Below are 71,471 nucleotides of genomic sequence, written 5' to 3'. Positions count from 1 at the left end.
ATGTCTCTTGGGGTATGTCTTATTGTGAATTTTTCAGTACATATGTGGCAATTATTTATTTCAGAAGGAGCCAGCAAAACTAGTTATGTGCTTTGGGTCATTTGACACCATTAGACATGCATGGCTGGTTATTCCTGTAACTGTTATGGCCAACTATGGTTACACCTCTTGGGTATTTTCTAGAACAGGGGTGTCCCTTTCAGAGGAGTTAGCAGGATGACATGTATGGTTATTCCTGTAGAGTGCCAAGGTCTGTTACTATGGTCCTACATGCATTAAACTATTTCTGTTGCTCTACAGGTTCCATGCCCTAATATGAAGGCAATATGATAACGGTGGAGATACTATGAGTATGACGTAAGGAGGACAAATGTATAAGTAGTCTGTGCAAAGACTGGAAGGCAGCTGTTTGCATGAACCAGCTCGGATTTTGTTAAATTTATGTAATAAAAGTATATTTGAACTCACATGCTCTGGCATTTGTGAAATATGATTGATCGAATATTTCCACAACAGTCTCTATGAGCTTGGAACATCTAGCCACTGGGATTTTTGTCCATTCTTCAAGGCAAAACTGCTCCAGCTCCTTCAAGTTGGATGGGTTCTGCTGGTGTACAGCAATCTTTAAGTCATACTACAGATTCTCAATTGGATTGAGGTCTGGGCTTTGATGAGGCCATTCCAAGACATTTAAATGGTTCCCCTTAACCACTCGAGTGTTGCTTTAGCAGTATGCTTAGGGTCATTGTCCTGCTGGAAGGTGAACCTCCTTCCCAGTCTCAAATCTCTGGAAGACTGAAACAGGTTTCCCTCAAGAATTTCCCAGTATTTAGCGCCATCCATCGTTCCTTCAATTCTGACCAGTTTCCCAGTCCCTGCCAATGGAAAAACATCCCCAAAGCATGATGTTGCCACCACCATGCTTCACTGGGGATGGTGTTCTCGGGGTGATAGGCCCGAGAACACCATACACACAGACACACTTATTACGCATTCAAGGGTTTTTCTTTATTTTTACTATTTTCTACATTGTAGAATAACTATGAAATAACACATATGGATTCATGTAGTAACCAAAAAAGTGTTAAACAAATCTAAATATATTTTATCTTTTGGATTCTTCAAAGTAGCCACCATTTGCCTTGATGACAGCTTTGCACACTCTTGGCATTCTCTCAACCAGCTTCATGAGGTAGTCACCTGGAATGCATTTCAATTAACAGATGTGCCTTGTTAAAAGTTAATTTGTGGAATTTCTTTCCTTCTTAATGCGTTTGAGCCAATCAGTGTTAGGACAAGGTAGGGATAGTATAGAGAAGATACACTCCTACTAGCAAATACCATGGGGTTGGTTTGGATTGGAATAGGTACAATATTGCCTAGAACTGAACCATTAGGCCTACGCATCGAACGAGGACGTTGATTAAAACAAGAGTCAATGAGGTTTACCTGTTGCGAGCAAGGACTGATATCCCATGACGTTAAGGTGGTCGTGGCAATCTGAGGGGGGCTTGGGGTGTTCTTGGATGTAACCTTCCCCTTGCTAGCCTTTATACTGTACCTCTTTTTGGATTGATGCTGATGAAGTGCCTAAGCGGGGCTTGGTCTATCTCTGAGTCAATATCTTAACTCAGTCTTGAAATATGAAGAGAGAGTCCAGGCTCCTAGATGGTTTGGGTGGAATCCATTGCCGTAGCCTCTGGGTGGCACAGGGTTTTTGCTCCAGGAACTGAGGTGTGCATCACCATGGAGCTACCAATGATGATGGCTGGAGGAAGGTGAGTGGCCATGGACGTCCAGCCTTTACTGTGCCTCCTTGAGGACCGGCAGGAGATGGGGGACGGAGGACCAGAGGGGAGGCTGGAACCTCGAGGCCTGATGTGAGAGGTCACCCGGGGGGTACGGCCTGTGGTAGAAACCCCTTGAGCTGGACCCTCAGGAGACAGGGTAGAGGATGAAGGAGCAGGAACCTCTGGAATCAGGTGGGTGAAACTGTTGGTCAGCAGGTTGTGATTCCCCCAAAGCCCTTTCAGCCCCATTCAACAAAGACCGCTGCCTTGCGCTGGGCTTACGCTGTGTGACGTGCCTCCACTGGGATGCAGGATCGATAACCGCGGTATCGGCCACCTCCTCATAAAGCATTCTTGCACCTTTATTCTCCAAGGGGTGTGGGGGGGCAGGGATGGGACCTATCCAGCATACATTGCAATATCTCCATTTGCTTACTCTGGATGTCCAGCTCAGACATATATTCCTCAATAAGCTGAAAGTTTCTACATTGGACATTTGGTCAGCCAATATTATCCCGGAACTGTGTAAAATAGGTGCAGATCTTACATGGGATGAACATTTCTCCGTAGTCTCTGAAGGCGGTAGTCGCCAATCTGGAAAAAGTCAGTTTCCCCGCAGATATTGGTAGACACCTTTTTAGAAAAAGTCAGTTAAAATTCACGCAAATAAAATAGCTTCGTGAGGAATCAGCTAAAAATCTATGAATCCTTGTCACGCCCTGGCCATAGAGAGGGTTTTTGTTCTCTGTTTTGGTTAGGCCAGGGTGTGACTAGGGTGGGCATTCTATGTCCTTTTTTCTATGTTTTGTATTTCTTTATTTTGGCCTGGTATGGCTCCCAATCAGGGACAGCTATACATCGTTGTCGCTGATTGGGAGCCATACTTAGGTAGCCTGTTTTCCTTTGGGTTTTGTGGGTGGTTTATTTCTGTTTAGTATATCTTACCTGACAGAACTGTTTGGCTGTCGTCTTGTTTCTCTGTTTATTTGGTGTTCTCAGTATAATAAATTCATGATGAGCACTAACCACGCTGCGCCTTGGTCTACTCCCTTCGACGGCCGTTACAATCCTGTGGTGGCTAATTTCTGCATTACCAAATGAGGAGAGTTACAAACTTCACACACAAGTCAGTTATACTTAAAACTACATCTTTAATAATTAAGATGCTTTTGCAAAAGATCTTAGGAACAGTTCACAAAGGTTAAGTTCTGTTTGAAAGATATCTATAAAACATGTGTTCTCAGTATAATAAATTCATGATGAGCACTAACCACGCTGCGCCTTGGTCTACTCCCTTCGACGGCCGTTACAGAGCCACCCACCACAAGAAGACCAAGCAGTGTGGAAAAGAGGACTGGGCATGGGAGGACATCCTGGACGGCAAGGGATCCTACACGTGGGAAGAGATCCTGGCCAGAAGGGATTGCCTCCCATGGGAACAGGTGGAGGCAGCCAGGAGGGTGGAGGCAGCAGGAAGGAAGGCCCACTGGCAATGTTATGAGGGAACACGGCTGGCAAGGAAGCCTGAGAGGCAGCCCCAGAAAAAAAAATTGGGGGGGGGGCACACGGGGAGTTGGGGTAAGTCAGGCAACAGACCTGAGCCAACTCCTCGTGCTTATTATGGGGAGCGTTTGGCGTGGAGAGCACCGTGCTATGCGGAAGTGCGCACGGTCTCGCCCATCCGCACGCACAGTCCGGTGCAGTCGATACCAGCCCCCCGCAAGTGCCGTGCTAGAGTGAGCATCCAGCCAGGGAGAAGTGCACCGGCGCAGCACATCTGACCACCAGTGCGTTTCCAAGGCCCAGGCTACCCTGCGCCTGCTCTACGCACGGCAGCCATCATTCCTCAGCACAGCCCAGTTTGCCCTGTGCCAGCACTCTGCCCATGCCGGGCTACAGTAACAACTCAGCCAGGACGGGTTGTGCAGGCTGTGCGCTCCAGACCTCCAGTGCGTCTTCAAGACCCAGTCTATCCTGTGCCTGCTCCCAGAGCCAGGCCTCCTGCATGTCTCCCTAGCCTGGTGAGTCCTGTGCCTGCGCCCAGAGCCAGGCCTCCTGCATGTCTCCCCAGCCTGGTGAGTCCTGTGCCTGTGCCCAGAGCCAGGCCTCCTGCATGTCTCCCCAGCCTGGTGAGTTCTGTGCCTGCTCCCAGAGCCAGGTCTCCTGCATGTCCTGCCAGTCCGGTGCCGCCAGAGTCGCCCGCCAGTCCAGAGTCGCCCGCCTGTCCGGGGCCCGCTGCGAGGGTCCCCAGTCCGGGGTCGGCGGCGAGGGTCCCCACTCCAGAGGCGCCACCTAAGTGGGCCAGTCCGAAGGTGGAGCGGGGTCCACGTCCCGCACCAGAGCTGCCGCCGTAAGGAAGGCCACCCGGACCCTCCCCTTTAGAGTCAGGTTTTGCGGCCGGAGTCCGCACCTTTGCGGACCACGCCCTGGCCATAGAGAGGGTTTTTGTTCTCTATTTTGGTTAGGCCAGAGTGTGACTAGGGTGGGCATTCTATGTCCTTTTTTCTATGTTTTGTATTTCTTTGTTTTGGCCTGGTATGGCTCTCAATCAGGGACAGCTGTACATCATTGTCGCTGATTGGGAGCCATACTTAGGTAGCCTGTTTTCCTTTGGGTTTTGTGGGTGGTTTATTTCTGTTTAGTATATCTTACCTGACAGAACTGTTAGGCTGTCGTCTTTTGTTTCTCTGTTTATTTGGTGTTCTCAGTATAATAAATTCATGATGAGCACTAACCGCGCTGCGCCTTGGTCTACTCCCTTCGACGGCCGTTACAATCCTGTGGTGGCTAATTTCTGCATTACCAAATGAGGAGAGTTACAAACTTCACACACAAGTCAGTTATACTTAAAACTACATCTTTAATAATTAAGATGCTTTTGCAAAAGATCTTAGGAACAGTTCACAAAGGTTAAGTTCTGTTTGAAAGATATCTATAAAACATAGCAGACAGCAACTGCTGTATCAACAGTGTTCATTGTATAGACCAGTACCTGGTCCTCCTACCCCAAACTGGAACCGTCTCTCCCTGGTATGGTATAGAACAGAACCATTAGCTCATCCAATGGCATAAATCAATTGACAACTCTAGATACTCCCATCTCAAGTAAACCCCCTCTTGACTCCACTCCTGGACAAGCTCACTGAGGGGAGTCACTTGCGCACAGACATTGTGGAGACAAATAATTGGTTCCCCATTAATCACGCCATCCCATCACATGGTTTAACAATACATTCACATATGACAAGTATCTCACATAAGCATATTATGCAAATAAAACATTAATTATCTATGTTACCCAACTAATTCTGATTCATCCACCACAATCCACACAAGGGTGATAGTTAGATTGAATCACACAGTTTGTATGATCACCACAGTTATAGGCAGCAAGCCAGAACCCAACCACCGACTAGAAACCAGCCAGCTCTAGGACCCACAATAAACACAACCAAGGCACAAAACTGTTCGGCATAATAACAGCAAGGAGAGTGGGGTGATTTACTCAATGGGGGGTGAGGAAGGTATGGCGGATGGTTGGAAATGGCGCTGAGTAGTGTGGAGGAAATGGAGGAAAGGGTTAGAGAAGCAACAGCTGTGCTGGAATGCAATCAATATGGCTGAAAGTTCTGATGATATGGAGCGGGAGGATAAGGGTCAAGGATCTGAATGGTCAGTAGTGGAAAGACACAGGAAGAAGAGAGATCATGATACAGAAAGACACAGGAAGAAGAGAGATCATGATACAGAAAGACACAGGAAGAAGAGAGATCATGATACAGAAAGACACAGGAAGAAGAGAGATCATGATACAGAAAGACACAGGAAAAAGAGAGATCATGATACAGAAAGACACAGGAAGAAGAGAAACCATGATACAGAAAGACACAGGAAGAAGAGAAACCATGACACGGAAAGCAGTGGAGAGGATGTAGTTTCCAGTAGAACTGGGATTAATCTTATAAATGCCAGGATGTATTATTGACTACTGTTCTGTGTTCTCGGATGTCCCTGTATGGGATGCTGCTCTACGTTCTAATGTTCTCAGACGCCACTGTACGTAATGTTCTCTCAGCGTTCTCTCAACGACAGCAGTCCATGCTTTGGTTTAGTTTTCCTGGTACTGTTTCCAAATGCTAACATTTTAGCAATTTGTGGCACAAATCCCATTTAAGTCATGGGCCTGATATTAGCATTTTAATGTGCATCATGTCAAAATGATCCAGAACTATCATAAATGTATTAAGAAGCTAAAAAAGTAACTTATAGATGATTTGAATGTGATGCGTGAAAAATGCTGATATTGGTTCCATGGCTTGAATGGAATTTGTGCCAAATACATTTTAGTCATTTAGCAGACACTTTTATCCAGAGTGACTTATAATAGTGAATGCATACATTTCATACATTTTTTCCCCCCGTACTGGTCCCCCGTAGGAATCGAACCCACAACCCTGGCGTTGCAAACACCATGCTCTACCAACTGAGCCACACAGTCCTCTGCCACAAATGCTATCAAATCAATAAATCAATCAAATGTATTTCATAAAGAAATCCCTTTTTACATCAGCAGTTGTCACAAAGTGCTTATTTATTATTTAAGAACAAATTCTTATTTACAATGACAGCCAACCCCGGACAATGCTGGGCCAATTGTGTGCCGCCCTATGGGACTCCCAATCACAGCTGGTTGTGATACAGCCTGGAATCGAACCAGGGTCTGTAGTGACGCCTCTAGCACTGAGATGCAGTGCTGCGCCTCTTGGGAGCCTTATATAGATACCCAAACTAAAATCCCCAAAAGCATGGAGATTTAGCAGCACAGTAGCAAGGAAAAACACCCTAAAAAGACAGGAACCTAAGACAAAACCTAGAGAGGAACCAGGCTCAGAGGAGTGGCCAGTCCTCTTATCTGTGCCGGGTGGAGATAAGAGTACATGGATATTAAATAAGGCCAGATCGTTCTTGCTAAAACGTTAGCCTGTGGAAACAGTTAGCCTGCATGTGGAAACTAAAGCAAAGCATTGATTTCTGTCATACCTTATCCATAGACTACCTGCAGGCTAAAGAAATCAATAGTAATTTTGTAAATTGGAGGGTGAACTATCCACTGCTTAATTTGAGTCGGGTGCTGCCGGAACAGGATCCAGCACCTCTCCGTTTTGGACTGTTATGTTCTGGAACCTATTTGGTAACTCTCGTGGCATGAAAAAATATTTAAAATGTTTTCAATGTAAAAATTCAAATAAAAAACTTGAAAGTTCATTAGAGTTGCCTCATCGTTAATTTTCTTGCCCCCACAAAAAAACGCAATGTGAAAAATTTGATTTTCAGCCCGAGATAAGGGTTAATATACTTGATTCGGTTTGGGCGGCCCGGCGTTATGGTTTGCGCAACATTGTAACCTGTGTGAGACCAACGGGGGCTGTGAGGCGCGCCTGTATCTCTCACATTGCTAGAATGTGTTTACTTTTCTATCTCTCTCCCTCTTTCCTCTGATAGACATGAGCCTGCAACTCTCATCTCTCCAGCGTTGACATTCATCATTTCTTTTCTTATAGAATCATTGGCGCGAAGGGTTCTGAAGGAGCTGCAGCTCTCCTGATAAACTGAAATAAATGTACCTACAATCGGGAACGCGTGTCAGTGAACAAACGGCACGTAGACAAAACTGGCCCTTTGCAGTAGAATAGAGGCACATACAGAAGTTCCACACATTAGGTAACATTTTAGTAGCCTAGGGTCCGGAGAAAGTGTGGCCTTTAATAAACGCATTTCATGCAATTCTACTTAATTTTACATGACTGGAGACATTGGTGGAATCTTTTGTAATACAGCACAAATGATCGAAATCGCAGGCTACTATGACACTGACAAACTGAGAATCAGAGATCAGTAAAACACGACCTTGTCTTGAATCCATCAATAGCCCAGGTGTGTGGAGACACATTGTAGGCTACTATATGAGGAGGAAATGATAGTCCTAAAAATGCTTTCCATCTTCACTGACTCACCCAATGAAGCCCAGCTCGCTGGTTGGTGATGGCCGATGCGCTCGTGCCAAAAACCTCTATCTTTCCCTTGTTTCCCTTTAAAACAATATTTGGAAGTTGATCAAATATGTTGGTAGCCTACAGCATAAAATCTTATCCAAACTGTGTTTTCCCGCGATTGTATTTGAAATGTTGCAAAAGGCCAGTTGTCTACATGCTGTTTGTTCCCTGGCAGATTTACCGCGCGTTCCCGACTGTAGGCAATTTCTTGTTATTGGGTAACACACCACAATAAATGATTGATCCTCTGTGGTTAAATTATAGGCTTTCTCATGGTGTAGTAGGCTATTCTGAATGAAATCATTTCTCTGAACAGACAGTAATTCTATAACTTTGGCAAATGTATTTCAATTTATCAGGGGAGCTACGGTTCTGAAGGAACCCTTCGCGCGGCTACGATTCTATAAGGAAATACATTAAAGGTCAACGCAGGAGAGATGAGCTGCAGGCTCATGTCTATCAGAGATCATGGAAAAGTCATCGTTCTAGTTGTGAGATGTACAGGCGCGCGTATCACACATACAGGAGGTTACAATGTTGCGCAAACCATAAACCCCAACCCGAATCAACTCTTAGAATATTAGGCCGGGCTGAAAATCTACTTTTTCCACATTACGCTTTTTTTTCGGAAGGTAGGAGAATTAACGAAGAGGCAACTCCAATGAACTTTGATCGCTTTAATCTGAATTTTTCCAACTGAGAGGTGTCGGATCCTGTTAAAATTAAGCACGGTAGTGTGTGTGTGGTGTGTGTAATTGGACTATAAGGGAACAGGGCGAGACCCAGATGCAGACACTGGAGGAAGATGGTTGGAGTCTGATATTTATTATAATCCAAGGGACAGGCAAAATATCATAAACAAGGTCAGAGTGCAGGAGGTACAGAGTGGCAGGCAGGCTCGAGGTCAGGGCAGGCAGTACAGTCGGGTAGGCGGGTTCAGAGTCAAGGGTCAAAACCAGGGGGACTAACAAAAGCGAGATAAGAAAAGGAAAACCACGCTGGTTGACTTCACTAAACAAGACGAACTGGCAACAGGCAAACAGGGAACACTGGAATAAATACCCAGGGACTAATGAGGAAAACGGGTGACACCTGGAGACAATCACAAAGACAGGTGAAACAGATCAGGGCGTGACAAGGACATCATCAGCTCTACCCCCAGGCCATCAGTATGTCCTGCATATACAGGAGTTGTACCTAATGCAGCCATATAGCCAACAGTCTTCTCCAGAGTCGTGTTACTGTATCTACATTCGGGTTGGGTTTCATATAAAGGCTGTTCACCACCGAGTGTCTGTCAAAGGGCCAAGGTCCGACCTTTTAAATCATCCCCTGGGGAAGACGCCTACGAACCATGAATTTCAATTCAGGTAAAGCTGTATTTATAGTATTTACAGAAAATGACAGTCACAAGTCAACACAAAGCTACCAGTGTTGTAGCAGCGGCATGCTGTAGGTGGCCACCAGTAAGAGCACGCCATAGAGATAGATAAAGGACTCATCTTTGTATCTGTGCCATTTTAGAATCTGTGACAGCATGGGCAGCACCATAGAGCGCCACAGTGGAGGTGTCATAATACCCATAAAACCTAGCGGTCAAACAGCGAAATGGTTCCAATCGTTTTTTCCACCATACATTTCTCCCATAGGGGATTTTCGAAACACTTAAAATAAGGTCTGTGTTGACCACATTAAAATGGTGGAAGCCCTCAATGGCGCTGCCAATGCTAATACATCCTGTTGGCCACTAGAGGCCTCTATCGTTCTCTATGGAGAACTCAGACTGGAGCTTCCTTCCTGTGAGAGAGGAAATGTCTTGTTTTAAATTGACCATTCTGTTTGGCTCAACTGAAGGATGCAATTAGAGAGAGAGATGGAATGGCAGAGACACTCAAGACAGAATGTGTGTCAGGGGAGTTGGCTAGGAATCCCATTTTAATCTGGCAAAACACATCCCTGCTCGCCAAGTACCACAACATCTCCCGGGATCCCTGGTTCCCCCTCTCCTCCCTCTCTCCCTCGTTCACCAGTCTCACCTTCCTGCCGTGGCTTGGCCCAGGCATTGTCCCCGGCGAAGGTTGCTTAGACAGCGTTGCCGGGGATAAAATAGAGCAGCTCATGCATACACCAACACCGCACACACACACATCAGTCATAACGAAAGAACATAGACACACACACTCGTGTCAGCGGCAGTCAAAACACACAATTCCCACCACTCAAACACCCATCTCAGTGCCAGTCAAAACATTGCTTGGCCAAGCTAGCGCATCATGTCCTGTGCCAGCGCATCTCCCAGGTCCAGTTGTTATTGGCTCAGCTTTTACTGCTGACATCCACAGACAGGATCAGCAACATGGGCAGCACTGCGCGGCTGTCCGGGACTGCATCCGCTCACTTTGGGAGAGAGGGAGGGAGAAAGTGCTCTGTACATCCGCTCTCAGTATGTGTACGTGTGCGATTTAAAATAATCGGTTCAAGGACATACATCTGGTGTATCAAAAAATATAGATATTTCCACAAAGATGCCATTTTTTTCATTCACTAAAAGGGGGATATTTGACACATAAAACAACAGGCCAATAAATGATAATAAGGACAATTGACATTATAGATTGTTGTTCTTACAGATTCTTACCCATTCTTGTGCATTTTGCCGCATGTGTTACTACATACATACACTACATGATCAAAAGTATGTGGACACCTCCACCTCGAACATCTCATTCCAAAATCATGGGCATTAATAGAGAGTTGGTCCCCCCTTTGCTGCTATACTGTAACAGCCTCCACTCTTCTGGGAAGGCTTTCCACTAGATGTTGGAACATTGCTTCAGGGACTTGCTTCCATTCAGCCACAAGAGCATTAGTGAGGTCGGGCACTGATATTGTGCGATTAGGCCTGGCTCACTGTCGCCATTCCAATTCATCCCAAAGGTGTTCGATGGGGTTGACGTCAGGGCTCTGTGCAGGGCAGTCAAGTTCTTCCACACTGATCTTGGCAAACCAATTCTGTATGGACCTCGCTTTGTGCATGGGGGCATTGTCATGCTAAAACAGGAAAGGACCTTCCTGAAACTGTTGCCACAAAGTTGGAAGCACAGAATCATCTAGAATGTCACTGTATGCTGTAGCGTTACGATTTCCCTTCACTGGAACTAAGGGGCCTAGCCCAAACCATGAAAAACAGCCCCAGACCATTATTCCTCCTCCACCAAACTTTACAGTTGGCACTATGTATTTGGGCAGGTAGCGTTCTCCTGGGATCCGCCAAACACAGATTCTTCCTTCGGAATGCCAGACGGTGAAGCGGGATTCATCCATCCAGACATCGTGTTTCCACTGCTCCAGAATCCAATGGCGGTGAGCTTTTCACCACTCCAGCCGTCGCTTGGCATTGTGCATGGTGATGTTAGGCTTGTGTACGGCTGCTCGGCCATGGAAACCCATTTCATGAAGCTCCCGACGAACAGTTATTGTTCTGATGTTGCTTCCAGAGGCATTTTGGAACTCGGCAGTGAGTGTTCCAACCAAGGAAAGATGATTTTTACACGTTACGCGCGTCAGCACTTGGTATTCCCGTTCTGTGAGCTTGTGTGGCCTACCACTTCACGTCTAAGCTGTTGTTGCTCCTAGAGGTTTCCCCTTCACAATAACAGCACGTACAGTTGACCGGGGTGTCTGTAGCAGGGCAGAAATGTAACGAACTGACTTTTTGGAAAGATGGCATCCTGTGATGGTGCCACATTGAAAGTCACTGAGCACTTCAGTGAGGCCTTTCTATTGCCAATGTTTGTCTATGGAGATTGCATGGTTGTGTGCTCGATTTTATTCACCTGTCAGCAACGGGTGTGGCTGAAATAGCTGAATCCACTAATTTGAAGGTGTCCACATACAGTTGAAGTCGGAAGTTTACATATGAGGTTGGTGTCATTAACTCGTTTTTCAACCACTCCACAAATTTCTTGTTCACAAACTATAGTTCAAACTATAATTCCAGAAAATGATGTCATGGCTTTAGAAGCTTCTGATAGGCCAATTGACATAATTTGAGTCAATTGGAGGTGTACCTGTGGATGTATTTCAAGGCCTACCTTCAAACTCAGTGCCTCTTTGCTTGACATCATGGGAAAATCAAAAGAAATCAGCCAAGACCTCAGAAAAAAATGTAGACCTCCACAAGTCTGGTTCATCCTTGGGAGCAATTTCAAAACGCCTGAAGGTACCATATTCATCTGTACAAACAATAGTACGCAAGTATAAACACCATGGGACCACGCAGCCGTCATACCACTCACACCAGCTCTATCAGGAGGAATGGGCCAAAATTCACCCAACGTATTGTGGGAAGCTTGTGGAAGGCTACCAAATACTAATTGAGTGTATGTAAACGTCTGACCAACTGGGAATGTCATGAAAGAAATAAAATCTGAAATAAATAATTCTCTCTACTATTATTCTGACATTTCACATTCTTAAAATAAAGTGGTGATCCTAACTGACCTAAGACAGGGATTATTTTTACTAGGATTAAATGTCAGGAATTGTGAAAAACTGAGTTTCAATGTATTTGGCTCAGGTGTATGTAAACTTCCGACTTCAACTGTATACAGGGGGGTGGTTGCGGAAGCACCGGTTAGTTGAGACACCGGTTAGTATGAACATGTAAGTAGAGTTATTAAAGTGACTATGCATAGATGACAACAGAGAGTGGCAGTGGTGTGGAGAAGGGGGGGAAGGCAATGCAAATAGTCTGGGTAGCCATTTGACTAGATGTTCAGGAGTCTTATGGCTTGGGGGTAGAAGCTGTTTAGAAGCCTCTTGGACCTAGACTTGGCGCTCCGGTACTGCTTGCCATGCGGTAGCAGAGAGAACAGTCCATGACTAGGGTGGCTGGAGTCGGTAGTCTTTGACAATTTTTAGGGCCTTCCTCTGACATCGCCTGGTATAGGGGTCCTGGATGGCAGGAAGCTTGGCCCCAGTGACGTACTGGGCCGTTCACACTACCCTCTGTAGTTCCTTGCGGTCGGAGGCTGAGCAGTTGCCATACCAGGAAGTGATGCAACCAGTCAGGATGCTCTCGATGGTGCAGCTGTAGAAACTTTTGAGGATATGAGGACCCATGCCAAATCTTTTCAGTCTCCAGAGGGGGAATAGATTTTTGTCGTGCCCTCTTCACAACTGTCTTGGTGTGCTTGGACCATGTTAGTTTGTTGGTGATGTGGCCACCAGGGAACTTGAAGCTCTCAACATGCTCCACTGCAGCCCCGTCGATGAGAATGGGGGCATGCTCGGTACTCTTTTTCCTGTAGTCCACAATCATCTCCTTTGTCTTGATCGCGTTGAGGGAGAGGTTGTTGTCCTGGCACCACACGGCCAGGTCTCTGACCTTCTCCCTATAGGCTGTCTTGTTGTTGTCGGTGATCAGGCCTACCACTGTTGTGTCATCTGCAAATTTAATGGTGTTGGAGTCGTGCCTGGCCGTGCAGTCATGAGTGAACAGGGAGTACAGGAGGGGGCAAAGCACGCACCCCTGAGGGGCCCCCATGTTGAGGATCAGTGTGGCAGATGTATTGTTACCTACCCTTACCACATGGGGGCGGCCCGTCAGGAAGTCCAGGATCCAGTTGCAGAGGGAATTCTTTAGTCCCAGGGTCCTTAGTTTATTGATGAGCTTTGAGGGCACTATGGTGTTGAACGCTGAGCTGGAGTCAATGAATAGCATTCTCACCTAGGTGTTCCTTTTGTCCAAGTGGGAAAGGGCAGTGTGGAGTGCAATGGAGACTGCATCATCTGTGGATCTGATGGGGCGGTATGCAAATTGGCTACAGATGCGAGTGCTACGGGTCATTAGTCATTTAGGCAGGTTACCTTAGTGTTCTTGGGCACAGGCACTATGGTTGTCTGCTTAAACCTGTTAGGGACAGACGTTCCGCTAGCGGAATGCCTCACCAATATCCAATGGTAGAGCGTGACGCGAAATACAAATACCTCAAATGCTATAACTTCAATTTCTCAAACATGACTATTTTACACCATTTTAAAGACAAGACTCTCGTTAATCTAACCACATTGTCCGATTTCTAAAAGGCTTTACAGCGAAAGCAAAACATTAGATTATGTCAGGAGAGTACCCTGCCAAAAATAATCACACAGCCATTTTCAAAGCAAGCATATATGTCACAAAAACCAAAACCACAGCTAAATGCAGCACTAACCTTTGATGATCTTCATCAGATGACACACCTAGGACATTATGTTATACAATACATGCATGTTTTGTTCAATCAAGTTCATATTTATATAAAAACAGCTTTTTACATTAGCATGTGATGTTCAGAACTAGCATACCCACCGCAAACTTCCGGTGAATTTACTAAATTACTCACGATAAACGTTGACAAAAAAACAATTATTTTAAGAATTATAGATACAGAACTCCTTTATGCAATCGCGGTGTCAGATTTTAAAATAGCTTTTCGGCGAAAGCACATTTTGCAATATTCTGAGTACATAGCCCGGCCATCATGGCTAGCTAATTTGACACCCACCAAGTTTGGATTACCTTTGCTGATCTTCGTCAGAATGCACTCCCAGGACTTCTACTTCAACAACAAATGTTGTTTTGGTTCCAAATAATCCATAGTTATATTCAAATACATCCGTTTTGTTCGTGCGTTCAAGTCACTATCCGAAGGGTGACGCGCGAGCGCATTTCGTGAAAAAAAAATCAAAATATTCCATTACCGTACTTCGAAGCATGTCAAACGCTGTTTCAAATCAATTTTTATGCGATTTTTCTCGTAAAATAGCGATAATATTCCAACCGGGCGACGTTGTATTCATTCAAAGGCTGAAAGAAAAAAATGGAGAATTCTCGTGGACGCGCATCTCCAGTGTCACTGTTCCCTGCCTGACCACTCACACAACCTCCTGTTGTTTTTCGCCCAGAGACTGCAGACACCCCATTACACTTTCTGGCGCCTTGTGAGAGCCAATGGAAGCCTTAGAATATGTCACGTTACAGCACAGATGCTGTATTTTCGATAGAGATGCCACAGAAGGAGAACAAATTGTCAGACAGGGCACTTCCTGTATGGAATCTTCTCAGGTTTTGGCCTGCCATATGAGTTCTGTTATACTCACAGACACCATTCAAACAGTTTTAGAAACTTTTGTGTTTTCTATCCAAATCTACTAATTATATGCATATTCTAGTTTCTGGGCAGGAGTAGTAACCAGATTAAATCGGGTACGTTTTTTATCCGGCCGTGAAAATACTGCCCCCTATCCCAAACAGGTTAAAACATGTTGGTATTACAGACTCGGACAGAGAGAGGTTGAAAATGTCAGCGCATGCTTTGCTAGTTGGTCAGCGCATGCTCGCAGTACACGTCCTGGTAATCCGTCTGGCCCTGCGGCCTTGTGAATGTTGACCTGTCTAAAGGTCTTACAAACATCGGCTGCAGAGAGCGTGACCACACAATCTTACGGTACAGCTGTTGCTCTCATACATGTTTCAGTGTTATTTGCCTTGAAGCGAGCATAGAAGTAGTTTAGCTCGTCTGGTAGGCTCGTGTCACTGGGCAGCTGTCGGCTGTGCTTCCCTTTGTAGTCTGTAATGGTTTGCAAGCTCTGCCACATCCGACGAGCGTCAGAGCCGGTGTGTACGACTCGATCTTAGTCTTGTATTGACGCTTTGCCTGTTTGATGGTTTGTCGGAGGGCATAGTAGGATTTCTTATAAGCTTCCGGGTTAGAGTCCCGCTCCTTCAAAGCGGCAGCTCTAGCCTTTAGCTCAGTGCAGATGCTGGCTTGGGTATGTACGTACAGTCACTGTGGGGATGACGTCATCGATGCACTTAGTGATGAAGCCAATGACAGATGTGGTGTACTCCTCAATGCCATTAGAGGAATCCCGGAACATATTCCAGTCTGTGCTAGAAAAACAGTCCTGTAGCTTAGCATCTGCGTCATCTGACCACTTTGTTATTGATCTAGTCACTGGTGCTACGTTGTCTTGGCTGTGTGCTTAGGGTCGTTGTCCTGTTGGAAGGTGAACCGTCGCCCCAGTCTGAGGTCCTGAGTGCTCTAATGCAGGTTTTCATCAAGGATCCCTCTGTACTTTCCTCTGTTCATCTTTCCCTCAATCCTGACTAGTCTCCAAGTCCCTGCCGCTGAAAAACATCCCCACAGCATGATTCTGCCACCACCGTGCTTCCATGGTGTAAGGTTTCCTCCAGACGTGACATTCAGGCCAAAGAGTTCCATCGTGGTTTCATCAGACCAGAGAATCTTGTTTCTCATGGTCTGAGAGTCTTTAGGTGCCTTTTGGCAAACTCCAAGCAGGCTGTCACGTGCCTTTTACTGAGGAGTGGCTTTTCTCTGGCCACTCTACCATAAAAGCCTGATTGGTGGAGTGCTGCAGAGATGGCTGTCCTTCTGGGAGGTTCTCCCATCTCCACAGAGGAACTCTAGAGCTCTGTCAGAGTGACCATCGGGTTCTTGGTGACCTCCCTGACCAAGGCCCTTCTCCCCTGATTGATCAGTTTGGCCGGGCAGCCAGCTCTAGGAAGAGTCTTGGTGGTTACAAACTTCTTCCATTTAAGAATGATGGAGGCCACTGTGTTCTTGGGGACCTTCAATGCTGTAGACATTTTTTGGTACCCTTCCCCAGATCTGTGCCTCGACACAATCCTGTCTCGGCGCTCTACAGACAGCTCCTTCAAACTCATGGCTTGGTTTTTGCTCTGACATGCACTGTCAACTGTGGGACCTTATATAGACAGGTGTGTGCCTTTCCAAATCATGTCCAATCAATTGAATTTACCACAGGTGGACTCCATTTAAGTTGTAGAAACATCTCAAGGATGATCAATGGAAACAGGATACACCTGAGCTCAATTTCGAGCCTCATAGCAAAGGGTCTGAATATGTATGTAAATAAGGTGTGTGTATATATATATATATATATATATATATATATATATATTTGCAAAACATTCTAAAAACCTGTTTTCACTTTATCATTATGAGGGATTGTGTATAGATTGCTGAGGATTTGTATTTATTTAATCCATTTGCGAATAAGGCTGTAACATAACAAAATGTAGAAAAAGTCAAGGGGTCTGAATGCTTTCTGAAGGCACTGCATGTCCCACTTTCTGGTACCCACAAATCCAACCCATAGGACTGCACACTTTTGTTCCAGCCCAGCACTAACACACCCGATTCAACTACTCAAGTGTTTCATAATGGGTTAGGTTAGGGGACAGAGAAAATAAAACCAGTCAGTATTTGGTGTCACCACCATTTGTCTCATGCAGCGCGACACATCTCCTTAGCAGAGTTGATAAAGCTGTTGATTGTGGCCTGTGGAATGTTGTCCAACTCCCCTTCAATGGCTGTGCGAAGTTGGTGGATATTGGTGGGAACTGGAACACGCTGCCATACACGTCGATCCAGAGCATCCCAAACATGATCAATGGGTGACATGTCTGGTGAGTATGCAGGCCATGGAAGAACTGGGACATTTTCAGCTTCCAGGAATTGTGTACAGATCCTTGTAACATTATGCATTATCATGTTGAAACATGAGGTGATGGCGGCGGATGAATGGCACGACATTGGGCCTCAGGGTCTCGTCACAGTATCTCTGTGTATTCAAACTGCCATCGATAAAATGCAATTGTGTTCGTTGTCCGTAGTTTATGCCTGCCCATACCATAACCCCACCGCCACCATGGGGCACTCTGCCATCTGCCCGGTACAGTTGAAACTGGGATTCATCTGTGAAGAGCTCACTTCTCCAGTGTGCCAGTGAATGCACCAATTTGTAAGTCGCTCTGGATAAGAGCGTCTGCTAAATGACTTAAATGTAAATGTAAATGTAATGCCAGTGGCCATTAAAGGTGAGCATTTGCCCACTGAAGTCGGTTACGACGTCGAACTGCAGTCAGGTCAAGACCCTGGTGAGGACGACGAGCACGCCGATGAGCTTCCCTGAGACGGTTTCTAACAGTTTGTGCAGAAATTCTTGGGTGTGCAAACTGTCTGGGTGGCTGGTCTCAGACAATCCCGCAGGTGAAGAGGCCGGATGTGGAGGTCCTGGGCTGGCGTGGTAACACGTGGTCTGCGGTTGTGAGGCCGGTTGAACATACTGCCAAATTCTCTAAAACGACATTGAAGGTGGTTTATGGTAGAGAAATTAACATTTAATTCTCTGTCAACAGCTCTCGTGGATATTCTTGCAGTCAGCATGCCAATTGCACACTCCCTCAAAACGTGAGACATCTGTGGCATTGTGTTGTGTGACAAAACTGCACATTTTAGAGTAGCCTTTATTGTTCCCTGCACAAGGTACACCTGTGTAATGATTATCCTGTTTAATCAGCTCCTTGATATGCCACACCTGTCAGGTGGATGGATTATGTTTGCACTAACAGAAATTTCAGCTCATGAAACATGAGACCAAGACTTCACATGTTGCGTTTATATATCTTTTTTCAGTGTATATTGATCAGGATGTGAAGGTGAAGGCCTATCCCCTGCTGTAAGTCAGACTACTGCACCTTTCACTGGACTTTTTCTAACTGACTGTTTCTGAACAGTAGAGTGACCTTATAAACTGAGATGTATGGCATTTTGGGTGTAATCTCAGTTAACCCAGAACTAAAACCTTGCGTAATCTGGTCAGATGCTATGTTTACGTGGTCTGTCCATCAGATATTATAATATTAACTGTCCTCATCTTCTCTTTTTCCCATTGGTCTCTCTTTTGATCTCTCACACATTCAACATACATGCCGATATGGTCTACGTGCGCACACACACAATACTCTCAACCAGTTATTAACCTGAAATTAAGGTAGAAACTTCCATTTAAATAGAAAAATTGTACATTCCCATGGTTTGTATAATACTGCTCCCACAGGGGAACATTTCATTCATGCTTTTTAGACACAGTATTAAGTTTGACTTTCAAAAGCCCTGGTCTGGGATCCACTGTAACCTACTGTTACATTTTGTTACTGGGGGGGATATTTTCATGGTGACAGCAATGAGCACCGTAACTTTTAAGATTGATTTCATACAATTAGTCAATAAGGGATCAAACGCATACTTGATGTTAGGATGTGTCAACAAATATGATTGGTGGTGATTGACAGGATGCATCGAGGTGGGCTGAAGCATTTGATACGGCATGTTTGTGAGCTGGACACAATCAGATATCGCATATTTCAATGTGTCAAGATGTGTCAGATCTTAACACAGGGGTATTTTGTGCAGTGAGATCTCTCTCCCTATGGCTTCAAAAGGCAGGATTATTGATTTCCTAAGCTGTGTGTGTGTGAGAGAGAGTGTCGAGGTGTGTGTCGACAGACTAGTTGCCGTCTGACTGAATACAACCAAGAGTGAGAAAATACCATGTAAGTCAAAGCAAAAGGAAATCATGTGTACACTGATGTGAGACCATGGGTTAAAAGAGACACAGTCAGGCAAATGTGATCACAATGTTTAGTAAAACAGCAGTTATATCATTATGAACAACCAATGAGCTGGAGTGAAGTGGAATTATTAGTTATTGACACAGAAAAGACCAGTAACGCTTCAGAACTAGGTATTGGAGTTTATCTTACACGACTTCATGGGCTAGTTTCCACAGACACACATTAAGTTCCAATGGCATGGAGATTCTCCATTGAGCATGCTTTTTAGTCCAGTAGGATTAATTTGTGTCTGGAAAACCAACAAGTTTGTTGTGCTATTAACAGTAGTAGTAAATCAAGAGGAATAGAAAATATAAAACAGGTTCAGAACAAAACAAACACAGAAACATTTAATATCTACAGCTCACATTGGATAATCACATTCCATTTGTACTACTGTAACACAGACAGATACATTTCATTAGTAATGCCATTTCAGACATTCTGACACCAGTATTCTGTCATCATATTGGTTTGGTCTGGGGTGTTACTGGCATCTACTCCTGGTAAGGATTGTACAGGTTAGTTAGTTGCTATGTTACTGCATTTGGCAGTTCTCCTCTTGGCGTGATGTCATCATGGCCTCTTTGCGTTTCTCCCTCTGTTCCGGAGTCTTCCGTGTGCTCAGGGACCGACGGCCACGCCTCTCCTCGCCACTGGGGGCAGGACTAACACACAGGCCTTTCCCACCAGGGCTGTCTGGCAGAGTTGCCATGCCGACAGGGCTCTGAAGGGACAGGGGCTCCAGCACCTGCAAGAGTAGGAAAGGGTTTTAAATGGCCATGTTATGGACAGAGACATGAGTGGACTCTCCCTGTCTTCCTAAAGTTAAATGGTCCACCCCCCAGCTTCTAAGGTACCTGGTGGTATGACAAACTAGTTACAGCATAACAAAGTTCCTCTGCAATACTGGAGGCTGGATCATAATAATGGCTGGAACAGAGCAAATGGAATGGCATCAAACACATGGAAACCACATGTTCGATGTATTTGATACCATTCCACTCATTACCACAAGCCCGTCCTCCCCAATTAAGGTGCCACCAACCTCCTGTGCTCTGCAACTACCACAGGGAGGCTTCACCACAAGTTAATATGCCCCCAATATGGATGTGATCTTTCATTAAACTGAAGTTATGGAGAGGGTGTTCTTTTAAGTGCTATTCCTGAATGGGCCCGAGAAAGGAAGCCGTCTCCCAAATGTCTTGCGGAAAAAAGTCACGACCGGCTGATGGAAACAGGGAAATGCCAGTAGAATTCTATAATTCTATTGTTCATTTGACATGGTGGCATCTTTCAAAAGTCTGCTCGCCAATTGGATGGAAACGTAGCTACTGACGTGTGTGAGTGAATGTTATCAGGTCTCCAGCGAGCCGTAGTCAAGAGTGATTTTCTAAGCCGAGAAAAGAGGGTCCCCATTGCAGATGTGACCGAGGTTAGGCTGACTGACTGAATACAACCACCTCACACCTTCTTTTAGTGACAAGTCTCTTCTCTACCCTCCATCTCTCCCATGGCTTATATTACTCTCTGCTGACCAATGACACTGTAATTTAACTGCAGTGTGTGGCTCACCTTCAGGACTCTGCTGCCCCCCTGTGGGTGTGTCTCGTGTGCAGTGTAGGGCTGTGTTTCTGGCTGCACGTGACAATCTGCAGGTGCTCCGTCTTGTGTGTGTGTGTGAAACTCACCTTGTGTCGGGCGGCGGCCAAACGAGGGCTACAGCGCAGCACTGCGGTTCTCCTCATGATGAAGGGACTGGCCTCTCCTAGAGGGATATCAGCAAACCCTGAGAGAGACATGAGAGAAATCGAACATGAGGCGGATAGTAGTAGCTCAGGTTATTATGCTTCAATAAGAACAAAGTTATTGTTGGAATCCATCATCCATTCACCATGTTCCCAGGTCTCACCTCTCTGCACCAGCTCAGGAAGTCCCTCTGGCCTTAATTCCTCCTCTTCCTGTCTACTTCCTGGTCTGGGCGTGGTTGCTGTTGCTTTGATCCTCTTGGCAGTGTTCAGAAGGGCCTCCTGTGCTTTAAATGGAGTGTTGCTGTTGTCGCTAGCTGCTAGCGCACCACAACCCCTCTTCCCCAACGACCCCTGACCAGCAGGCATCGTGTTCTCAGAGTCCATCTCTGCGGGACACAATGGTATGAGTGCTTCCTGTGCCCTGGCGGCTGACCTCCTGCCTGACTTTCGCCTGGGTGTTTTGTTGCTAGCATTGTTAGCCGTGCTGCTAGTGGTGTGCGTGACAAAGCGTTCCAGACGTGTTTTCAGCGTTTCGTTGGTCTCCTCCAGCTTGTGGACACGGACCATCAGGCTGCAGTATTTATCCATGCTCTCGTCCACCTCCCTGCTCCTCTCCTCCAAGGCTTCAGTAAGCTCCTCCAGTTCAGCCTCACTGCTCCTCTTCTGCACCTCCAACTCCCTGCTTCTCTCTGCTAGAGTCTTGCTGAGCACCTGCACCTCCTCACTCCTCTCCTCTAGAGCTTTCTTCAACTCTTTGAGTTCAGTCTGCACCTCCTCAATGCTCCTCTTCTGTACCTCATCACTGCTCTCTTTACCAGCTGGAACGACAGGGAGATTTTACATGTCAATGGGTTTATGTTTAACATGGGGGGGAAAAAAGGGGCAAAAAAATCTACATCTGTTTTAGCAACATTTATAGAAATGATGATTAATGTGCATTGTCCCTGTCAATTAAATGTAATATGATGTTCCACAATCTGAAGTTGTTTCAAACAGCGGTGTAAAGTACTTAGGTAAAATTACTTTAAAGTAGTACTTAAGTATCTGTACTTTACTATTTATATTTTTGACCAATTACTGTATAATGTACTTTTTACTCCATGCATTTTCGCTGACACCCGAAAGTACTCCTTGCATTTTGTATGGCTAGCGGGACAGGAGAATGGTCAAATTCATGCACTTATCAAGAGAACATCCCTGGGTCATCCCCATTGTCTCTGGTCTGGAGGGCTCACTAAACACAAGTGACTAGTTTGTACAGTGCATCTGAAAAATATTCAGACCACTTGACTTTTTCCACATTGTTATGTTACAACATTATTCTAAAATGGGTGAAATAGTTATTTTCCATCAATCTACACACAATACCCCATGATGACAAAGCAAAAACAGGATTTGAAATTTTTGCAAACGTGTTAAACTGAAATATTACATTTACATAAGTATTCAGACCCTTTCCTCAGTACTTTGTTGGAGCACCTTTGGCAGCGACTACAGCCTCGAGTCTTGGGTATGACGCACAAGCTTGGCACACCTGTATTTGAGGAGTTTCTCCAATTATTTTCTGCAGATCCTCTCAAGCTGTGTCAGGTTGAATGGGGATAGTTGCAGCACAGCTATTTTCAGGTCTCTCCAGAGATGTTCGATTGGGTTCAAGTCCGGGCTTTGACTGGGCCACTCAAGCACATTCAGAGACCTGTTCTGAAGCCACTCCTGCGTTGTCTTGGCTGTGTGCCTAGGGTCGTTGTCCTGTTGGAAGGTGAACCAACGCCCCAGTCTGAGTGCTCTGGAGCAGGTTTTTATCAAGGATCTCTCTGTACTTTGCTCTGTTCATCTTTGCCTTGATCCTGACTAGTTTCCCAGTCCCTGCCACTGAAAAACATCCCCACAGCATGATGCTCCCACCAGCATACTTCACCGTAGGGATGGTGCCAGGTTTCCTCCAGACGTGACGCTTGGCATTCAGGCCAAAGAGTTCAATCTTCTCTTCATCAGACCAGAGAATCTTGTTTATCATGGTCTGAGAGTCCTTTAGGTGGCAAACTTCAAGCAAGTGCTGCAGAGTTGGTTGTCCTTGTGGAAGGTTCTCCCATCTCCACAGAGGAGCTCTGTCAGAGTGACCATCGGGTTCTTGGTCACCTCCCTGACCAAGGCCATTCTCCCCCGATTGCTCGGTTTGGCCGGGCGGCCAGCTCTAGGAAGAGTCTTGGTGGTTCCAAACTTCTTCCATTTCAGAATGATTGAGACCACTGTGTTCTTGTTGGTACCCTACCCTAGATGTGCCTCAACACAATCCTGTCTCGAAGCTCTACAGACAATTCCTTCGACCTCATGGATTGGGTTTTGCTCTGACATACTGTCAACTGTGGGACCTTACATAGACAGGTGTGTTCCTTTCCAAATAATGTCCAATCAATTGAATTTGCCACAGGTGGACTCCAATCACGTTGTAGAAACATCTCAAGGTTGATCAATGGAAACAGGATGCACCTGAGCCTAATTTCGAGTCTCATGGCAAAGGGTCTGAATACTTATGTAATCAAGGTTTCTGTTTTTTTTTACTTGTAATAAAATTTCAAATTTGAAAACTGTTTTCACCTTGTCATTATGGGGTATTGTGTGTAGATTGAGGATTTTTAATTCATTTAATCCATTTTAGAATAAGGTAACGTAACAAAATGTGAAAAAAGTCAAGTGGTTTGAATACTTTTCAAATCAGGGATGCAAACTGCTGAAGGCCCAAAAAGGTGGAACATGCAACAAATCCCTGCTAGGGGGACATGCAGGTTTTAACTACCGTAATTTCCGGACTATAAGCCGCAACTTTTTTCCCACGCTTTGAACCTCGCGGCTTAAACAATGACGCGCTAATACATGGATTTTTCCCGCTTTCACATTTAAAAAAAAAACATTCTGTGACGTGCTCAGTTTTTTGGCGGCATGAAGCTTTCATTAGACCAATGAAATTGCCGAACGGGTTAAGGTCAAACAACTTTTTTGTTTACTGTTTAGATTAAATCGAGCGCTCTCAAAGTTCCCATCATTCTGATTACGGTAGTCATTTTGTCACCCTGATTCCTGGGGGCACAACAAAGTATTTGCAGCCACTCGACATCAGTGTAAATCGTGCATTTAAGGTGGCGCTCCGTGTTCAGTGGGAGGCTTGGATGACAAGTGGGGAGAAATCCTTCACTAAAACGGGCCGCATGCGAAGAGCAACTTATGGTCAAGTCTGCCAGTGGGTCCTGACAGCGTGGAGCATTGTCAAAAAATCCACTATCATCAACAGGTTTCGAAAGGCTGGACTGCTGCATGTTGAAGAGGGCTCAGCGGGGGATTTGCCTCCGGATGAAAGTGACGAGAGCGACAATGAAAACGATCCAATATCGGACGAAGCAATTCTGAGGCTATTCAACTCCGAGTGGTTTCAGTGCACAGGAGGAGGATGATAGTGACCAATGACTTTCTTGGTAGGCTACTGTTTACTGCTAATTTTTTGTTGTTGTTACAAGCCGTGTTTCGTTAAAGCCTGTTTATTTTTGTTACAAGCCGTGTTTCGTTAAAGCCTGTGTAAAGTTCATTTGTTTCAATGTACCGGTAGGCACCTGCGGCTTATAGACATGTGCGGCTTATTTATGTTCAAAATAATATTTTTCTTTTAATTCAGTGGGTGCTCTTAATAGTCCGGAAATTACGGTAATTAAACAACAACGAATATGATCTACATGATCAGTCTCTGTGTGTAAAATAAAAAGTGGATAATGTGAACTTACTCACAGCAAAAAAATGTAAAGAAAGCAATCCAATGTTATTTGTTGCCTAGACTTTACTGCAAATGAGAGAGAACGATACACTAATATTGCAGTTAGCCATGACAGCCTTTATAATAGAACGCTTGTGACCACACACATCTAAATATTGTACTTGGGAAAGAAAAAAAACATCTTAAAGTAGAAAGAATGAAAAACAGGCATTCTATTCTTGCTCTATTATACTGGCCACTATAGTAGACATCGATCAAGGGCACAAGGCTACATGTGTGCAAAAATAACGTTCACTGAGTAAATCATTTAAATAATTTCACTCACAAGTGTTACTGTCAAGTTCAACACAACAAAAGCAATGTCTTTGGACTACACTGCACATTATTACACTTTCTGCCTGTGGACATCTGTTCTACAATGTGCCAGCAGAGCATGATACCCTTTGTTGGCATAACTGATCTCTTTCAGGCAGAGTACACCTGGCATAGCCCTTTTGATCCACTGTACTGAACAAGTGAGAAATAGGGAAGATGTGTGGTGTTCCTTTCACTTCTATAGTGGCATCCAGTTTAAGCCTGGACCAGCTCCAGCTACACTTGATACCTGAATACACTTGTTTAACAAACACCTTATTTTCACCTAACTCTCTCATTCTAAAAATTAACCACATACTGTAGAGGGAAAACATTAGTTCACAGATATTAGTTAGTTGGTTAGCTAGTTAACATTTCATACTGATTACCAGAGTCCAGTAAGAAACTAACGCAAGTTGAGGAACGGCAAGGAGTCGTAGACCAGTTAATACTATAGCGAATTGGTTAGGTTACTAACGTTAGCTCATCTGACGTGGTAACGTTAGCTAGGTGGTGTTAGCTGTTTGACGTTATTAGCCTGCCATTTTTCACACAATAAACTCAATTATTTGTTCAGTTAAGTTGGCTAATGTTGCTCAACATTTCTCTGGCTAGCTAAACGGATAATTCGATCAAGCTAGGAAGATAACGTTACTTAATTAACAATGCTAATAATACTTGTTCCACCACACTTTCTCCCTCACCTCAAACTTTGCAAATGCCAGTTGTTTTTCGGTTACAGCTCATGGAAGTACGCTTCATCACCTTCTCACCCCTGGTCAGGCTTGTCACCATACGTTACCTCTTGGTTATGGTTCAGGGGACGCGCTGCTGTTAACTGCCAAACTGCCTTTACACTCTCGTCTTTCCAAAGCTGATGCTGTAACTAGCGAACTGGTTGTCTCTTCTCTCTTCAGTCGCGTGTTGCATTCTGTTGATATGTGAATGATTTGGCTGAGCCTTGGATACAGCCAGTATCGCTCCAAACGCGCATCACTCTTTCGCTTACAGCCAGTAGTGATCCAAAGCACCCCCCCCAAACTTTCTCATCGGATCGATACGAATCATGTAGGTCACCTATTTTGGATTCAAAACGGCGAATTTTTGTATCCCTGCCAAATGCACTGTAAATTATGTCTGAGTGTTGGAGTGTGCACCTGGATATCAGTAAATAAAATAAATTAAAAGATAGTGCCGTCTGGTTTGCGATATAAGGAATTTGAAATGATTTATACATTTACTTTCTATACTTAAGTATATTTTAGAAATTACATTTACTTTTGATACTTAAGTACATTTAAAACCAAATACTTTTAGACTTTTACTCAAGTAGTGTTTTACTGGGTGACTTTTACTTGAGAAATGTTCTATTAAGGTATCTTTACTTTTACTTTTTCCACCACTTGTTTCAAATAATGTAAGTATTCATGTGGGGTTCCCCAGGGTTCAATTCTGGGGCCCCTACTGTTTTCATATATCAATGATATTTATTATTGATGGTAATGTAGTAGATAATGGTACCTGGTGTCTGGCTGGCCTGTAGTTGCTGGGTCTCCAGTACAAGTGCCTCCCTCTCCTTCTCCAGCTGTTTACAGGAGTTCATCCACAGGTTAACCTTACTGAGGGCTGAGTCCCTCTCCTTAGAGAGACGGGCCACTCTGGAGCTCAGCTCAGATACCTCCAGACAGGACACAGATAAATAATATTAGTCACCATAATAATCACTCACAGATAAAAAAAAAAAAAAAAAAGTAATACATTTTCAAGTGGTTTTCACTCCGAATTTAATACAATGAATTTCCAGGCCGTAAAGCAACAATGTGACAAGGGCTGTACACCTGTTTGCTGCTGTCCTGCTGTGTGATGGTAGTGCTGAGCTCCTCCATTCTGGTTCTCAGGCTGCTCAGCTCTGACAGATGACCTCTGATCTCCTCCTCCGCTGCAGCCAACTGTCCCCTCAGCACCTCCTGCTCCGAGGTCAGCTCACCCCTAAGGGCTGCCACCTCCTCCTCCTGCTGTGCCTTCAGCACCTCCTTCTCTGAGGTAACCTCCTCCAGGGATAACTAGGGAGGAGTCGGTAGTGTGTTAGAAAGAGGACATACATAGTGTGACTGACACTGCATTGCTGAACCAGAAGACTGGCACAGGTGAACACATCTCTGTTTCCAACACATTAACCATGGTTGAAAAGTACAAAGTACCAAGATCATTCCAGTCTCATATGGATGAATGAAAACCCCAAATACTAAGAATAAACTATTCTACATATCAATAGGACTATAGAAAACCACTGACCTTGTAGCTTTCTGCCTGCTGCTGTAGTTCTAGTCTCTCTGCAGACTGAGTCTGTTCTTTCTGCTCCCACTCCGACAGTCGCGCCTGCAGCTTCTCCATCTCTTGCTGCAGGGTGTTGTTGTTCTCTCTGATGTCCCCCATCTCTCTCTGCTGTGCCTCCAGGTCCTCCTGCAGTCTCAGAGTAAGCATCTCTCTCTCCTTCTCCCGCTCGATCTCCAAAGCCTGCAGTCGATCCACCTCTTTCTTCAGCCTCTCCCCCTCAGTCTTCCATTCACCTACTAAGTACTGCATCCTCTCCCGCTCTTTCTCCCATTCCTCCGTTAGAGACCGCATTCTCTCCTTCTCTCCCTCCAGGCCTTCTCTGCATTTCTGCAGCTCAGAGCTCACCGAGCCAAGGTGGGCCTGTAACTCTTCCACCATTGCCCTCTGTTTGTCCTCCGCCTCTCTCATCCCCCTCTCCAGTTCCTCAGTGGCAGCTCGGTTTGCTGCCTTCATCTCCTCAATCTCTGCGTTCTTCAGGGAGAGCGCTCCCTCAATCCTCTCTTTCTCATTTCTTAGGCTGTCCAGTTCGGTGGTCATCTCCTCAATCTTCCTGGCCAGTTCCTTCTTCTCTTCCTCCAACTCTTCCAGTTGGGCCATGGCCGTCTCGGCCTGAAGCACAGCCTCCTCTAGGTTTTGGTCAGCGTCTTCCCTCTCTCTCTCCTGTTTGTCAATCTGGTCCTGAAGAGCATCAGTTTTCCTCTGGGCAGCCTTCAGCAGTTCGCTCATGTGTTTTTTCTTTCTCTCGTCGGACTCTATGCGGACCCGGAGCCTCTCGATGCCCGACCTCATTTGGGCCACCTCCTCCTGGGTAGAGTTGAGGCGTGAGGCTATCTCTCCTTTCTCTAGCAGAGAAGACTCCAGAGACTGGGCTAGTCTAGATATCTCCCCTTCCAGAGACAGGATCTTAGAGGCCATGGACTCAGTGTCTCTGCTCGCAGTGCTCTGGTTATCTTTGAAGCTGTTCAGTTGGTTAATCAGGTTGTCCTTCTCCCCGCTCTGCAGGGTGATGGTCTTCTCTAGCGTCTGACACTGCAGCACCAGCTGAACTCTCTCCTTCTGCAGACTCTCCAGGTTAGCAGACGTCACATCAGATTCCCTCTTCCCATTTCTGATATCTTCCTCTAAGATCTTAATAACCTCTCTAGTATCCACGTTTGTCTTCTCCAGACTCTCTGCCTTATCCTTCCACTGTGCCACGGACTGTTCCAGCTCATCTCTATCCTCGCTGCAGGACACTAGCTCCTGTCTGAGTTGTCCGCTCTCTGAGGTGAGTGTGGCCAGCTGCTGGGCCAGGTCACATTTAGCCTTGCGGCTAGCCTCCATCTCCGTCTCCAGCGTGACTTTCTGCTCTGTCAGGCACTCCAAATCGGCCTCCATGGAGAGGATGTGTTTTTCCAGATTGGCCTTCTCAGAACGAACCCTCTTCAGTTCGCTTTCCACCTGGAAGAACCTCTCGCTCCAACCACCTTCGGGATGGAAGAATCATATCTTCATTAATTTATAAATAAAATAAAAATCTTTTCACTTTCTATACATTAGCCTAAAGCACAAATATTTAACCAATTAGATGCTAGCACTATTAAAATGAGGAATATTACAAAGATAAAATTAGATAATAGAATTAGTAATTTCCAGAGGTCCACAATTTGGGTTTCTGGTCCTTACCTTTGGCCATCTCCAGCGTCTCCAGCATCTCCATGACATCAGAGAGCTGACATTTCGAGGTCTGCAGCGCCAGTCTCAGGGACTCTGACTCCTCTGTCAACTCTGAGATCTGGTCACCTGATAATAATAAATACATGTTATTGTCATCATTAAAACACCCTTGAGAGTAAACATAATACACAGGACAAAAGATTGAAACAAAAACCTTTTTTGACATATTGGTCATTTAGCGTCTGCTCTTATCCAGAGGAACTTACAGTTACTGCGTTAAACTAAGGTTGGTAAGACAATCACGTATCAACGTTATTGAGAGTAGAAACCTTCCACATAAAAGCAGCTATGAGCCAAATCAGTGCTAGTAAGTGTTAGTGCAAGAAAGACAAGTAGAACAGTATGGCGTTTGTTTGTTTATATTAGGGAGGGGGTCAACAAAGGAGAGTTCTGTAAAGTTTTTGTGTTTAGTTAAAAACCAACCTAGAGTCCGTCTCTCCACTAGGGCAGCGCTAATCTTCTCCGCGGCACCACACCTCTCCTCCTCCATCTGTTGGACCTTCACCTCTAACTCTTCAACTTTGACCTCCAGCTCAGAGCACAGCTCCTTCCTGAGGGTCATCTCAGAGGTAGCGAGGTCAAGCTGGGAGTGGAGGGTCTGTAGCTCCTCCTCTAGCTTTCTGACCACCTCCCTGCTCTGGACCAGCTGGTCCTGGTCACGGGGAGTTTCAGAGACTGCAGGATGTTCACTGCTGAGTGTCACATCATTATCTAGGCTTTCACTGAGCGCTTTCTGCTGCTCTACAGGGACTTTATCCATGCAGTCACTGAACTCTTCAGCTGGCTCATCGTTGCCGTCACTTCCTGCCTGTTGAGGTACCTCAGAGTTGTGGAGGTCATCTGATGAGATCAATGAAAAAGTAAATCCTTGTGAACCCGAAGCATATATTATATTAACATCAAGACTTGTGTAAATGGAAAGCATAACCACTAGAAATTCAATGTCTTATCATATCATCATCAAACCTGTTGGTTTCATCTCCACGGTATCTTCTTTTAAGGGTAAGCTGACGTTGAAGAAGGAGCCTGACGTCGGCCCGTCCGCCTCTCCTGTAGAGGCCTGCTGGTCTCTCTTGGTCTGAAGCTGCTCTATGAGGGACTGCTGCTGGCTTGCCTGTCATAATAATTATAATACATTTACAAAACACATTTTGCTTCCAAGGCCCTATACAATACAGGCCATTGTTGTAAATAAGAATTTGACCTGCCTTGTAAAATAAACACTAAAAACGAAATCCCAAAATAACATACACAATTAGCTCTCCCACTTTCCGATTTACCTGAGTCATCAGGCTGTCATAGTGCTCCTTGAACAGGGCTAGTTCACCCTGCAGTCCGCTCAGTCTCTGCTGGAGCTCGGTTTGTTCCCTCGCAAACGTTCCGATCCTCTCTCTGGCCTCGTCCTCGCTCTGCCGGGTTGCTCTCTCAAACGCAGACTGAACAGCCTCGTAGTTCTCCGTCAGGCTCTGTAGCGTACGCTGGAGACACTCGTTCTCCTGTTTGACCTCGTCCCTCTCATCCCCAGCATTCAGACTGTGCCTCTGCAAGTCAGCCTCAAGTTGCTCCTTCTCCACGGTCAACTGCTCCTTCTCCACGGTCAACTGCTCCTTCTCCACAGTCAACTGCTCCTTCTCCACAGTCAACTGCTCCTTCTCCACGGTCAACTGCTCCTTCTCCACGGTCAACTGCTCCTTCTCCACGGTCAACTGCTCCTTCTCCACAGTCAACTGCTCCTTCTCCACGGTCAACTGCTCCTTCTCCACGGTCAACTGCTCCTTCTCCACGGTCAACTGCTCCTTCTCCACGGTCAACTGCTCCTTCTCCACGGTCAACTGCTCCTTCTCCACGGTCAACTGCTCCTTCTCCGCGGTGAGCTGAATGATGTCCATCTCCAGTTGGCCGTGTTTTCTAACCTCCTCTTCCAGGGTCTCCATCAGCCCATCAACAGTGGCCTGGAGTGATTCCACTAAACCTGCTGTGGACAAGGCAGCCTGCATCTGCTTGCGAGTGTCTTCAAGAGTTGCTGTCATCTGGGTGACTTCACAGCTCTTCTCTGACAGCTGCTCTTTGACAGAGCCCAGCTCGGTCTCCAGGGTGGACCTTTGCGTCGCGCTCTCCTCCAGTCTCCCGTTCAGAGAGGCCACGGTTCCTCTGAGTTCCTCCACAGTTCCTTTAAGCTCCTCTATCTGGGTGTCAAAGGTATTCATGCAGGCCTCGTTGTCCTCCAGGTCCATCTGAAGCATCTCCAGCTGGACCTTGATCTTGTTCATGCTGATGACCTTCTCTTTCAGGGCATCGGTAGCTTTGTCTTGTTCAGACTCAGCCTGGTTCAACCTCTCTTTCAGACTCTTGATCTTACGGCCTTTCTCATCGACACTGTTTCTGGCAGAAGACAAATCTTCTCTCAGCTTAGACAGTTCTAGTGAGGCCCTCTCCCACTTCTCCTTAGCCTCGGCTGCCTCCTGGCTTTTACTCTCCAGCTGGCTATTTACAATCTCAAGCTGCTCCTTCAGGCCTCTTTGTTTCTGGAGGTAAGTCTCCAGCTCTGTGACATGGCTCTCGGCTTCCTTACGGAGTCTCTCTGAGAGCTCTTTGACTTGCATCTCCTGAGAAGAGATTAGGTTTGTTTTCTCCACCAGGCTGCTCTCCAGGTTGGAGTTGAGCTCCACGGCAGCCGAGTGGGTCTTCTGCAGAGCTTCCAGGGAGTTATTCAGGTCAGAAGACAGCTGGGTGGAAGCAGCATTATTCTCAGCGAGTCTGTCCTTCAATATAGAGATCTGCTTCAGCAAACCATTCCTCTCCTCTTCCTGGGAGTCCTGAAGGCTTTGATACTTCACAGAAACCTCTTCAGCTTCCCTCTGGATTTTGTCTACTTTCTCTGCCATCTCTGCCTTTTCCCTCTCAAGATCTGATGCCTTGGTCTCAGCTTCGTTCACCTGAGCCTCTAGTTTCACAACCACGTCTCTCAGTGTCTGCAGCTCTGTCTCAGTCTGGGTCAGGGTCTCGGTCATGTTCTGCAGAGCGCTTATGGACTCCTGTGCCGCAGCCGTCAGATTATCACAGCGCTCCTGTAGAGAGCCAACAGTCTTCACCTGCTCTGAGAGGCTATTGACTTCACCCTGAAGACTTTCCCCTCTCTTTTCTGCCTCGGAAAGCTTCTCCACAAGATTTTCTTTAGTATTGACAATGTTGTCATACTGGGCCTGTAGTTTAACACCCAAACTTTTCTGGATCTTCAGGTTGGACTCCAGTGAAGACACCTGGTCCTGGAGGAACGGCAGCTCCAGCTGAATCTTAACCAGACTCAGCTTGGCCTGCTCAGCCTCGTCTGCCTTCGATGCTACGCTTTCCTCACACTCCATCAGGAGGGCGGTCTTCTCCTGGGTAAACCTGGCCAGCTGTTCCTCCTGTAGGGCCGTGGTCTGAGCCAGGCTCTCCCTGAGCTGGGCTGCTTCGCTCTGGCCTAACTCTACCAGAGCATCTTTGGACCGGGCCAGGTCGCAGGCTGCCTGGTACTGCTCCTGGAGCTCAGTGTGAGACATTTCGGCCCGCTTCGCCCTGCCAGTCTCCACCTGCAACCTGGACTCCAGGTCCTTCACTTGTCCCTCGAGCTGGGTCACCTGCAACCCAACATTTTCCAGGTTTTTGGAGTGTTTTTGGTCAGACTCCTCCAGCTGTTTCTGAAGCTCTTCGTACATGCGGCCCTTCTCCTCCAGGTCGGTGCACTTGTTGAGGAGTTCTCCCTTCAGGGAGTCGATCTGCCCCGATAGACAAGCCTTCTCAGCCTCCAGAGTCTTCAGCTGCTCCTTTAGACCTCTGTTATCGTCGTTCAACGAGCCCAGACTCTTCTCCAGCTCAGTGATTTTGTCGACAAAGCCTTGCTGCACAGCCTCAGTCTCGTTAACAAGCGTCTCCTTCTCTGTTTTCCATCCCTGAAGTGTCTCGTACTCCTTCTTCAGCTGCACAAACTCGCTCTGAGTGGTGGTCAGGGTTGTCTTCAGTTCCTGGATCTCCTTCTCCAGAGCGCTGTGCTTGTTTGTGATCTGTTCCACTTCCTGTTTTTGGGTATTCAGTTCACTCTGAGTCTTGTCATTCTTGGTCTCTGCGTCTGCGAGCGTTTTCTTTAGGTTCTCTAGATCTTGGGCTGACGATCTGGTCTGGCTTTCCAGTTTAGTGACAAGTCCTTTCAGCTCTTCGGACTGGGCTTCATTTTTGGCTGTTGAACAACAGACACACAGAAACAACATCTAATGGGGGGGAAGCCAAAACCAGAGATATGACATGACAAGGAATGAAAATGAGCTCATTCCACATCAAACAGGATTTAAAACATTACTTTTACATTGCTAAATCATAATAGATAGGTTTAGAAAACATGCACAAAGCCTCACTTAAACAATAAATGTTATATCAATGAGTACCTGGATAAATAAAGGTGAAACAAAACCAACAACCTACCTCTGAAGTCATCCAGCATGCTCTGGGTGCGTTTGAGGTTCTGCTCGGAGGTCTTCCTCTCCTCCTCCAGCTGAGACAGCCTCTTGCTACCCTGGTCCAGCTGGGCGCTCACAATGTTCTTCTCTCTCTGCAGCTCCTGGACAAGTTAAACACAAAACAATCAGATTACCTCTGGTTTCAAGATGGAGGACATCCAATGTCCTTAAAGACCACCCAGGCTAGGGGTGAAACATTGTGTGCGTATATTAAAATAGTAGTTTTTGGTGTGTGTGGTTTCACTGTTTTTTTATTTAGTCCAGCACATTTTTCCACAAATGAACACGTTACAGAAGAATACATAACAGGTTTAAAGAGAAATTCCATGAATCATGGCCCACCTCAAATTTCTTCCTGAGGTCCTGCTCCTTGTTTTGGCTGGCCTGTAGGCTCTGTTCTGACCTCAGCAGCTTCTGTTTCTGCTCCTCCTGGTCTCTCTCCAGCTGGCTCCTCTGGCATGACACCTGGCAGAGGGCAGGGAGGGAAGTGTCATACTTGGTAACAGGAAGTGAACTTTGAGTGGTTGTCAGTGACGTGTAGAAATGAATAACTCCAGCCCATAATCACAACGTATTACATTACCTTGTCCATCTCAGCCTGCAGGATGTTGTGGTCTTTCTTGGCTTGCTGTATCTCCTGGTTCAGCTTGGTCTTGGTCTGGTTAAACTGCTGCTCTAGGGAGTGGTGGCTGCTCTGGAGGTGGGACAGCTCCTACACACAAACACAAGAAAACATACATTTATACACCTCCCTTCAGCAACAGCTGTTCCACAAAAAAAAAACATGGGTAACAGAGATTGAAGTTGCCACAGGTGGATTCACAGTATTAATTTCAACTAGAAAGTCTGAAAGAACAGAGGACAAAGGGAGCAGACCTTCTGGCTCTCCTTCTCCTGGTCCTTGACCTTCTGTTCCAAAGCTCGTCTGCAGCTCTCAGCGTTGTGCCTCTGGCAGGACATCTCCTCAGAGACCTGTTTCAATTTCTGCTCCATTGACACACACTGGGAGGAAGCAGAGTAATGATTCATACATTTTCTTGTGTTCAAAACAGCCCTCAGAAACACAACAGGAATGCATTAGCAAATGATTTTATTTTTTAATACTCCATATATCCCCTACCTTCGCGACCACTTGTTCGTGCTGAGTGGTAGCCTTGCTAAGTTCATCTATGCTCTTGCCCAGGGTCTTGTCTCTGTCTGTCAGGTCTCTCCTAGCCTGGTCCAGCTGGCCTTGGAGCTCCTGGAGCCTGCTGCTCTGCATCCTCGCGTCCTTCTCCTGTGACTGCAGATGCTGTTCCAGCTCAGACACTTTACTCTTCAGCTCTGACAAGACATAAAAAAACAGGACCAAACATTGAGAAACAAGGAGACGCGACTACACCACCGGAGTTTTCCCAGTCAGAACATTTTGTTTTTCTGTTACAGCGCGTTCTCACAAATGTGCCTACTGACAGGGTTTGTAAAGATAGAATTAGTATAACAGGGAGTGGCCTAAAGGATAGAATTAGTATAACAGGGAGTGGCCTAAAGGATAGAATTAGTATAACAGGGAGTGGCCTAAAGGATAGCATTAGTATAACAGGGCGTGGCCTAAAGGATAGCATTAGTATAACAGGGCGTGGCCTAAAGGATAGCATTAGTATAACAGGGCGTGGCCTAAAGGATAGTATTAGTATAACAGGGCGTGGCCTAAAGGATAGTATTAGTATAACAGGGCGTGGCCTAAAGGATAGTATTAGTATAACAGGGCGTGGCCTAAAGGATAGTATTAGTATAACAGGGCATGGCCTAACCTTGATTCAGCATCCTCAGCTGTTCCATCTGCTGGGAGGAGGAGCCATCAGAATCAAACTGGGATACAGACGTGCTGATTCGCTGGATGGATTTGATTGGTGTATCCTCTGTGTTCCACAGGAAGCCGCCAGCGGATGTCCCGCCCCCTGCCCGCCTAGCCAGGGGCGTTTCAATGGTGCCCTGGGACTGGCGGCCCTTGTCCTGCTGTTGCCATGGGAATATGGAGGAGCCTGCTTGTTGCCGGGTGCCAATGTCCTTATGACTGACGGACGACTGGTTCAACAGCTAGAAGACGAGACAGAACCATGTGTCATTATGCATCGTATTAAAGTCCCTCCAGGATTTTGCAATTGCAACTCTTCTGTGTGCAAAATCAACAATTCCCTGCATATTACGAGGGCTTGCAAATTGGACAAATCACTGCAATATTACAGCATAAAACTGTCTGCTCACCGCAATACAAAAGGAGGGTTCACAATTTTAGCTTATCACTGCACTTAACCACATAAAATGTGTCAGCTGAGTTTTTGGGACAATTGGATAAAAATCATAGTAAATTGCCATGCAAAGTCTAAGAACTGCAACAGCAAAATCAAACATTTTTGCCCACAAATATAACAGAAAAACACAGGTCAATCCTGGAGGGGCTGGTATTACACCATACAGCTGTGGTCAAATTTATTGGCACCCCTGCAATTTTATTTAAAAAACATGTTTAATTGCTATTTTTACCTATAGGCACCTGCACTACAGGTGAATTAAATTACACAATAAACGATAGAATAATTTAGTCCAGGCAATTTATTTAAACTTTAAAGTGAAAAATAACAGTGTCAGTTTAGATTTGTTCTTCTTGGTCCTGTGCAGTTGGAAATCAAACAATTACACCTGTAAACACCAACAGTGTTTGACATTTCTAACTATTTTAGAAGAAATAGTGAATTATGCAAGGGTGCCAATACTTCTGACCACATCTGTATATACCATATGTTATGCTACTTCAAAGCAACAACAACACTTTGATTTGTATGACTAGTTCATCAGGTATAGATGTTTTATTATCACATACACCGGATAGGTGCAGTGAAATGTGTTGTTTTACAGGGTCAGCAATAGTAGTACGGCGCCCCTGGATCAAATTAGGGTTAAGTGCCTTGCTCAAAGGCACATCAAAAGACTCTGGTATTTGGAACGGGGACCTTTCAGTTCCAGAGTGTCATAGTGGATTATCATGCTAACAAAACCAGTCCAATTGTAGTCCCTGCACTACATCTGACTGTGTGGTTGTGCTACTGAGCATTTCAACTCACTTTGACCTGTGTGATTTTCAGTTCAGCTTCCAGTCTCTTCCTCTCTTCCACCTCCTGGTTGTATCTCTCCTGAAGGTCCTCCAGTCTGGAGTCTGTGGGGAAGAGAAACTGTTCACACCACAACCATGCACGTAAAATAGACAGGTAATACTAGTTATGGAGGCGTCTACCAGGGTTCAGGTCAATTTCCTTTAAATTCCAAACGAGTCAGGAAGTACACTGAAATTCCCTCCAATATTTTTCAATTAGTAATATTTGGAATCAAATGTATTTATAAAGCCCTTTTTACATCAGCCAAATCAGAATTTGGTTTACTTTCTGAATTTAAATGGAATTGACTCCAACCATGGCTACAACTGCACCGTGACACATTTTTACCAGGTAAGTTGACTGAGAACTCATTCTCATTTACAGCAACGACCTGGGGAACAGTTACAGGGGAGAGGAGGGGGGGATGAATGAGCCAATTGCACAGAATGTAAGTGGGCCATATTGTGGTACTCTACCATGCTGTCTGTAGCTGGGAGTAGCAGCAGGAGTGGCAAAGGTCTTCTGAGGAGTGCTGTAGGACTGTAGATCAGAGGAGTGGGAGGGCTGAGAACGGTCCTTTTCATTCTTATATCTGTAGAGAGGAATACAGTGTTATTATTAACATGTTGTAACCATCCTATTCCTAGGCTAGCTAAGCATCTCCAGTATGTGCACAAAGCCAACGGATTTCTCGTACAGCCCTAGTGTACAGTAGTACTGAGCAAGCCACTCACTTCTTGAGTTCCTGCTCCAGTCGTTCTATGGTCTTCTTGCTGGTGCTGAGCTGACCCTCCAGGTTGCTGACCTGTTGCACTTTGACCCCCAGGTCGTGGGTTGCCTTCTGACGGGCCTTCTCCACGGCGTCACATGACTCTACTAAGGCCTGGTTCTCCCTCTTAATGGCAGACGCCTCGCTCTTCTCACTGTCAACCTGGAGAACACACAACTTTGAATGTCAAACACACAGACAATGTAAAAACAGAAATTCCCCTAGGAAAAAGTATTGTTCATGTTTTGGAATTCAACACCATAAGTTAAGTCACAAACCTTTTGTTTCTGTTTTTGTAGAGCGGCCTCCAGTGAGTCGAGCTGGAACTGTTTCTGAGTCCTCTCCTTCTTCAGCTTGTCCAGCTGTCCCTCAATCTCTTGTATCTTCTGCAGGGCTTTACCTGAAAGACCATCCTTCCACTCCTCCACTACCCAGCTCATACTGCTTCAATATCTGTAGCTAGCTACGTCGAGCCTCAACCGGCATATCCTGGGAGGGGAGAAGTACCAAAACTAACGTTAGCTAGCTAAGCATATTTGAATGGAGGCAGTGCTAGTGACATAGCACTAAATAGTACATCAGATTCACAAAGTTTTGTATTGAATTTCACAATTCTGATATTTTATTGATGTTAAATAAAAAATGCTATATCCAAATGTAAAAGTGCATATACAATTATCAGGAATTTGTCATATTTATTGGGCTACTAGTGACAAAGTTTCTGACAGGTTTGACTCAGTACGGTAAATAGTGTTTGATCATCACGGGGGGGGGGTGTATGTGTATTGAAATTCCATACATTTTGAAGGATACAAATTTGAATGTGTTACAAAAATCTATAAATTGTTTTTACACAACATATCAAACAGATAAAGACAAAAACACATACAGGGTATTTAAATAAAACATTTTTGGGAAAAGCTTAAGAGTATCAATTGATTTCAATACCTTACTCATACTATTCAATGTGGCAAAGTAATTATTTAAGTACACCTTAAAAAATACTGAATAAGATGTTTCCCCCCCAAAAAATATATTTTTATGGATGTGATATTTAACAAGAATTTTTATCAAATGTATCGCATACTTTCGTTAGTGGAGAATCATGAACTATGAAAAACTAAAAGGAAAACTCTCTGCTACTGACTCGTTATGAGGCATAACTCTACTGCCTTTTATCAAATATATTACTTTTCTGCGTTTATGCACTTTAGCTTAGATAGCTAACGCTAGCTAAATCAAACTACCGTTAGCTAACGTTGGCCTAATTTAGCGCTAGCTAGACCGCTTTTCATATCGAATGTAAACAAAGAAAAAGTCACAGCGGACGAAGAGGTAGTAGTTTTGCAACTACCAAAACTGTTCAAAACAATATTGTGTCCAATTTAACTATCTGCTTTACCAACTTGTTGCAACAAAAAAAAGTTTTAGGTAGAAATCCGAACTCACCTAAAAGCGGTGATTCTTGTTCTTGCGATTTCGCTCCGAAAGACAATGCTGCTGAAAATTCAAAATCGCCCAACGCGCCCAGTAATCTCCGATATGGCGTTTGATTGGATGATCATAGTGACTTTGTCAGAAACCCACCATTGATTGGACGCTTGAATTTGAACAAGTCCCCGCCCCCAGAATATTGCAGCAGTTTATTTGTCACATGACTAGCCAAGGGACGAAAGGGTTGGTCCGAGGGAGGGATCAGTCTTCAAAATCCTGTGTTGTGTTGGTACTGTATTTGTATGTAGTTACTCATCCTCAACTGGTAGATTGTTGTAACGTCTCCTAAACTCAATTTATGTACATTACAACTACTATGGTTTACATTGTTTTCATTTATGGGAATTTGCATTCAGTTGTTTCATTATAGCTAATGCCGCATTCACGTGCTACTCGGAACTAGGAAACTCGAACCGGCACGTGTATAACTACAACCAGTTAACAAGTAGAACATTTCAGAGTTTCCTAGTTCCGACTAGGACGTGAACGTGGCTTTAATATCAAATTAAATTCAAAGGGCTTTATTGACATGGGAAACATGTTTACATTGTCAAACCAACTGAAATAAATAATAAACAAATGTTAAATAAACAATCAGAAATTAACAGTAGACATTATACTCAAAACAGTTTCAAAGGAATAGACATTTCAAATGTCATATTATGGCTATGTAGAGTTGGAGGATGGTGGGAGGAGCTATAGGAGGATGGCTCAGTATAACAGCTGGAATGGAACTGAGTCAAACATGTGGTTTCCATATGTTTGATGTTTTTGATACCGTTCCATTTAATTCATTCCAGACATTACAATGAGCCTATCCTCCTATACATCCTCCCACCAGCCTGTTGTAAAGATGTGCAAATATTTAAAGTACATTCATAATATCTCTCTCACACACACACAGCTGTTTGTCACCCACACCAGTCCACAATTGCTAATAACCCATCTGCAACCGCCAGACAATGTGATAAAGTGAAAATCTGAGGCCCGCACCAGACCCTAACCCACAAATATAGAAAAGGCGCTGTACAGTCAGTGATGGCAGAGCGATTTTTTTGATAGGCCTATGTTTCTGCTTATAATTTCCAACATTTTGGTAAGCTAGTTGTTAGTCAACTTGTCTATAATTAGATACATGCAGCTTCTCTTCTGTCATTACTTGTTGCCCTAGAATACTAATAAACCCTTGCTCACCAGATTACTGTTATAAATCAATTGAATGAATGCGTTAATCTAGTTGACATCCATAAAGTTGTCTCTTTCATCTCTGCTTCTCTCAAGTAGCAAAGACATTTAAGGTTCGGGGAGAAAATGACTTAAAAACAGGATAGATTTTCTGTAACAAATTTCCAAATTACATCTGTTTGACACGTTTTAAGTAAATTAAAAGCTGTGAAAGCTATGCCTAGCGAAATTGTTTCTGATAAGATTTCCGTTTGGTTTGGATGCATAATCATATTTTATGTGGTTGAAATACTATGATGATGATAAAGACCACCTTTACAGACGGTCCCTAACCACGCTTTCATTCTCTCAAGATGCTGAAATAAATAATATTTCTCCACCAAGTCAAAATATACATTTGGTGTATTATTTTACTGCAAGAAATGCTTAATTATGCAGGAGTCAATATTATATTAGAGGTTATAGATGCAGTCAGTGTCCAGATTTTAGCCTACTATTCCATTTAACCCATCTAAGCAGTAGGCCTAGCCTACAGTTCCCTTGATGTGCCATGTTAAAGTCCCCGTCTTGTTACTGTTGAATTTGTATAGCGCTTCACAATCATCACAGATAACATAGCCGGCACTGCTATCATCCTCTTTTACCACTTCACCAAATCTTTCCTAAACTTTAGTCTACTGTTCTGGCCCTCCCTTCTGTTTATTTTCAACTCTCCATTTGACAGCTTGTCTCTTTTTGACTTAAACTTAGACAGCAGGTAGCCTAGTGGTTAGTGTTGGGCCAGTAACTGAACGTTTGCTGGATCGAATCCCCGAGCTGAGAAGGTAAAAATCTGTCTTCCTGAGCAAGACAGTTGACGCACCGAAGACGTGGATGTCGATTATGCCAGGCCCCCGGCACCTCTCTGATTCAGAGGGTTTGGGTTAAATGCGGAAAACACATTTCAGTTGAATACATTCAGTTGTACAACTGACTAGGTATCCCCCTTTCCCATTGTCTTTTTTACCTCAGTGGATCGACTAAATTGTTCTGCCCAAGTTCCCAAAAGCAATTGGCATGTATTTGGCTAATGTACAGTTAGGCATAGGTGACGCACTAACATCAGATAAAAATAATGAAAGAAAAACCTAATGTAGCCTATTGATATGAATTGCAAAAAACTGATACATTTAGGTATTTTTAATGCATTGTTTTCTCTTTATTCAAACCGCATCACACACACACACACACACTTTATGGGCCACAGTACCACCTGGTGGTAAACATAAAGCAGAAAATGATTATTTCAAGACCTTGCGGTCTTGAATGGAAAATTTCATTTGCCTGCCAAAAGCGGCAAGGGAAGATGCAATTAACACATATATTTACCATTGCTAAATTGCTAAACTAGAAAATAAAATACCACCCACTGTGTGTTTTTCTGTGACATTAGAGAGCTGTCAATGTGAGCAGTATATTTTACAGCTGTTTAGAAAACTGCTGAGAAGGGCGGTTTCAGAGGTTACTAGGTAAACGGAAGTACAAACGGTAGACTAGTGGAACTAAACATGGCGCCTTTGCTGGATCACAAAATTGGCGTCGTTGTGTTATCTTCTTTACCGTGGCGATCAAGATCAAATCTCTTGACATGTTCACTACTTTTGCTTATTTACCTGACGTCGCATCCAGCCTTGGCCAAACCGAGCAGCCTCAAAGAGATCACTGACGGAAACTGGGAAGACATCTTGGCAGGGGAATGGATGATTGAATTGTAAGTCCATCTAGCTAGCTAGCAAGCATGGTAAGCTAACTGCTTAGTTAGGCTGGCCATACATACAACTAACGTTACTTTGCAATAGGTCGTTTTCTAGTCTTGAATCGGCACTTGTTGATTACCACGCCACACCTAGCTAGATAGCAAGCCATCTATCTAAGATAAGAAACTAACGTTACATTGTTTCATAGGCTCGCAGCTAACAATGTAAAATCCATGCTTTCAGATTCATCTCAAATGTTGTGACAGACCATGGCATGGTGGAGTTGGAAAGACAGAGCTAGGCTGCTGGACTACTGAGTGTTTTTGTTAGGTAGCTAACGTTAGTTGTGTGGTGTAGTTAAGACATGTTGATACCTGCTGCCATTGAATATTGGATAGTTTTGTCAGATATTTTTGTTGTCTCAAAACTGTATCTAACGTTAATGTTATTGTCATGCCAACGTTTGGCCCCACCTCACTCGTCCCCGGCAGTTTTGCTCCGTGGTGTCCGGCGTGCCAACAGCTCCAGCCCGTGTGGAATGAGTTTGCCGACTGGGGTGAGGACATGGGCGTCAACATAGCGAAGGTGGACGTTACTGAACAGCCTGGTACGTTATGTATATCTCCCTGGCTTCCTGACTGCCTATCAATAATCCCCCTTCTCAAGTTTCACGAAGTTCTGGGGTGAAGTTTCCCCTAGGTACTGATCATCCTAGCTTCTCCAATCCAAACCTTAACCTTTAGTGGATAAAATGCTAAACGGACCAAAGAGAACTGTCTCTTGGGCCAGCTGCACCCTACTGCTTTCAGAGGAATGAGGGGAGAGGTCCACTATGTTTTGTAGTTGAGACAATGCATGTAATCTGATCCAGTTATAGTCCACTATTAACATTGATATAATTTGTTAGGTCTATCTCATGTTTTTGTAGACCCTTTGTAATATCAGTCAAGAACAAGATGATGTTGGACTCATTCAGAGAGATATTTAGTCATATTCACTAACATTCTGCTCTCTCCTCCCGCCACCCCCTACCCACGCCTTAGGTTTGAGCGGGCGATTCATCATCACTTCACTTCCGACCATCTACCAGTAAGTTATCTCTCTAGTGCCTCAAGCAATGTCTCACATCCTGTTCCTGTCACAGGCGCAGGCCAACAAAACTCAACCACCACCCATCATCCTATTTAGACTAATCAGGAAATGTGGTAATCTTACAAGCACATTTTAGCCAATAACCCTCACTGGAATGTGAGATGCTGTTATATACTTTAGCTTCAGACTTTGGCGGGAAGAGTCTTTCTAACATGTTGTTTTTTTGTTGTTGCTACTGTTATGATTCTAGACCCAGTTTAGACACTAGCCTTATGTTGCTATAAAACATTGTCTGTCATTGGTAGAATAACGAAATATATATGACCCTACTATAGCTTAGTGGCACAATGGGCAAATAATCAGACTGTTTCTTTATTGTGCTTAATGCCACAATATTGGCTTCTTAATTTGGCTTTAATTGTGGTAGATCTCTATGATGACACTGTGTGTGTGTGTGTGTGTGTGTGTGTGTGTGTGTGTGTGTGTGTGTGTGTGTGTGTGTGTTCAGCTCTAAGGATGGTGTGTTCAGGAGGTACCAGGGGGCTCGCACCAAAGATGACTTGCTAAGCTTTATTGATGAGAAGAAGTGGCAGGGCATTGAGCCCGTGTCTTCCTGGTTTGGACCATCTTCCTTCATGTGAGTGGATTCATGATTGATTGATTGAGTGATTGATGTGAGTCTCCTCTCATTATGGGGCCTTAATGTGTGAAACTGGAGGGGGAAAAAATACTGAAATGTAATGCATTAAAAGGTCCTTTTGAAGGAAGGACGTTTATTTACTTTTCTGTCTAAAAGGATTGTTGAGAAATAATGAATTGAAGTTGGGATATTTGTGACATTTTGGCCTCAGCCAGGCCTCCTTTAAGACTTTAACAGGGATGGACAACTTTACTGGGGTTGGGGCCACAAAAATGAGGGACCGCAGTGGCTCGCGGGTCTGCGTACCCACATCCATACCCACACATGCAGTCAGAGCCCCCCCCGACATTTTGCCATGGGGCGGAGAGAAATGTTTGCAGTTTTTAATATGATATCTGGGTGAGAGTGACTAACAAAATCAATGGGGGCTCCCCGGTCTGTATTTCGACCATGATTAATATGAGTTTAGATAGCTGGTCTAACTTACCCCCCAAATTTCTTTTTTCTGACATGGGCTTTCAAGGGCAAAACTGCTGATGCACAATCATATTCTGAAATTGCACCTTGTGTATTCTACTATTCTAACTCTTAACAGTAAGTTGAGACCATATATCGTTTTTTTAATGCGTGGCCCTACAAAAGGGGGCCTGTGGGTCACCAGTTACCCGTCCCTGCTTTATAACATGTAGTGACTGAGTCTGAATGTAGCCAGTATGTTTTATAGAAGTAGATAACAGTGAATAAATAGCTGCAGTCCACTTCCATGGGTAGTCCTCTCTAAAACATCAACCTGTTTTTACTCCTAACCACGCACATTCTTCTTATCACTCCCACACGCACAATACACTTCAGGACATATCCAAACGCTACACTTCAGGACATATCCAAATGCTACACTTCAGGACATATCCAAACGCTACACTAGTTACTCAGCCTCTTAGTTTTCTGTTTAAACAGCCAACCAACACACCCAAGTCTGTATACCCCAAATGGCACCCTATTCCCTGCATAGTGCAATACTTTTCATCAGAGCCCTAGTCAAAGGTAGGAATATAAGGAATAGGGTGCCTGTCAGCCTCTCTGACACTTCAAATCACATTTTATTTGTCACATGTGCTGAATACAACAGGTAGACCTTACAGTGAAATGCTTACTTACAAGCCCTTAACCAACAATGCAGTTTAAGAAAATGGAGTTAAGAAAATATTTACTAAATAAAGTAAAAAAGTAACACAATAAAATAACAATAATGAGGCTATATACAGGGGGTACCGGATCAATGTGCGGAGGTACAGGTTAGTCGAGGAAATTTGTACATGTTGGTAGGGGTAAAGTGACTGCATAGATAATAAACAGCGAGTTGCAGCAGTGTAAAAACAAAGGGGGGGAGGGGGTGTCAATGCAATAGTCCGGGTGGTGACTTGATTAGTTGTTCAGCAGTCTTATGGTTTGGGGGTAGAAGCTGTTAAGGAGTCTTTTGGAACTAGACCTGGCGCTCCGGTACCGCTTTCCGGCGGTAGCAGAGCGAACAGTCTATGACTTGGATGACCTGAGCCAATGGCATTTTTTGGGCCTTCCTCTGACACCGCCTAGTATATACAGTGGGGGAAAAAAAGTATTTGATCCCCTGCTGATTTTGTACATTTGCCCACTTACAAATAAATGATCAGTCTGTAATTTTAATAGTAGGTTTATTTGAACAGTGAGAGACAGAATAACAACAACAAAAAAATCCAGAAAAACGCATGTCAAAAATGTTATAAAATGATTTGCATTTTAATGAGGGAAATAAGTATTTGACCCCTCTGCAAAACATGACTTAGTACTTGGTGGCAAAACCCTTGTTGGCAATCAGAGGTCAGACGTTTCTTGTAGTTGGCCACCAGGTTTGCACACATCTCAGGAGGGATTTTGTCCCACTCCTCTTTGCAGATCTTCTCCAAGTCATTAAGGTTTCGAGGCTGACGTTTGGCAACTCGAACCTTCAGCTCCCTCCACAGATTTTCTATGGGATTAAGGTCTGGAGACTGGCTAGGCCACTCCAGGACCTTAATGTGCTTCTCCTTGAGCCACTCCTTTGTTGCCTTGGCCATGTGTTTTGGGTCATTGTCATGCTGGAATACCCATCCGCGACCCTTTTTCAATGCCCTGGCTGAGGGAAGGAGGTTTTCACCCAAGATTTGACGGTACATGGCCCCTTCCATCGTCCCTTTGATGCGGTGAAGTTGTCCTGTCCCCTTAGCAGAAAAACACCCCCAAAGCATAATGGGCGAGTTGAGTTGATGTCAAAGATCTCCATTTTGGTCTCATCTGACCACAACACTTTCACCAGTTGTCCTCTGAGTCATTCAGATGTTCATTGGCAAACTTCAGACGGGCCTGTATATGTATTCTTGAGCAGGGGGATCTTGCGGGCGCTGCAGGATTTCAGTCCTTCACGACGTAGTGTGTTACCAATTGTTTTCTTGGTGACTATGGCCCCAGCTGCCTTGAGATCATTGACAAGATCCTCCCGTGTAGTTCTGGGCTGATTCCTCACCATTCTCATGATCATTGCAACTCCACGAGGTGAGATCTTGCATGGAGCCCCAGGCTGAGGGAGATTGACAGTTCTTTTGTGTTTCTTCCATTTGCGAATAATCGCACCAAATGTTGTCACCTTCTCACCAAGCTGCTTGACGATGGTCTTGTAGCCCATTCCAGCCTTGTGTAGGTCTACAATCTTGTCCCTGACATCCTTGGAGAGCTCTTTGGTCTTGGCCATGGTGGAGAGTTTGGAATCTGATTGATTGATTGCTTCTGTGGACAGGTGTCTTTTTTACAGGTAACAAGCTGTGGTTAGGAGCACTCCCTTTCAGAGTGTGCTCCTAATCTCAGCTCGTTACCTGTATAAAAAAACACCTGGGAGCCAGAAATCTTTCTGATTGAGAGGCGATCAAATACTTTTTTCCCTCATTAAAATGCAAATCAATTTATAACATTTCTGACATGTGTTTTTCTGGATTATTTTGTAGTTATTTTGTCTCTCACTGTTCAAATAAACCTACCATTAAAATTATAGACGGATCCTTTCTTTGTCAGTGGGCAAACGTACAAGATCAGCAGGGGATCAAGTACTTTTTTCCCCCACTGTAGGTCCTGGATGGGAGGATGCTTGTTCCCAGTGATGTACTGGGCTGTAAGCACTACCCTCTGTTGCGCCTTAGTCAGATGCCGAGCAGTTGCCATACCAGGCGGTGATGCAACCGGTCAGGATGCTCTCAATGGTGCAGATGTAGAACTTTTTGAGGATCTGGGGCCGATGACGAATCTTTTCAGTCTCCTGAGGGGGGAAAATGCGTTGTCGTACCCTCTTCACAACTTTCTTGATGTGTTTGGACCATGATAGTTTGACACTTTAAACAGGTTAGCTGGTAATTCTTAAATTATCTAAATTAAAATGTCTAAAAGAGATTTCTCCCTTTTCTCCCCCTGAAGGATGAACACAATGTCCGCTCTCTTCAAGCTGTCAATGTTCATTAGGGTGAGTGCTGCTTTTGCTGTCACTTTGTGAGCTGTCAGACACCACACACCAACACCACACCCACACAACACCAACACTATGACTGCATCCCAAATGGCTCCCTATGTAGTGCACCACCTTTGACCAGGCCCGGTTTCCCGATAGCGATGGAATTTAGGCTTACATAGTGTTTTTTAACGATGCATCTTTCCTTAAACACCAAAGATGTGACATGTTTCCCAGAACACCATGCAGAGAGAATGTTCCATAAGTGTGTCGTTGAGGCATGTGTTGATACTGATAGAATGGAAAAAAAGGCAGTGCTGCTCTCAGATCAGGTTTCTCCATTCAAATCTCACCTTAACCTTTGCCCTCAGAACAGCCTCAATTCGTTGGGACATGGACTCTACAAGGTGTCGAAAGTGTTCCACAGGGATGCTGGCCCATGTTGACTCCAATGCTTCCCACAGTTGTGTCAAGTGGGCTGGATGTCCTTTGGGTGGTGGACCATTCTTGATGCACACAGGAAACTGTTGAGTGTGAAAAACCCAGCAGTGTTTCGGTTTTTGACACAAACCGGTGCGTCTGGCACCTACCACCACTCCCCGTTCAAAGACACCTACCGCCACTCCCCGTTCAAAGACACCTACCGCCACTCCCCGTTCAAAGACACCTACCGCCACTCCCCGTTCAAAGACACCTACCGCCACTCCCCGTTCAAAGACACCTACCGCCACTCCCCGTTCAAAGGCACCTGCCGCCACTCCCCGTTCAAAGGCACACATACACAATCCATGTCTCAATTGTCTCGAGGCTTAAAAATCCTTCTTTAACCTGTCTCCTCCCCTTCATCTACACTGATTTTGAAGATTTAACAGGTGACATCAATACGGGATCATACCTTTCACCTGGTCAGTCTATGTCACGGAAAAAACAGCTGTCTTTAATGTTTTGTATACTCAGTGTATATAGCCTATATTGTAGTTACACTATTTATCTTTTAATGCAGTCATCTCAGTTTTCATTTGAAGCATCTTTATATCCTTTGCATGTTTGTAAAAAATTGCAAAGACATTGCCAAGTTGAAACTAACAGTTGACTTCTTGTTCTCTCCCCTCCAGCGTTGCCATAACTACCTGATAGAGCATTTGGGGATTCCAGTGTGGGGCTCATATGTCATCTTTGGACTGGCCACTCTCTTCTCTGGCCTAGTCCTGGGACTGGTACGTTAGTCATACTCCTTGGACTGGCCACTCTCTTCTCTGGCCTAGTCCTGGGACTGGTACGTTAGTCATACTCCTTGGACTGGCCACTCTCTTCTCTGGCCTAGTCCTGGGACTGGTACGTTAGTCATACTCCTTGGACTGGCCACTCTCTTCTCTGGCCTAGTCCTGGGACTGGTACGTTAGTCATACTCCTTGGACTGGCCACTCTCTTCTCTGGCCTAGTCCTGGGACTGGTACGTTAGTCATACTCCTTGGACTGGCCACTCTCTTCTCTGGCCTAGTCCTGGGACTGGTACGTTAGTCATACTCCTTGATACTCAATCCCTATGTGATGTGTCTTTGTTTGATTTTAATTGAGCTAGGATTTGATTTATCTTACCCTTTTGATTTTAATGTACTTTTTATTGTAAGGTGTCCTGAAAGGTGTCTGGTCATATAAAAAGTGTTGTAATTATTTTGTATTATGTGCGTGCCCTCACATAGTGGACCACCAAGACACATGTAAACAATGGAGCAAATGCATCCCATTTTATATTCAGTAGGAAAAATGACAGGCTGTGGAAGTTATTGGAGGCAAAGTAAAGAGAGCGATGTCAATATCTTACAGTAACATCAACTCTGCTCTCCTCACCAATCGAGCCAACTTCTCTTGTACCTTCTCTTCCAGATACTGGTGTTCATTGCAGATTTTGTCTTCCCATCACGACGATTTAACTCCCCAAACTACTACCAGAGTGAGTATGAGTTGACAGAGAATCTATGTAAATGTAACTTTGTGAAATGTGCAGTGTAGCACTGTGTTATGTGCTGAACTCTTGGAGCGGATAGTAGTAGTAGTAGATTATGGTAATCTTTTATCATTGTCTTTACAGAGAACAGACATGTCTTTTTCTGTTCTTAAGTTGTGGACAGTTCTGTTTTTAGTGTAGGAGCAGTGGCATGGAGGGTGCAGTATGTAATATAATGACTTTATTGTCCTGTACTGTTATTCATATAGTCTTTATTCTGTTATTCATATAGTCTTTATTCTGTTATTCATATAGTCTTTATTCTGTTATTCTTGTTGTCCTGGTATTCATATAGTCTTTATTGTCCTGGTATTCATATAGTCTTTCTTGGCCTGGTATTCATATAGTCTTTATTGTCCTGGTATTCATATAGTCTTTCTTGGCCTGGTATTCATATAGTCTTTCTTGGCCTGGTATTCATATAGTCTTTCTTGGCCTGGTATTCATATAGTCTTTCTTGGCCTGGTATTCATATAGTCTTTCTTGGCCTGGTATTCTTGTTGTCCTGGTATTCATATAGTCTTTATTATCCCATTCCAGAGAAACAGACGATGGAACAAGCCAGGCTGATTCAGCAGCTGGAGGAGGAGCAGGAGGCGGACGGAGAAGAGGATGATGAGGACGATGAAGATGGAGAACAGGAAGATGTCTGGAGGACAGCGTCTCCTGAGGGGTGTCCAGAGGAGGTGCTGCGAAAGAGGGTGGTGGGCAACCGTGAAGACCAGGATGAGGATTCTTAGAGGCCTGGAGGGGAACTGAAGATGCCCCTTTCAACAGCGAGGAAGGGGAGGGGGCCTGGTTTGGTGCCTAAGCTCGTTTTTATAAAGTGCCTCAGAATAAGAGTACTGATCTAGGATTTTTAGATCATGATAACTAAGATGACATGGACAGGTGGTACTGATCCTAGATCAGCACTTCTACTCTGAGGTGCTTTATGAATACGGGACCTGGTCCTGAACAGCAGTAGAGTTTACAGCAGACAGCTTACAGAGCCCTAGCAACACGCTGGCAAGGCCTCAGCGACGCCTTGCTTCTTCTCCCTTCAGCTTCACCGGGAGTGCCCCGTATTCTGACCGCTCTGCTCTCACCACCAGCACCCTCCCCTGGATTGGAGGTGCTACTGCACACTCCCAAAACCATTATCATGTTCTTTAGGCATCAAATGAAGGAAACCGATTGGAACAGGAAGGGTTTATCCAAGTCCAATATGAAATGCTCCTTTTTCATTTTCCGTTGGTAAATAAATAAAAAAATGTCCCTAATGAACACAAACCTGTATATCCTTGTTCTTTGTTTTATTAGTCCATTGTTGACATAGTCCCAAAAGATATGTAACTTTCAAAATACAGAAATCATCCCTGTGTGATGCATTTTGCCTCATATGATACAAACTGCATCATGCGGGGATGATTTCTGTATTTTGAAAGTTGCATATCTTTTGGGACTATGTCAACAATGGACTAATGAAACAAATACCAAAGGATGGTGTTTGGGTGGAGTTTACATGAAGGTATGGAGTGCACTAGAACAGGATAATTTTACCACTTTGTGTGTTATGCATTTTTATTTTTTTTATTTTGTATTCTACATTAATCCCTGTTTTAACAAATTATATACAGCTTTTGAGCATTATTTCATTGTACACTGTGTGTCCAAAACATTAGGAACACCTTCCTAATATTGAGTTGCACCCCCTTTTGACCTCAGAACAGCCTCTGTTGACTCCAATGCTTCCCACAGTTGTCAAGTTGGCTGGATATCCTTTGGGTGGTGGACCATTCTTGATACACAGGAAACTGTTGAGCGTGAAAAACCCAGCAGCGGTGCAGTTCTTGACACAAACCGGCACCTACTACCATACCCCATTCAAAGGCGCTTAAATATTTTGTCTTGCCCATTCACCCTCTGAATGACACACATACACAATCCATGTCTCAATTGTCTCAAGGCTTAAAAACCTTCTTTCACCTGTCTCCTCCCCTTCATCTACACTGAATGAAGTGAATTTAACAAGTGACATCAATACGGTATCATAGCTTTCACTTTTATTCACCTGGTCAGTCTGTCATGGAAAGATCAGGTGTCCTTAATGTTTTGTCCACTCATCAAAAATCTTCCATCTGATGTATATTTCTGTTTCTCCTTTTCCACTTTAAATTATTTATTATTTTTTACCTCAGAAAGCCTATTGTTTGTTTTCATCCAAGTCTTCCTTGACAGACCTTGTATCCGCCCACCACTGAACTTCATAATGCTTTAGTGAGCGCAGTGCAGTTTGCATGCTTTTCTACAGGCAACTAAGATCAAATCTCTTCGGGGGCCCTTCATATGTTTCTGTTTGGGCTACACCAAGATGTTGAGTTGTGCAAGTGTTGCTTTCATCTCCGGTGGAAGGGAACTGCTATTTTCTGCCTGCCTGGTTTTGATGAAGTCTCACTCCATTTTTTAAAAAGATTGTGGTGCTTACTAAACCTCCCTGGAGGTGGATGTTGGTCAGTATGGATCATTAAGGATTTAACTGTTTTGGAGGTGTGAAGACGCCCCTTGTTTGGCCAGAACAGGGCTGCGCAGGGGTGCGTTCACAACCCCAGCATGATACAAAGATATTGTTGTGTAAAATGTTAATAACCTTGTTTTGTTGATCTCTGCTGTAAAGCTAATATCCACCCCTTTGTAAAGCTGGCAGTGGAATGTCTTTCAGACTTATATCTTATGTTGTGTTCATCTCTGTGTGAGATGTTCTTCCATATAAGTCGGAAATAGTTTATTAATGTGCTGTCATGTCAGTCAGTCGTCAGACACAATGCATGCCGTCTTTACAACTGCAATTATTATGGGGGTTCTTCGATATCCTGGTCACAAATGGCACACTATCCCCTATAGTGTTCACTACTGTTGAACAAGACTCATATAGCTCTGGTCAAAAGTAGTGCATTATATAGGGAACAGGGAGCCATTTGGGATGCGTGACACGTGTTGTGAGAGGTGATGTTATTTTAACCCTACTTCTGCTCCGTAGTTTTCTGGCTTCTGCTTTACTCTCTGTGTGTGAGAGAGAGAGCGGGGGAAGGGGGATGGGGGTAGAGGTGTGTGTGTGTGTGAGAGAGAGAGAGAGACTGCTTTTTGAAGTTTAACTGAAATTTCCTGGATGCCGATTTAAGCCTAATCCTGGATTTAAAAGCTATTTCAATGTACATTCTCCAGGACTATGCTTAATTGGTGTCCAGAAAACTGTTCCTAAGAGTTTGAACTCGAGGTCCTTAAACCTATTTTCATGGTTTGAAAAGAGACCAAGGTAAACCCCCAGGGCAGTCAATGCAGAGTACCAATGGTCAAAGCCAGGGCCCGCAAAGCGTCTGAGTAGGAGTGCTGATCTGAGATCAGTTTTACCTGTTCCTAGATCAGCACCCCTATTCTGAGACGCTTTATGGATTTAGTTTGACGTCCTGTTCTTCTGAAAGAACAAGACCAAACGAGAATGACTTTGTGACTGTACTGTGCATCATTCATAAAATAGTGTTTTGCGAAGGACATATAGTTTTACATTTTCTGAGTGGTCAGTAGAAGTGGCAATGTAACCCGGGACAAGTATTTTACTAACATTTCATTATCTGTAAGAACTGACAGATGCTCACAAAAACCTGTTTGTATTTCAGCTTTGTAGAACAGACCGGTTTAGGCCTATGACCTATGACCTGTGTTGACGTTCCACATTTTTAGCAATGACTTCTCTTAAGGACTTCTCTTTTTAAATGCTATTATTTCTTTCCTACAAGCTATTTCCTCATGTTGTGACAAGGGTACAACATCAAAATATGCCCACCTGAACATTTAACATGGATCCATTTGGTTGGAAATCTAACTGTGGCTTCTAGCTTTCCTCACTTTTGCTTCAGCTGCAGGCTTGTCCTAAATGGCTCCCTGTATAGTGCAGGTCAAAAGTAGTGCATTATATAGGGTGCAATTTGAGAAGCATAGAGGGATGTCACGTAGGACACTGAGACAACTATGTTCTTACCTGTGTCCAACGAGAGCTCTTTCAATAAAGAATCAAGTCATGTTTGAACCGATCTGTACTTGTCACTCTGTGACGGAAATGTCCGTTTTTATTAGGTGACTCACAGTGAGTAATATACTGAGGTTTTACAATAACTTCTAGAAATTGCATAGATGAACTCAATTAAATGTATTTTATAATGCTCTTTTTACATCATCATTTGTCACAAAGTGCTTTACAGATACCCAGCTGAACACCCCAAAGAGCAAGCAATGCAGAGGCAGAAGCGTGATGGCTGGGAAAAACTCCCTAGAAAATGCAGGAACCTAGGAAGAAACCTAGAGAGGAACCAGGCTCTGAGAGGTGGCCAGTTCTCTTCTTGCTGTGCCAGGTGGAGATTATAAGAGTACATGGCCATTAAGGCCAGATAATTCTTCAAGATATTCAAACATTCATAGATGACCAGCAGGGTCAGATAATTTGTACCAGAGGTTATAGAGGGTGCAACATGTCAGGAGTGAAAGTCAGTTGGCTTTTCATAGCCGAGCATTCAGAGGTCGAGACAGCAGGTAAAAGAGCGAAATGGATACAGAGGGAGTTGAAAAAGCAGGTCCGGGACAAGGTCAGGGTTCCATAGCTGCAGGCAGAGCAGCCGTACAACCAGGTGGAATGGGGTACGGCCAGGATTCATCAGGTCAGGTAGTCCTGAGGCATAGTCCTAGGGCTCAGGTCCTCCAGGAGGGGAGAGAGAGTGGTACAGCCAGGAGTCGTCAGGTAGTCCTGAGGCATGGTCCTAGGGCTCAGGTCCTCCGGGAGAGGAGAGAGAGAGAGACTACTCTTCTAGATGTATGTACCTTAGAGTTGTACAATGACAGACACCAAGCGTTTAATTCCTGTATTCATGACAGGGTTTGAGCCTGAGTAGGCCTACAGTATAGCTTAATGTTATAGCAGTTTTGTAATACTACTAATGTCCAGTAGGTGGCAATGTTTTCCACTGTCTTGAAATAATTGCATTTGTGCTACCATAGTAACTATTTATCCTGCATACTTTTCAGTAATGCCGAAAACCCTACTGTAAATGTTCAGTTCACACTGGTACTTGCTAGGTCAATGTGTTAGTAGCTTTAATAAAAATTGGAAACAGGAAATTGCAATCCTACTCATGTTGATTTTTACTAGATAATTTTTTTTGGGGGGGGTTATTACAATGTTTATTCTACTGAGCCATTTACTTTCTGTTGGTTTTCTTATCTTTGTTATTTCTTATTGTTGCATTGTCCAGAAGGAACCTGCAAGTTAACATTTCGTTGGATGATGTATACCATGTGTATCCTGTACATACAACTAATAAAACTTGAAGCTTGCTGTGCTCTCTGGCCTCTGGGGGATACCTTTTAGTACGTCCCAGCTGGTGAAGACTCAGAGAGAGGACTCAGAGACTGGAGCTGGTGAAGACTCAGAGAGAGGACTCAGAGAGAGGACTCAAGAGTATAATGGAAATGTGTGTTTAAAAGATGCTTAAAATTATTAAAATACCAAAAAATTATTCTGATTGTTGAATTGTGTTTGGGAAACAAAGACATGGTTTTATGCTATCGTGTGTGAATAGTGCGTATGTTATCATCTGTGTGTATGTTATGTGTGTGCATCTTATCATGTATGTTGTGTGTGTGTATAGGGCATATGTTACCGTGTGTATGTTATCATGTGTGGGTACAGTGTGTATGTTTGTGTGTGTGTATAGTGTTTGCATGTATGTTGTCATGTGTGTATAGTTTGTACATATATGTTATCATGTGTGTGTATACTGTGTACATGTATGTTGTCATGTGTGTACCAAGAGACCACTTATTTCGGACGAGCTATGTTTTCAAATTTGTAATGTTTACATGATTTCTCATTATTTACAGGAACACACAACATCCTGAAATATACAGTATGTAGATGTCTTTGTTAGAAAGAATACTATATTTCCCTTGATGGAGTGATGCTGAATGTACAAAATGGCTCAACGTACCCCACTCTCCCCTACTACCCAACATCCATGGGAGAACTCTGGAAGTCCAGTCCTTTTTACTTTTGACTTCTATACAGCACACGTATTTAAGTTGGTAGTGGGGAAGAGAGGCCTGTTTGACTTGAAGCCCCTGGGCCAGAGACCAGAAGGGGTAAGTTGTGGGGAAGAGAGGCCTGTTTGACTTGAAGCCCCTGGGCCAGAGACCAGAAGGGGTAAGTTGTGGGGAAGAGAGGCCTGTTTGACTTGAAGCCCCTGGGCCAGAGACCAGAAGGGGTAAGTTGTGGGGAAGAGAGGCCTGTTTGACTTGAAGCCCCTGGGCCAGAGACCAGAAGGGGTAAGTTGTGGGGAAGAGAGGCCTGTTTGACTTGAAGCCCCTGGGCCAGAGACCAGAAGGGGTAAGTTGTGGGGAAGAGAGGCCTGTTTGACTTGAAGCCCCTGGGCCAGAGACCAGAAGGGGTAAGTTGTGGGGAAGAGAGGCCTGTTTGACTTGAAGCCCCTGGGCCAGAGACCAGAAGGGGTAAGTTATGGGGAAGAGAGGCCTGTTTGACTTGAAGCCCCTGGGCCAGAGACCAGAAGGGGTAAGTTGTGGGGAAGAGAGGCCTGTTTGACTTGAAGCCCCTGGGCCAGAGACCAGAAGGGGTAAGTTGTGGGGAAGAGAGGCCTGTTTGACTTGAAGCCCCTGGGCCAGAGACCAGAAGGGGTAAGTTGTGGGGAAGAGAGGCCTGTTTGATTTGAAGCCCCTGGGCCAGAGACCAGAAGGGGTAAGTTGTGGGGAAGAGAGGCCTGTTTGACTTGAAGCCCCTGGGCCAGAGACCAGAAGGGGTAAGTTGTGGGGAAGAGAGGCCTGTTTGACTTGAAGCCCCTGGGCCAGAGACCAGAAGGGGTAAGTTGTGGGGAAGAGAGGCCTGTTTGACTTGAAGCCCCTGGGCCAGAGACCAGAAGGGGTAAGTTGTGGGGAAGAGAGGCCTGTTTGACTTGAAGCCCCTGGGCCAGAGACCAGAAGGGGTAAGTTGTGGGGAAGAGAGGCCTGTTTGACTTGAAGCCCCTGGGCCAGAGACCAGAAGGGGTAAGTTGTGGGGAAGAGAGGCCTGTTTGATTTGAAGCCCCTGGGCCAGAGACCAGAAGGGGTAAGTTGTGGGGAAGAGAGGCCTGTTTGACTTGAAGCCCCTGGGCCAGAGACCAGAAGGGGTAAGTTGTGGGGAAGAGAGGCCTGTTTGACTTGAAGCCCCTGGGCCAGAGACCAGAAGGGGTAAGTTGTGGGGAAGAGAGGCCTGTTTGACTTGAAGCCCCTGGGCCAGAGACCAGAAGGGGTAAGTTGTGGGGAAGAGAGGCCTGTTTGACTTGAAGCCCCTGGGCCAGAGACCAGAAGGGGTAAGTTGTGGGGAAGAGAGGCCTGTTTGACTTGAAGCCCCTGGGCCAGAGACCAGAAGGGGTAAGTTGTGGGGAAGAGAGGCCTGTTTGACTTGAAGCCCCTGGGCCAGAGACCAGAAGGGGTAAGTTGTGGGGAAGAGAGGCCTGTTTGACTTGAAGCCCCTGGGCCAGAGACCAGAAGGGGTAAGTTGTGGGGAAGAGAGGCCTGTTTGACTTGAAGCCCCTGGGCCAGAGACCAGAAGGGGTAAGTTGTGGGGAAGAGAGGCCTGTTTGACTTGAAGCCCCTGGGCCAGAGACCAGAAAGGGTTGTCTGCCTCAAGCTGAAAAACAACCTTGTGTTATACAGTGAGGGAAAAAACTATTTGATCCCCTGCTGATTTTGTATGTTTGCCCACTGACAAAGAAATGATCAGTCTATCATTTTAATGGTATGTTTATTTGAACAGTGAGAGACAGAATAACAACCAAAAAATCTAGAAAAACGCACGTCAAAAATGTTATAAATTGATTTGCATTTTAATGAGGGAAATAAGTATTTGACCCCCTCTCAATCAGAACAATTTCTGGCTCCCAGGTGTTTTTTATACAGGTAACGAGCTGAGATTAGGAGCACACTCTTAAAGGGAATGCTCCTAATCTCAGTTTGTTACCTGTATGAAAGACACCTGTCCACAGAAGCAATCAATCAATCAGATTCCAAACTCTCCACCATGGCCAAGACCAAAGAGCTCTCTAAGGATGTCAAGGATAAGGTTGTAGACCTACACAAGGCTGGAATGGGCTACAAGACCATCGCCAAGCAGCTTGGTGAGAAGGTGACAACAGTTGTTGCGATTATTCGCAAATGGAAGAAACACAAAAGAACTGTCAATCTCCCTCAGCCTGGGGCTCCATGCAAGATCTCACCTCGTGGAGTTGCAATGATCATGAGAACGGTGAGGAATCAGCCCAGAACTACATGGGAGGATCTTGTCAATGATCTCAAGGTAGCTGGGACTATAGTCACCAAGAAAATAATTGGTAACACACTACGCTGTGAATGACTGAAATTCTGCAGCGCCCGCAAGGTCCCCCTGCTCAAGAAAGCACATATACATGCCCGTCTGAAGTTTGCCAAGGAACATCTGAATGATTCAGAGGACAACTGGGTGAAAGTTTTGTGGTCAGATGAGACCAAAATGGAGCTCTTTGGCGTCAACTCAACTCGCCGTGTTTGGAGGAGGAGGAATGCTGCCTATGACCCCAAGAACACCATCCCCACCGTCAAACATGGAAGTGGAAACATTATGCTTTGGGGGTGTTTTTCTGCTAAGGGGACAGGACAACTTCACCGCATCAAAGGGACGATGGACGGGGCCATGTACCGTCAAATCTTGGGTGAGAACCTCCTTCCCTCAGCCAGGTCATTGAAAATGGGTCGTGGATGGGTATTCCAGCATGACAATGACCCAAAACACGCGGCCAAGGCAACAAAGGAGTGGCTCAAGGAGAAGCACATTAAGCTCCTGGAGTGGCCTAGCCAGTCTCCAGACCTTAATCCCATAGAAAATCTGTGGAGGGAGCTGAAGGTTCGAGTTGCCAAACGTCAGCCTCGAAACCTTAATGACTTGGAGAAGATCTGCAAAGAGGAGTGGGACAAAATCCCTCCTGAGATGTGTGCAAACCTGGTGGCCAACTACAAGAAACGTCTGACCTCTGTGATTGCCAACAAGGGTTTTGCCACCAAGTACTAAGTCATGTTTTGCAGAGGGGTCAAATACTTATTTCCCTCATTAAAATGCAAATCATTTTATAACATTTTTGACATGCGTTTTTCAGGATTTTTTTGTTGTTATTCTGTCTCTCACTGTTCAAATAAACCTACCATTAAAATGATAGACTGATCATTTCTTTGTCAGTGGGCAAACGTACAAAATCAACAGGCGATCAAATACTTTTTCCCCTCACTGTATGATCCTGCCTCTCTCACTGGCTGACTGAACCACAGAGAGGTTGTGTGTGTGCCCTTCTTCTGCCTCCTGTGTGATTACTGAGGACGGACACTCAGGAAACAAGCACCAGGGGTGACAACGCGACACTGCAGCTCAGCACTACACATCTATTGTGACGTTACACTACACTATCCTATATTATACTACACTACACTATATTATACTACACAATACTGTGCTGCACTATACCACATTACACTATATTATACTACACTACACTATATTATACTACATTATATTATGCTACACTACACTATACTATACTACACTACACTATATTATACTACACTATACTACACTACACTATACTAAAATAATATTATACTACACTATATTACACTACACTATTCTGTACTATATTATACTACACTAAACTATATTATACTACGCTATACTATATAATACTACACTATACCACACTATATTATACTACACTATACTATACTTCACTATACTACACTATATTATACTACATTATATTATGCTACACTACACTATACTATACTACACTGCACTATATTATACCACACTATACTACACTACACTATACTACATAATATTATACTACACTACACTATATTATACTACACTATACTATATTATACTACACTATTCTATACTACACTATACTATATTATACTACACTAAACTATATTATACTACGCTATACTAAATTACACTATATTATACTACACTACATTATACTACAATATATTATACTATACTCCACCATATTAACACCTAATAAATTACTTTGTACTTTTTTAAAACACTTTTAACATAGGCAACATACCCCATGGCCATTGGCTCAACTTACCCCATGGCCATTGGCTCAACATACCCCATCGCCATTGGCTCAACTTACCCCATGACCATTGGCTCAACTTATCCCATGGCCATTGGCTCAACTTACCCCAAGGCAAACATTTTGACTATATTAGCCCACACAGCTACAAGGATGCACTTTCATACTAGGTTTAAGACCTCATATTGTAGCTTTTAGAGACCCCAACTGATGTATAGAACAATCTTAAAAATATCTACTTTGGTTTAGATACAAGCATCATGAAACCTTTAACACAATACATTCACTTTTGACTAGGTCCAAAAACAAAAGCAGTTGTGTGGACCTAACTTGCCTACCACTTTTTCCATGTGGTTTCTTCCTAAGTTGTATTCTGAAACGCAGCCCTGAAACAGGCCATGTAATATATCCAACCATTGAGCAGAAGAAGGGAAAAGCAGGACTTCTAAAATCACTATTTTCTTTAATGGTCTGGTGCTCTCACCAACACCCCCACTGGGGTGGAAACAGTGACTGAGGTTAGGGTTAGGGCACTCCCCTCCCATCCCTACCCATGCAGGGTGGTTTCATAGGTGTCCTCCTGCCCACCCGTGTAAAGGGAAGTGCTTCCCGAGTAGAAGGACAGCTCATCCGGCAACAAGAGGGGCGAGTCTCAATTCACCTTCTACCCCTCCCCCTTGGCCTAACCCTCATCCAGCAGCATGATCATTCTGTACTCTGACACTGTGCTTTCAGGGGGCTTCCATAGAGGGAGGTGGAAAACAATACCCTGAGTTCAGGCTTCCTGTGGTACAGCAAATAGGAGCTATGGTCCCCCATTAACGCTGTCCTCACTCTCTCCTGCTACACTTACCCTGTTTTAAGGAGCTGGATGACATCAGTACATAGGGAGTATTTTCTGCCTCTTATGCCTGCCCTGTGTGTGTGTGTGTGTGTGTGTGTGTGTGTGTGTGTGTGTGTGTGTGTGTGTGTGTGTGTGTGTGTGTGTGTGTGTGTGTGTGTGTGTGTGTGTGTGTGTGTGTGTGTGTGTGTGTGTGTGTGTGTTTACGAGGTGCAAGGGGTGTAGGAGACGGACAAGGCATCACTTGTTTTGCTAAGTCTGGACTGGTGTTGCCTTTTGTATACAGTACAATTTCTCAATAAGCATGACTGTCTGTGAGTAATTGTGTGTTTGCGGTATGAATTTGTGAAACTCCGTTGTTTCATGAATACATGTTGTTGAGAAATGGACTCTGCTAACAGGTCTCTTCTCTCTATAAGTGCAGGCTGTTAAACCCCAGATAGTATTTTTAGGGAGAAAATCATGCCCTTGATTCTGTCTCCATCCATGTGTCTGTCTCTCTGTGTATGTACACTGGACTAAAATAGCAGCATGGGCTCCTGTGAGAATAAACACAGGGGTTACATCCCAGATGGCACACTATGCCCTTCATAGTGCAATACTTTTGACCAGAGCCATGGTCAAAAGTAGTGCACTATATAGGGAATAGGGTGCCATCTGAGACGCAGATAGGGAAATGTAACTGCTGGGTTTCACACAGGTCTAATAGACAACTGGAGGTGGGAAACATGGGGAAAGAAACTCTATAATGACAGAACTTCCTGTGAAGATGTCTCAGCTCTTTGAGTGACGCCATAGTAACGCCTACCCTCGTTTGTTTGTTTTGTTTTTTACTCAGGGGAGGTTGTGGACGCAGTGCGCCACTACCACTAATTATGCAGTCGAGATTCCTACGTTTGTGAAATTTGCAGGGGTCATCAATGGCCGAGCCTTGCCTGGGGGAACCTCCTTCGTGCTCGAGGTACCCTGCTAGGTAAGTTGTAACTTGGAGATTTGAGGTGGGTTGGGGTGACCAGGACGTAAAGGGATAGTTGTTTTTGGTTGGAATGGGGTTTATGTTTATTCAGACCCAGAGATAATGATGTGCGGAGGTTTTCGCCAAACAGCTGGGCTTACGTCCCAAATGGAACCCTATTCCCTATTTAGTGCACTACTTTTGACCAGGGTCCATAGGGCTCCCCACAAAAGTAGTGCACTATGTAGGGAATAGGGTGCCATTTGGGATGCAAACCAGGGTAATTGCCTCCTTTCAATCTGTTTCTGAAGAGGAGCACCTCCTTTGTGACCTTTAGTTCTAATTCTTCCCCCCATACTGTTTATTTGAAAAGGTCAAATCGGCTATTGATACTGTACTTAAATTGTCTCCAGGTTTCTACCTCCTTGGCAGTTAGGATCCATATTGATCTGAAAGATGGCCCTTGTGCATATCACCCCTCTCTGGACCCTTGAATAGGCTGTGTTGAGCTGAATGTAAAAATGAATAACTTTAATTAAAGGGTATATACTCTGTTGAGTAACCAGAGGATACCAGTGGTGACAGGAGAGATGCTTGGCAGCGTTCTCAGTTATCATATCTACCTCTGTTATTACGGTTAGCCTGGCGCTCTAGGGCTACCTAACTCTTAAAGACCTGGTAATCTTTTACGTCAGTAGCAGTCAATATTTAATCCTCACCTTATTTAGTCTCATCTGAAAGTTGTAAATTCTTGGTTATCTTCATGAACCCTGGCTAACATGCTGAATCAGCAATACAACATTTGGTTTAATTATTTATTTACTAAATACCTAAATAATCACACAGAATTACATATACACAGAATGAATCATACATTGATGGACCTGGTGAACGGAGCCGATATAGCGGCTGGTTACACAAAGAAAAGGGGGGGTTTGAGTGAAAGAGCGGGAAGACTGAGGAACAAAGGGAGAAGCTATGCTATCGTAAATACAGTATCTTATGCATTCTAAATTACCGGCCATTTGAAAAAGGAGAATGCAATAAATATTTACTCTGAGCTGCGCTTCGGTTGATGGTTGGCCGGGTGGTCCAGCATGGATCCCTGGTCCTCTGAAGACTGTCTAGTGGGGAACTGGAGCGTGGTAGAATGGATACTCTGTCCGTCCTCTCCTAGCCCACGTTTAGCGGCGGAGGGGGTAGCACTTCTTTAGTGAATAAGAGTTCAAAGTTCATACCAAGTTTCCATGCTATATGTTCATGCTATATTCTGGCTGGTATAGTCGAAATTCATCCTTCCGGTGTGTAGGTTGTCACCTTCACATTGAAATTCGATGCTAATTTCATTAGATTCTTGCTGATGTTGGCTTAGTTCTGTAGGTGGTCTTTGTCCTTTCAACGTGGGGACCTCAAGTTCACACGTCCTTGGAACAGAAAGTTACATTTTCATCAAGGGGCTTATATAGGATTGGGAGAGAGGGCCGTGTTTCATAGTTTACAACCCATGTCTGTTCACTTGGACGGGGCCTCTGAGTGAGCAGAGTGGTGTTCTTCTGACAAACCGTTCTCTCATTTAAGAAGCTAAAAATTACATTTAATCTTTTCACAAATAGTTTCATATTTAAACATTTAAATTGCACAACAATTCCATGTAAATCTGATAACGAGAATGTGTAGATTTTTCCAAGATACAGTTTATGTCGTCCTATCATCAGTCATAATGTCTCAGACACCAACTGAACTGACATCATATTCATTAAGTCCCAACGCATATTTTCAACTGGTTGGATTACCGAAATATTGTTCCTTTTCCCATCTTTTGATGTCACCAGAATATCTCTCAATGTTAACAAAGGGATTTTCAATAGTCACATCGGTAGAGTAGAGAGAGGAAAAAGGGGAAAAGTATTTATGGGGGTCATAAACCTCCCCCCTCAGGCCAACGTCATGACATAGGGAATAGGAGACCATTTGGGAAGCACACTCAGTGAGAAGTGGTATCAAAGTGTACCTACATGTACATATTACTCAATTACCTCGACTAACCGGTGCCCCCGCACATTGACTCTGTACGGTAACCCCTGTATATAGCCTAGCTAATCTTATTTTACTGTTGCTCCTTAATTATTTGTCCTTTTTTTAACCTTAGTTTATTTTAGTAAATACTTTTTTTTTTTTCTTAAACTGCATTGTTGGTTAAGGGCTTGTATGTAAGCATTTCAAGGTAAGGTCTACACCTGTTGTATTCGGCACATGTGACAATAAAATGTGATTTGATTTGAGTGCTCGCTGTAACCGGTAGTGACAGGTTGTTATGCCCTTTGGCCTACCCTGTGCAGTCACAATGGTACCTCCCAAATGGCACCCTACTCCCTACCTTTGACCAGTAGTATACTGTATAAGGAGTAGGCTGCCATTTGGGACACAGTAACTTTGAATTCACCTCAGTCTGCAGAGAGGTAAAGCTATTACTCTATTGAACGGCATGTGAGAGCAACGAGTGCATAGATCATGTAAGATGACAGGCAGGCAGAACAAACTTGATACGTCAAATCAGTGTGTATGCAGAATAGAGAGATACATTTTATTTATTTAACCTTTATTTTATCAGGGAGTCATACTGAGATCAATATATCTTTTACAGATGAGTCCTGAATCAAAATCAAACAAAAATCAAAATCATAACAAAAACCAAACACAGTCATCAATTATAAGTTCCTCAACCAGCTTTCTGAATTGCCCTAGACCAGTGGTTCCCAAACTTTTTATAGTCCCTTACCCCTTCAAACAGTCAACCTCCAGCTGCGTACCCCCTCTAGCACCAGGGTCAGCGCACTCTCAAATGTTGTTTTTTGCCATCATTGTAAGCCTGCCACACATACACCATACAATACATTTATTAAACATAAGAATGAGTTTGAGTTTTTGTCACAACCCGGCTCGTGGGAAGTGACAAAGAGCTCTTATATAATAATAATCTATAATTTTCTCTTTATTTAACCATCTTACATGTAAAACCTTATTTGTTCATCGAAAATTGTGAATAACTCACCACAGGTTAATGAGAAGGGTGGGCTTGAAAGGATGTACATAGCTCTGCAATGTTGGGTTGCATTGGAGAGAGTCTCAGTCTTAAATCATTTTCCACACACAGTCTGTGCCTGTATTTAGTTTTCATGCTAGTGAGGGCCGAGAATCGACTCTCACATAGGTACATGGTTGCAAAGGGCATGAGTGTGTTAACAGGGCAATTTGCCAAGGCAGGATACTCTGAGCTCAGCCCAATCCAGAAATCTGGCAGTGGCTTCTGATTAAATTACATTTTCACAGAACTGCTTGTTGCAATTTCAATGAGGCACTCTTGTTCAGATATCGGTAAGTGGACTGGAGGCAGGGCATGAAAGGGATAGCGAATCCAGTTGTTTGTTTCATCCGTTTCGGGAAAGTACCTGCGTAATTGCGCACCCAACTCACTCAGGTGCTTCGCTGTTGTCCTGGTTTCCAGTGGTTTTCAGAAGAGGATGTCTTCCTTAATTGACCCCCCCCATAAACGTAACGGACATATACCAGGAACTGTGCCAGGCCCGCCACGTCTGTTGACTCATCCAGCTGTAACGCATAGAATTCACTGGCTTGTATGTGAAGCAGTAATTGTTTCATAACATCTCCTGCCGTGTCCCTGATGCGTCATGAAACAGTGTTGTTTGATGAAGGCATTGTCTGTATAGTTTTTTTGGCCTTTTCCCCCAGAATTGTCCCAGCCATATCCGCGGAAGCAGGAAGAATTAAGTCCTCTACAATAGTATGGTGCTTGTCTGTCCTAGCCACTCGGTAGCTCACCATATAAGACGCTTCTAGCCCCTTCTTATTAATGGTATCTGTTGCTTTTATACATGTCTTACCACTCAAAAGTTGTCTTAATTCTCGCTCAAAAACTCCTGTGGCGTATTTTTCAAATCGGCATGTTTTGTTTCTAAATGTCTGCGCAAGAGTGAAGGTTTCATTGAGTTGTGAGATAGTACTATTGCACATATAACACACTGTGACTGAGGAAAGGCACTACTCCCAATATAAGTGAACCTCAAATCAATGTGCCTCTTCGATGGTCCCTGTCTGTTGTTCGGTGCTTTCCCGGGTAAGGGGGCAGTAGCTCTTCGGCTGCATCAGATTCACAACGGTCAGTGTCCATGTTAGCTGGGCTAACAACAAATGTAGAATTACTGATGCTAGCATTGGATGTGCTCGTGGAAGCAGAACAACTTGTGTCGTCACCAGATGCAGGTGTAGTACTGCTGGTAGTAGCAGGTGTAGTACTGCTGGTAGTAGCAGGTGTAGTACTGCTGGTAGTAGCAGGTGTTGTACTGCTGGTAGTAGCAGGTGTAGTACTGCTGGTAGTAGCAGGTGTTGTACTGCTGGTAGTAGCAGGTGTAGTACTGCTGGTAGTAGCAGCTGTTGTACTGCTGGTAGTAGCAGGTGTAGTACTGCTGGTAGTAGCAGGTGTAGTACTGCTGGTAGTAGCAGGTGTAGTACTGCTGGTTGTAGCAGGTGTACTACTGCTGGTAGTAGCAGGTGTAGTATTACTGGTAGTAGCAGGTGTAGTACTGCTGGTAGTAGCAGGTGTAGTACTGCTGGTAGTAGCAGGTGTAGTACTGCTGGTAGTAGCAGGTGTAGTATTGCTGGTAGTAGCAGGTGTAGTACTGCTGGTAGTAGCAGGTGTAGTACTGCTGGTAGTTGCAGGTGTAGTATTGCTGGTAGTAGCAGGTGTAGTACTGCTGGTAGTAGCAGGTGTAGTACTGCTGGTAGTAGCAGGTGTAGTATTGCTGGTAGTAGCAGGTGTAGTACTGCTGGTAGTAGCAGGTGTAGTATTGCTGGTAGTAGCAGGTGTAGTATTGCTGGTATGTGTCTCTATTGATGCGGGCATTACTTTTTTTAACCATTTATCTATTTTCGAGTAAAAGGAATGAGCAGCAGCTACGTTTGGCTACATACGTGGAATTCCCATGAGAGAGTAACGGTTAATGTGATTGGATGTTAATTATTTGACTAGGCTACCTGTTTTGACATCGTGTTGTTATTTCACTGAACACTAGATGGTTTAATTTTATTTTTGGCAGTGAAACGAGGCTACTCAGGCAAGAAAAAAACCTCACCCAAATGTATAGCCCCGTTGGAAAATATAAATGGACTTTTTGAAAATATGAAGAGACACAATAAAAAAAAAAGGATCAAATTTTTATTTGGTGTACCCCCGACGGCATTGCGCGTACCCCTGGGGGAATACCTGCGCTATAGGCACCAGAACATCACATTTGAGAACATTTTGAAGATTGTTCCACAAATACAGTGCAAAAAAAAAGATTTCCCTAACTCAGTAGAGACCGGTGGAATTTCCAGAGTTAACCATCTCTGAGACCGGGGGTGGTAACTCATATGTCTAGGTTAGTAATGATGATTTGTTTTGTAAAAGGGCTTTATAAATGAAAACATAGCACTGAATCAACCTACATGACATCAAAGAGGGCCAACCAACATTCTGGTAGAGAATGCAGTTATGAGTAGCTAGCCAGAGGGAGAAATAATTTTATGTATGAATTAACCTTATTAAATAATTGAATTGTTATACTATAATATAATTTGTATTGCTTTGGCAACAGTGGTATGGCACTCTCATTCATGTCGAGGAGGAGGAGGTGAGGAGGATGTGGGGAGGAGGAGGAGAGGAGGTGGGGGGAGGAGAGGAGAGGAGAGGAGAGGAGAGGAGAGGAGAGGAGAGGAGAGGAGGGTGAAGAAGGGAGAGGAGAGGATGAGAAGAGAGGAGAGGAGTGGAGAAAGGAGAGGTGAGGAGGTGGGGAGGAGGTGAGGAGGAGGTGAGGAGTGGAGGTGGGGAGGAAAGGAGGAGGAGGTGAAGAGGTGGGGAGGAGAGGAGGTGGGGAGGAGGAGGAGGTGGGGAATAGGAGGAGGTTAGGAGGAGGTGGAGAGGAAAGGAGCAGGTGAAGAGGTGATGAGGAGGTTGTGAAGGGGAGGTGGGTAGGAGGAATAGGAGGAGGGGAGGAGGAGGAAGAGGTGAGAAGGAGGTGGGGACGAGGAGGAGGAGGAGAGGAGGATGAGGTGGGGAGGAAGATGAGAGGAGGAGGAGGTGAGGAAGAGGAGAGGAGGGAAGATGAGGAGGAGGAAGAGGTGGGGAGGAGGTGAGGAGGAGGAAGAGGTGGGGAGGAGGAGAGGAGGTGGGGAGGAGAGGAGAGGAGTGGAGCGAGAAGAGGAGAGAACAGAGGTGAGGAGGTGATGAGGAGGTGGGGAAGAGGAGGTGGGGAGGAGGAGGATGTGGGGATGAGGTGAGGAGGTGGGGAGGATTTGAGGAGGAGGATGTGGGGAGGAAAGGAGGAGGAGGTGAGAAGGTGGGGAGGAGGAGGTGAGGAGGAGGTGGGGAGGTGGAGGAGGTGAGGAGGTGGAGGAGGTGAGGAGGTGGTGAAGAGGAAGTAGTTAGGAGGAATAGGAGGAGAGGAGGAGGAGGTGAGGAGGAGGTGAGGAGGAGGAAGAGGTGGGGAGGAGGAGAGGAGATGGGGAGGAGAGGAGAGGAAAGGAAGAGGGTGAAGAAGGGAGAGGAGAAGAGGAGAAGAGAGGAGAGGAGTGGAGAGAGGAGAGAAGAGAGGTGAGGAGGTGATAAGGAGGTGGGGAAGAGGAGGTGGGGAGGAGGAGGAGGTGGGGATGAGGTGAGGAGGTGGGGAAGATTTGAGGAGGAGGGTGGGGAGGAAAGAAGGAGGAGGTGAGAAGGTGGGGAGGAGGAGGTGAAGAGGAGATGGGGAGGTGAAGAGGAGGTGAGGAGGTGAAGAGGAGGTGAGGAGGAGGTGAGGAGGTGGTGAAGAGGAAGTAGTCAGGAGGAATAGGAGGAGAGGAGGAGGAGGTGAGGAGGAGGTGGGGAGGAGGAGGAGGTGAGAAGGAGGTGGGGAGAGGAGGGAGAGGAGGAGGTGGGGAGAGGAGGAAGAGGAGGTGAGGAGGAGGTGGAGAGGAGGAGGAGGTGGGGAGGAGGAGGAGAGGAGGTGGAGGAGGAGAGAAAGGGAGGTGGGGAGGACAAGGAGAGGAGGAAGAGGTGAGGAGGTGAGGTGGAAGAGGAGGAGGAGGAAGAGGTGGTTAGGAGGAGTTTAGGAGCAGGAGAGTAGGTGGGTTGGTGGAGGAGTAGGAGGGGAGGAGGAGGAGAGGAGGGGAGTAGGAGAGGAGGAGGATGTGGGGAGGAAGATGATAGGAGGAGGTGGGGAGGAAGATGAGAGGAGGAGGTGGGGAGGAGGAGGTGATGAGGTGGGGAGGAGGAAGAGGTGAGGAGGAGGTGGGGAGGAGGAGGAGGTGATGAGGTGGGGAGGAGGAAGAGGTGATGAGGTGGGGAGGAGGAAGAGGTGAGGAGGAGGTGGGGAGGACGAGGAGGTGATGAGGTGGGGAGGTTGGAGGTAGTGAAGTGGTGGGGAGGAGGAAGAGGCGAGGAGGAGGTGGGGAGGAGGAGGTGAGGAGGTGGGAAGGAGGAGGAGGTGATGAGGTGGGGAGGAGGAGGAGGTGATGAGGTGGGGAGGAGGAAGAGGCGAGGAGGAGGTGAGGAGGAGGAGGTGAGGAGGTGGGGAGGAGGAGGAGGTGATGAGGTGGGGAGGAGGAGGAGGTGATGAGGTGGGGAGGAGGAAGAGGCGAGGAGGAGGTGGGGAGGAGGAGGAGGTGAGGAGGTGGGAAGGAGGAGGAGGTGATGAGGTGGGGAGGAGGTGATGAGGTGGGGAGGAGGTAGTGAAGAGGTGGGGAGGAGGAAGAGGCGAGGAGGAGGTGGGGAGGAGGAAGAGGCGAGGAGGAGTTGGGGAGGGAGATTTTACGACTGATTAGACGGAGATAGAGGAGAAACACATCTGTTAATTCACTGCAGCATTGGACTCATCAGATAGACTGTGCTCATGTATCATATTTTCATTGGTTCATTACTTCTCCTACCCACTGCCAAGCCCCCCGCTGCTTCCTCCCTATTCCCTGTATAGCACACTACTTTGGACCAGCATCCATTTCAACCAGAAGCACAGGGAATAGGGTGCTATTTAGGACACAACCTCAGACATAATCCAGATAGATATGAAACTGAACAGCTGATACTTTTGACACGGTCATTATTTCTCTCCACAAAAGTATGAATTGAGTTGTTGTGTGAGAAGCAACCAAAACAGGAATATATCAAAATCAAAATTCAAGTCCCATCACTCAGTGGATGTCAGTACTGTCCAGACAGGGTAGTGTAATGTGAGGATACAGGAGATGTGTCAGTACTTTACAGACAGGGTAGTGTAATGTGAGGATACAGGAGATGTGTCAGTACTGTCCAGACAGGGTAGTGTAATGTGAGGATACAGGAGATGTGTCAGTACTGTCCAGACAGGGTAGTGTAATGTGAGGATACAGGAGATGTGTCAGTACTGTACAGACAGGGTAGTGTAATGTGAGGATACAGGAGATGTGTCAGTACTGTACAGACAGGGTAGTGTAATGTGAGGGTACAGGAGATGTGTCAGTACTGTCCAGACAGGGTAGTGTAATGTGAGGGTACAGGAGATGTGTCAGTACTGTACAGACAGGGTAGTGTTGTAATGTGAGGATACAGGAGATGTGTCAGTACTGTACAGACAGGGTAGTGTAATGTGAGGATACAGGAGATGTGTCAGTACTGTACAGACAGGGTAGTGTAATGTGAGGATACAGGAGATGTGTCAGCTTTCCAAACGTTCCTCTTTTGGGGTGAAGTTCCCATTTTTTGCCTATATAAATATAAATAGCTCCAAAACACATATTCCTGTAGAAAAGGTGCAGAGAGATGCTTCCTATAAGCTGTATCGGTGATACGGTAACAACTGTATGTGCTCTCCTCTCACCTGTGCCTGGTCACCTGTGCTAACCCATCTTGTTCACCTGTGCTAACCCATCTTGTTCACCTGTGCTAACCCATCTTGTTCACCTGTGCTAACCCATCTTGTTCACCTGTGCTACCTATGTGCACACAAGACCAGTGACCCATGACCCATGACCCTCTGGTGACCCTCTGGTGTTCAGATGGTGGAATAATGGTGTCGTCACTCTCTGGTGAAGGTTATGTCTTTCTGGGAAAGATCCCTGTGTGCTTAACAGAAGCAGAAACGTCTACTCCTTTCATCCATTGTCATATGAAACACATGCATTTCTCATCAACCAAACCATGACAACCATGACACTCAATCCATCATTTTCAAGGTGCATAACTCTGAATTCCAATGCCAATTTAAAGGTTTATTTGTGGTAACATGGCTCACCAAGCAGACACAATCAAGGCTTCATTTTATGAAGACAGATATCCACTGAGTGTACAAAACATTAAGGACACCATCCCAATAATGAGATGCACACTCCCTTTTGCCCTCAGAACAGCCTCAATTCGTCGTGACATGGACTCTATAAGGTGTCAAAAAGCCTTGTCTGCTCGGGAATTCGATCTTGCAACCTTTTGGTTACTAGTCAAACGCGCTAACCATTAGGCTACCTGCTGCCCCATGCTGGCCCATGTTGACTCCAGTGCTCCCGCAGTTGTGACAAGTTTGGCTGGATGTCCTTTGGGTGGTGGACCATTTTTGATAGACACAGGAAACTGTTGAGCGTGAAAAACCCAGCAGCGTTGCAGTTCTTGACACAAACCGGTGCGCCTGGCACCTCGTCATTTGACAGCCTTTCTAATACTCCCAGACTCTGCATGTATCTGTGTGATGAGTTAGATCCTGTCTAACCTGTGCGTTGGCTCTGCTTGTCCATACCTGCCCAGGACACTTCCCAAAGACGGAAACAATATGGGCCCGTCCCAATTGACACCCCATTCGCTATATAATGTCCATTGAACAAAAATATAAACGCAACATGCTACAATTTAAAAGATTTTAATGAGTTACAGTTCATATAAGAAATCAGTCAATTGAAATAAATGTGTTAGTCCCTAATCTATGGATTTCACCTGACTGGGAATACAGATATCCATCTGTTGGTCACAGATACTGTGCAATTGTAAAAAAAGGTAGGGGTGTGGAAAGCCAGTCAGTATCTGGTGTGACCACCATTTGACTCATGCAGCGCAACACATCTCCTTCACATATAGTTGATCAGGCTGTAGATTGCGTCCTGTGGAATGTTGTCCCACTCCTCTTCA

The 71,471-nt window shown here is 44.9% G+C and overlaps 2 protein-coding genes and 1 pseudogene across 3 annotated transcripts; 1 reads left to right on the top strand and 2 right to left on the bottom strand.

The window, feature by feature from the left end:
- Nucleotides 1–19,345: 19,345 nt before the first annotated feature.
- Nucleotides 19,346–39,196, bottom strand: cenpf (centromere protein F). Of its 2 annotated transcripts, XM_045723674.1 has the most exons (22): nucleotides 39,098–39,196; nucleotides 37,927–38,137; nucleotides 37,614–37,810; nucleotides 37,356–37,471; nucleotides 36,850–36,941; nucleotides 35,539–35,824; nucleotides 34,866–35,068; nucleotides 34,622–34,747; nucleotides 34,329–34,457; nucleotides 34,088–34,210; nucleotides 33,711–33,846; nucleotides 31,112–33,468; nucleotides 30,533–30,964; nucleotides 30,219–30,366; nucleotides 29,676–30,092; nucleotides 29,202–29,318; nucleotides 27,495–29,002; nucleotides 27,038–27,262; nucleotides 26,721–26,877; nucleotides 21,244–21,900; nucleotides 21,023–21,120; nucleotides 19,346–20,082 (listed from the first exon to the last, which is right to left on the bottom strand). In XM_045723674.1, exons 2-22 carry the CDS (start codon nucleotides 38,086–38,088, stop codon nucleotides 19,870–19,872), a joined length of 7,899 nt encoding a protein of 2,632 aa, XP_045579630.1. In that variant the 5' UTR covers nucleotides 38,089–38,137; nucleotides 39,098–39,196; the 3' UTR covers nucleotides 19,346–19,869. The 2 variants fall into 2 exon arrangements, with proteins under 2 accessions (XP_045579630.1, XP_014066987.2); XM_014211512.2 differs by having other exon boundaries at nucleotides 30,533–33,468.
- A 2,477-nt stretch (nucleotides 39,197–41,673) lies between these two features.
- On the top strand, nucleotides 41,674–53,377 carry LOC106611356 (thioredoxin-related transmembrane protein 1). Its single transcript, XM_014211511.2, has 8 exons — nucleotides 41,674–42,077; nucleotides 42,555–42,670; nucleotides 43,107–43,152; nucleotides 43,664–43,792; nucleotides 47,273–47,318; nucleotides 48,419–48,520; nucleotides 49,191–49,257; nucleotides 49,852–53,377. Exons 1-8 carry the CDS (start codon nucleotides 41,875–41,877, stop codon nucleotides 50,049–50,051), a joined length of 909 nt encoding a protein of 302 aa, XP_014066986.1. The 5' UTR covers nucleotides 41,674–41,874; the 3' UTR covers nucleotides 50,052–53,377.
- Nucleotides 53,378–61,173: 7,796 nt separating this feature from the next.
- LOC123724153 (uncharacterized) lies at nucleotides 61,174–61,317 on the bottom strand (annotated as a pseudogene).
- Nucleotides 61,318–71,471: the final 10,154 nt, after the last annotated feature.

This window comes from Salmo salar, chromosome ssa09, assembly GCF_905237065.1.
Source record: "Salmo salar chromosome ssa09, Ssal_v3.1, whole genome shotgun sequence".
Classification (NCBI taxonomy): domain Eukaryota; kingdom Metazoa; phylum Chordata; class Actinopteri; order Salmoniformes; family Salmonidae; genus Salmo; species Salmo salar.
The sequence above is the reverse complement of the archived record's forward strand: the minus strand, read 5'-3'. Positions and strand labels throughout refer to the sequence as shown.

Coding starts and splice junctions, on each gene's coding strand:
- LOC106611356 (XM_014211511.2), top strand. CDS start 41,875: ATGGCGCCTTTGCTGGATCACAAAATTGGCGTCGTTGTGTTATCTTCT. Junction 42,671..43,106: donor GGACGTTACTGAACAGCCTG/GTACGTTATGTA, acceptor CCCACGCCTTAG/GTTTGAGCGGGCGATTCATC. Junction 43,153..43,663: donor TCACTTCCGACCATCTACCA/GTAAGTTATCTC, acceptor GTGTGTGTTCAG/CTCTAAGGATGGTGTGTTCA.
- cenpf (XM_014211512.2), bottom strand. CDS start 38,088: ATGAGCTGGGTAGTGGAGGAGTGGAAGGATGGTCTTTCAGGTAAAGCC. Junction 34,211..34,328: donor TGCAGGCTGAGATGGACAAG/GTAATGTAATAC, acceptor GCCCTCTGCCAG/GTGTCATGCCAGAGGAGCCA. Junction 33,847..34,087: donor ACCTCAGGAAGAAATTTGAG/GTGGGCCATGAT, acceptor TAACTTGTCCAG/GAGCTGCAGAGAGAGAAGAA.